The following is a 72,089-nucleotide window of genomic DNA, read 5'->3' as shown; positions in this document are numbered from 1 at the left end:
TAAATGAATTTGAAGTTCACGTTTCAAACTGAATAAACGCAAAACGACTATGACAACTGCGCGATACAGTCATTTTGCCTGCCATATTTTTACCCTGCTACATCTTTTTTTTTTTCCCAACACAAGCTATTTGTCAGCCGTGTTTCTAATATTGGGCATTGTAAGCATATATGGCATTGGCAGTAAAAGCCACCCATAACGCCAGCTAGTTCTTATTTCTCGCTTTCTAAATTGAGAACGCTCGCTGAAAAACTTGAAAATGAAATGTTCATCTCGGAACCTGAAACACAGAATTGAGGTAATCAAAAGATTGATGTACTCTGCTTGCTATGAAAACTGGCTTTAACAGCGTAGACAGAATTCCTGCTCCTGGTTCTTTTTTTTCTCTTGAAGTTTTGTCGCTGTACTTCGCGTCATGCCGAGACCACGAATGTTATTTTCTCGTCCGGATACCTACGGGCACCTTTCCTGCTTCCTTCATGTTCCAGTGAGCTTCGTAATGCGCATTTATTTGAATTCCTTGTGGTCCCTCCTTTTTTTCAACCTTGTCTTTAAGCAAGTTGCGCGAAACGGCGCCATTTCAAACATAGACAGAAATGACAAAACCAGTGCCAATGTTGCCGAATACTGCTTTCAGCGAGCCGTCGATTTGACGTAAGGCGAATTTGAGTGAAACTCTGCGCCTCAGCAAACACACTTCGGTGTGCTCTGCTGACATCAGAATTTCGCGAAGAGAAAATACCGTGCTAAATTCTATTCGAGCGCGACTGCGTAACCTGAAAGCACTAACTGGCAACAATAACTCAAACTGGCGATTGTGCTTAGAATTTGAACATTTGATAACTGCGAAGGCAACACTCTTCTTCATAAGTTGTAAATCGACATAGAATATGGGCTATGACACGCTGTAATACGCTTTAAGAACTTTTGAGCAACTCAGCCCACTTGTAAAGAGAGAGAGATAAAGGTTAAGCGGAAGACAGGAAGTTTAACCGAAAATTAAATATCCAGTTTGCTACCATGCATGTACTGGAAAAGGGGCAAGGGTAGACAAAAATGTAAGAAAGAAAAGGAAAGCTATGCACGCACGCACCCCCCCCTCATACACACACACACGGGGGACTGCCATAGTCGTTCATGTCATTAGAGATATATAGAGCACAAACAGAGAGAGAACACGAACAAAAGATGAGAATAAATAGTAAAGTAACTAATGATTTTAGCGTTTTCCAATTATTCTATATTTCTACAAATATGTGAAGACTAACTAGCATGTGAATCGTCAGTGCTAAGGCTGCGCCCAGAGAAGTGCCCCTAATAGAAACACTCTTTGCAGTAGGCACATCTAAACGTCGTTTAGCCACCTGGAATAAATACTGCATCACTGCCGAGGCTTTATAAGAGCGCTATCCGGGCGAGAGTTGATGGCCCCGCCGAAACGAAATAAGCTTATCTCTGATTGTTTGGCGCAGACATTCTAGACCGTTTAACATTTTTGACTTTCCTCTCTCCCTTGTTCCTTCCTTCCTTTCTTAAAGGGGTCATGAACCACTTTTCCAAGTAATGATCTAATGGCCTCAGTATCGGAGTGTACTGCCTCCCGAATCGATTGCCGCAAAAATTTCTCGAATCCGTCAAGAATCAGCGGAGTTACGGGGGCTTGGCGCACGCTCCCAGCGCTTTCTCTCTTTTCTCGTGCCGGCGAGCGCACTGGAATCTAGACAGGGAGGGATGGCATGGGGGAAAGAAGTTACGCCAGCGCGCGTCATGAAACGCGATCGCTCTCCCGCTGTGATTTGCTTGCGCGAGTGCGGCTACCGTGTACTGAGGAGTGCGGCGCCGGCAAGTGGCGGCACCCCGCGGCAAGAAGCGCATCTGATCCGAACGCCGCTCTCGATTTACGTGGGCTATCGGCCAATAAGCATGCTATGTCTCTTGCGACGTACAGCGGACAGACGCCCCGCCCACCGACGAGAGTGAGAACCGGCCTCTGTTTGAAAAGAGGGTGCGTGGGGAAACGGCAACTTCGCGCTCCGCTTGTGGCCATTACGCGGCGCGCACGACTGTAATATTTGGCAGAGCAGTTCATAGCCGTGTCAGCTTTCCGCAGGATGTGTTTTTTCAATCAGCCCAAGGGGTGCTTCATGACCCCTTTAAGGTGAGAAAGAAACGCCAGCTTGGGAGAAAAAGCGATACTGATCCCGATGCCGGTGTACTGGACTCAGTCTTCAAAATTGTGCACGGTAGGCGAAAGAGAAAACAAATAAACAAAGACAAGCTCCTGACGCCAGATATGAGAGCAAGACGCCGAAACGAGTTTCCCGTCTCTCTCGAAGCTTCCTTTTGACGCGTAGACGGCAACGCTCACGTGCGCCAATTGGCGGTGAACTGCCCCCGAGGCAAATACGCCACTGTGCGCGTCGTGACAGCGGCAGCAGCTCCATTTTGCCGTGATCATTTCCCCGTAACGTTTTCACCTTTCTGCATCTCATTCCAGAGTTCCCTCAAGCGAGGTACGACTGAATGGTTTCCCGCTCCGTACAAAACGTTGCTTATTTTGTTCCTTCTGTCCATACGTCCTCGTCTAACTACCCCCTTTAACGATGAAAATCGTAAACAGAGGATGGGTGCTCGAGCCGTCGTTTCGACAAGTGGACTTGTCTTCTTCAAGGCTCGAGTTCCAGCCTTGAAGAAGACAAGTCCACTTGTCGAAACGTCGGCTCGAGCACTCACCCCCTGTTTACAGATTTTTTTCATCGCAAGCTTCCATCTTCCACTTCCTGCCTTTTTTTGGATACCCCCTTTAACGTTGTTTAGTGTGTCGCTTGTTGGAACGGTCGTTCCCCCACCACGCCTGGCACGCTGGGGGAAAGGCGACGTGTGGTACGGGGTCTGAAGGGATACCGTGTACAAGGGGGCGACCGGGTAACTGTCCTACGTAAATGTCGTGTACCTTGAGCTCGGGGTGCTAACACGCCCTCGTTATTTTTGCACTTAAAGCTGGCCGACACACCGTTCTTACAGTAAAGTTGGAAGCAGTTTCACTTTGCTTTTCGTCCTCGAAACTAGAATGCATTAAACGCACAACAGCCGGAACAGGGCCTCGAACTGCGCGCTCTAGAACCGGAGTTAACACTTGACGTGAGTATAAGGTAAAAAAAAAGGGGGGGGGACACTGGAATGAATAGGACGGAAACGGCGTAGGAGTGGGCTCTGTGGACAAGCTTCGAAATAATTAATAGGAAGGTGGCAACGACTCATTGGAATCCCTATAGTGAGCACAGCGCTGCTGGTGCTCGCGTGCAACAGGTCTCTGAACATCGGAAAGTACTGTCGTGCTGCGAACGCTGGAGAGAAAAGGAGCTTGTCCTTTTCTTTCTGTTTGCTGTTTCTGCCCGCATGGGTGCGGTGCCTTGATAACTTATTCATGGAAGTGTGCACCACTGCGCTCGTTCGCAGGTCACCGTAATTAACGGTGACGAGATCCCCTCCCGTTCAATCTTTTCTCGTGGACTTCGTTCGTGCCGTATTGTGCGCGGTCGTCAGCACAATATGACTGATCCCGGACAAGAGGACATATCAGAATAGAAAAGAAAACGCGAATGAGAATAGCGGAAGGTGACGAATAGTTAATGCCTCGGCCCCGTGGTGGTCGTACGGACATCTACGCTGCATTCTGCCTAGCTCTCCATAATATGTTAGAAAGGCTTTACGTATACAGTTTCGTAGCACTTTGAAGGTGTGCTCAAACCGGACGTGCTTCTGGTTAACCTCCATGCCTTTCCTTCCTTCTCTTTCTCTCTCTTGAAGATGTGCTCAGACGCTTCATGGAGCGCGTTTGCGGAATGGTTCTAGCAGCAAGCACGAAGAACAACGCACTGTGTCACCTTCTGGATACAATGCTGCAACGTTCGTCATTTTCTTCAACAAAGTACAGCTTCATACTTCCTGGCTTCTAGCTCGAAAAATTGATAACCAAGTTGCATCGCTATACTTCGTCCTATCCGCGGTGACCTTTTGCAAAGCATTTAGATTGTTGGTTTCTTTGATATCGCGTCTAATTTCATCTAATTCTGTTGGTGCTTACTGTGCCATGCACGTCAAATATTAGTCCTACTGTCTCTATCGATCACGCCTAGTGCAAGAATACGTAGACAGATCATGTATTACAATCAAACACTGTATGTGAAACGTTATAGCTGAATTTTCTTTTTGTAACCCTTATTCGCCGATTCGTATTTATACACTTATATTCATAATATCAGCTAGAAACTGCTCGCTTAATTAGTGATGAGTAGAGCTCGCGTGCAATGCTCGTTTGCTGCTATGGGCGGGCACTGAGTTTTCCTTCGTAAAGACACGAAGCGTGATGTTTTGTTTTGGCAGCAATGAAAATGCGCACATGGTAACCAGCGGCAGTCTTGTTGTTAACCCTTCAGGGCACACGTCTCTGAAAACCACTATTAACCGCTCTTTACTGACCGAATTGTAGATAGCGACCAAGTGACACGGTCACATTTCACAGGTGGCCAGAAAAAAGAGTCATTTTTGGCGAAACAACTGCTGTGCGACGAGGGCAATATCACATTTAGTTGCGCGCGCCTAGCCGACGTTCACGTTCACATGCGGCCGATATCAGGCCCGATGATTTACGCTGTGACGGGCACTGCTGCCGGCAGGTACCGTAAAACGGGAATGGCTCTTGGCGTAAGTGCACGGCGTGTTTTTCATCTGTGCTCTCCGTGACAACAGTGTAGGTGGTTATCGCCCGTTTTTCTGCACGTAGGCGAGCTCCACGATAGTGTCGCGGCATAAACAGCCACAACCGTGACTTACTGACTCACGGTCACAACTTCAAAATATTACCCACGTTTGCGTGAAGGTTAGAGAGCATCCAAAAAGTCAGGTATAAGTAAACAATAACCCTGCGAAAAGTATATGACGGCATGGTGAGAGAGGGAGAAAGGTTTATGGTGGCAGAAAACCTGAGAGGTCGGCCTGAATCAATCTTCTCGCCTGCTACTCCGCGTTAGGAAAGGGGAGGGGGTGGGAAAGAGAGAAGGTGTTGATGATGATGAGGAGGAGGAAGGTGACGATGAAGCAAAACCTTGAACGCCCATAAACTATTTACAGTCTCTTGTCGAGTTCTGTCATGGCATGGCAGAACGCACGAAACCTCACGCAGAAACGAACACGACGAGATAGACGAGAGGAAAGAATCATCCCGGGAAGTCCTCGACGGATTCATGGAGCAACCATCCGCTTTAACAATTGGCCGGCCGCTTTGCTTCACATTTCCTGTTCTTTCTTTTTCGCGACAAGGCGTTGCACCCAGGCTTCGCATTTGAATTGCACCGCGGCCTTTTCGAAAAACGGCGGTTCGTCGACTCTGACGAAACATTGGGGCTGATTTCTTTTGTTTCAGCGAGAGAAAACGTGCGACTTCTATTGCCACCTGAATGCCGCACATAAAAAGAACGCTTTCATCACGCCCCCATCCCCGCCTCCTTGTCCTACTACATCGCTATGCCCATTCGGTCAGACATGTTTCATTTCGTAGAGGCCGTTTTGTTTCTCTTATACACGACCTATCCTATGTTTCGGGGAGCCCGAATACATTTTACCCCCCATATTCTCTCGTCTTTCCACGGAGACCCCTATCTCGTTTCCGTCTGGTGCATTCCTCGCAACACTTTCTCTATCCGCTCGCCTCGCCGCATCCTTGTTTTTTTTTTATGTTGTGTAGTCTTTCGTCCCATCGTTTTCATCTGCAGCTTTCCACAGCTCCACTGCTGACCAGAAGTGCTGTTCGTGGCGCTTTCTGTTTAGCTTCACCTCGCCCTTTTAATCTTTTATGTTATTCCTTACAGAGGTATCGATCTTTGTTTACTTGGGAAGCTGTCAGACAGATTCTGCACACACGCACCCATGCATGCAAATGCGTCCTCTCACCAGTCTCTATCTTATTGAGAAATAATAATAATAATAATAATAATAATAATAATAATAATAATAATAATAATAATAATAATAATAATAATAAATTGAATAAATAAATAAATTGAATAAATAAATAAATAGATAGATAGATAGATAGATAGATAGATAGATAGATAGATAGATAGATAGATAGATAGATAGATAGATAGATAGATAGATAGATAGATAGATAGATAGATAGATAGATAGATAGATAGATAGATAGATAGATAGATAGATAGATAGATAGATAGATAGATAGATAGATAGATAGATAGATAGATAGATAGATAGATAGATAGATAGATAGATAGATAGATAGATAGATAGATAGATAGATAGATAGATAGACAGACAGACAGACAGACAGACAGACAGACAGACAGACAGACAGACAGACAGACAGACAGACAGACAGACAGACAGACAGACAGACAGACAGACAGACAGACAGACAGACAGACAGACAGACAGACAGACAGACAGACAGACAGATAGACAGATAGATAGATAGATAGATAGATAGATAGATAGATAGATAGATAGATAGATAGATAGATAGATAGATAGATAGATAGATAGATAGATAGATAGATAGATAGATAGATAGATAGATAGATAGATAGATAGATAGATAGATAGATAGATAGATAGATAGATAGATAGATAGATAGATAGATACGCTGGAAGTCGCAGAATTTCGCTAAGAAATGCTTCGCATTTAAAACATGTTCGAAATGTAAAGGCCTAATAAACTCTCTGATAACTTGTGTATAGAGAAAACAAATTATCAATCACTCCTAGGGCACTTTAGCTGTAACTTTTAATGACTCAACATTACGTTAGAAAAATATTTTCTAAAATCAGAAGGCCTTAATAAGCTTTTTCATAACTGCGGTTTCCTAAGCAAATGGTTGATAAGGATGCAATCAGGGAAGATCTGCATTATATGACTATCTAAAGGGAAGAAGGAAGGATGATGACTAAAGGGCTCGTTTTTATTTGTTAGACACAATATTAATGAGAACTAACAGACAATGACGCCAAGAAAAGTATACGGGAAGTTATTTGTAGTAATTAGAATATTACTACAAATAACATCCCTTATACTTTTCTTGGCATTATTTTCTGTTAGTTCTCATTATTGTTATATCTAAATGAAAGCGCTATGTGTCTCTAATAAGTTAGGTGAGCAGAGGAAGAAGTTTGCGGGATACGTGGCCGCAGCAAGTGCAGGACCGCTTTAATGGGCCAAACTTGGCAGAGGCCTTTGCCCTGCAGTGGGCATAGTCACGCTGATGTTGATGGCGTTGGTAGTGCGGGCGGCGATTATCATATGTCTCTAATTTAGCTTCGCGAGAAGGAAGCACACTTATTTCGGGTGGCTTTTCCACTTGTTTTCGTTCATTTTGAGTATCATAATATACAATACTGAAATATAGCAGCTATAGAATGGCGCAGCATAGCCACTAATTTCATTATAAAAGTTTGAAATGCGCTTTTGTAAGCGTACACATTGCTCTCCCATGTGTGAATTTTCTCATAATGTAATATGAAGAATCATTTGGTATTAGGCACCGCTTCATTGCACGTGACCGACTAGGCACCCATAATAAAACAAAGAACCATGACGGTGCGTCATTACCAAGCGTCGGAGCAGACTAGCTGCGCTACGGGAGAACACTTTAGTTTGGATAAATTATAGGCGTTGTACTAGTTATATGATTTCGTAAAGCTTTCCGTATTTTCCAAGCAAGATTTTCGCAAACAGTCGGCGCTGATGTTCTGCAACATGTATACACATTAGGGATAGCTTCAATTCATGCCAACTTCGCCACCATTGCGTCCACGCGAAGTTGAGGAGCTCACAGAGAGAAGAAACATCGAAAAACAAGTACAACGACCAAATGTCAAGCCTTCATGTAAGAAAAGACCTTCCTTGAAATAGTATAACTTAGCAACTGAAGCTCTGAAGTTTTGAAAAAGACGTATTAAGAGGAAAACATTCGGCATTCCACATGGGCATGGTAAAGGCTTTCACTACACGTTGAACTAAGCTCCTCGTTAGCAGGGCTTAACAACAGGAGGCACAGAGGCGTAAGCTCTCAGCAAAACATCACCGCGTGAGCGCTTCGTGCATTTCTGGCACGTTCTTTAGGGCGTCTCTGAAAACTCCCCGCGTCACTGTACTCGATTAATTGGAGGTACTTTAGAGATTTCACGCTGACGTTCCTGGCCGCCATGGGAACGCTACATCGAGTTTAAGCGAGCTCTAAAACCTTTCTCATGTCTCTCAGTACAGCTTGTTAGAAAGCACCGCACACTTTCTCTAATTTTTATTATGCACTGTGATGACTATGTCTTTTAATTTTGTACTCAAAGCGTGGTCCAGAGTGGCCTTTAAGGTGCCAACACAGACTGTGTACTGCTCTCTGTCTGTACAATTATTGGGGCTAAGCATTATTGTGAGCTCTGTAAGGGTGAGAAGTCATTTTTTCTCGTTTGTGGTCTGAGTTGTTTTCTGATGCGAACGAACAGATGGTCGCATCAAAGAATACATAATTACACGTAGAATACATTAGACAAGAAATCTGAACAGCCCAGCTGTTTAAAGTGGAGGTTAACCCATGCGGAGCGCAACGCAGATCCTAGCGGGTATGTGCCACAGTAATTGTGCAAGGGTCCTTATAGTACGGCGCAGCGTTCGCGTCAGCCTGCGGCGGCAGAGGTTGGCTACGCCCGCCAGGTTCATCACGTTACGTTGACGCGAAAGCCGAGCTTATAGACAACGTTTAGACAAAGAAAACGCTGCCTTGTGTCTACTGAACATTCCGAGCATAAAAATTAGCTAAATATTGAACCTCTAGTGAAAACTATTGGAGTAGTTTTCCACCAAAGCATGCCATGGAACGATCAGGCTGAGCTTGTCCAGCCTGAGTATTGTAGATGTTCTATCGCGTTTACGTTTTCTCTTGCCACAACAAATTAAACCTTCTATATAATTACTATCTAGTTTCTAGTACTATCTAGCAGTAATATCTACAATCTAGTATAACGAACCACAACAGAAAATAACTTGGGCCGTATATATAGAATGCAGAAAATAGCTGTGCGCACAAATATAGGTGTTCCACGCGATGCATAATCCAAGCCTATTTTCGAAGCCCTTAATTTACAAACCTCACATTTGCAATTCGATAATAATGAATCGATAACGTACGTGCAGAAAGAAACACGATTATTTTCTTGCTGATTTAACAACCTACACCTGCCGCTAAGCTCACGAGCCACTGATGACAAAACAAAAAACATGGCTGATCCCTCCGTCATGCGATATGTATAACACGAAAGTGAAACGTGTCTTCGCAGAAGTCGTGCTTATTGTGTAGTGATATATGAGAGCTTGTACAATGTGTATTGGTATTTGGCAGCTATAGCACTATTTGACGTGGATGCACCCACGTTGACGCCTAGTGCAATATCGCCATCGCGACGACTAACGCCCATGATCATGATTTAACCGTTGTCGTAGCTGAAGCTTTTAACGTATACCTGGACACAGAGTATCGTGAATCCCGGGCAAAAATGACATCAACAAGCAGATTATAAACACTGGTAAAGCGCCATCAATTAAGGAGAGAAACGGCACGGTGCGCGCTCCCGAGTAATAGGGTAACCTACGCCTGTGCTCATGCGTACACTACCACACTGCGCTTCAGCAACACGGGAGGCAGATGCTCGTAGCTTGAGCCGCGAACGCGCGCAGGAATTGCACGCTCCGCTGGCCTCTGTCTCGCTCCACCAAGGCATGACATTCGCTCGTCTACATCGCTGCCTTTCTGCAGCACTTACTGGACCAGCTTTATCAGTCCGCGCTATCGCACTGGAAGCAGTCGGCGGCGAAACACCGTTGGTGCATGTGGAAGCGGCACTACTCGGACAACGAGCCGTCACACGCTAACACGAAGCGAAAGGCAAAGAACGTAACTGCGTCTAGGGCGACTCCCCAATGCTAGCGCGGCCAGTGTCTTTCGCTGGCATCGAGACACTTTAACTATGGCCTTCGAGAGTGCGCGCCGGAGGCGCTAGGAAGTGTCATGCCGCATTACTTCACTTCCCCGCTCACAGACGGCGGCACTACACCACACCGCCCCCCCTAGCCCCGCCAACAGAGGGCACCGTGCGAGAGAGATATAAGGCGCGTTTGTGGATGCCGCCCATCTGCGTCGGTAGCTTTGTCGGTAGAGCGCCGGGTGCTTATCGTCGCGGCCAAGAAGTCGTAGGCTCGATTCCCGGCGGTGGAACTTCGTAGTTTTATTTCTCATCTGTAAGCGTCCACTTTATCAACACCACATGCGTGACAGAAATACGTCGCAAAGTCTTGGTGGACCCGGCATAAAACACTTTCATGTTAAAATCCCTTACTAGAGTGTACTAGAACAGGGGAGTGCCCGGAACGAGCTTCGAAAAGTGAAGCCCAAACAGGGTCAATCCGCTTGTAGCGCTGCGATCGGTAGTCTGCAATGTGTCGTCGTTTAAGAGATTCGCGCGGCTCCGCCGAAATGGTGCAGGGGTAGAATGCCCGCTTTCCACTCAAAAGGCCCGGGTTCGAATCGCAGCTGCAGATGGTCGGTTTTTATTCTTAGTGTCACCTTTTGTAGCTGTATTGGTTTTCCTTTGTTTCTTAAAGCTAGCTTAAGTTGCTACGCGTTGGTTCAAAAGTAATGCAAAAATGTGAAGCAATAGAGAAGAAATTTGAGAGCGAGCGCAGTTATTTGCAGCGCCACCGCCCGGGATTGAACAAAAACGTAAAGTATGGCTTCCGAGATTTTCGCGAAGACGAGACTCGAAACAAGATTTCACATTTTGCGTTACTTTTTGTGCCAACACGGAGCAACAGAAGCTAGTTTAAGAAAGAAAGTAAAAGACCAACACAGCTATACAAGGTGACACTAAGAATAAAATCCCACCATCTACAGCTGCGATTCCAACCCGGGCCTTTTGAGTGGGAAGCGGGCATTCTACCCCTGCACCACTTTGCTGGAGCCGCGCGCCACTCTTAAACGACGACACATTGCAGACTACCAATCGCAGCGCTGCAGGTGGATTGACCCTGTTTGGGCTTCACTTTTTGTACATTGGGCTGCGGCCGTTCCGAGCACTCCGCTGTTCTAGTACACTCTACCCTTACACACGTACATCTACGGTCGCCAAATGAGGGGCTATTTATTGCCACTAACTGCAACCTTCTTACAATAAAACATTTGTACCATTCCTTTCTATAAACATTTAGCTACGTTTGTTTTAAAATACAACTCGGCATAATCCTCAAAGACATGATCTGATATTGTATAATGTATAATGATTTCAGGGTGCTGTTGCTATCTGTTAAATGGTGTGGAAGCCTTAATAGGTTTTCGTTTTCGCGCCAAAACATCACTGCTCTGACGGTTTTAAAGTCTTCTTTGATGTTGAAATAAACTGAATTGAATTGTGATAAACGGCGGGGCAGCCTGAGCAGCATAGCCCATGTTTTCCAACGCGCTAGCAGCTTCGCCACTCCCCGTATTTTCATGGACGCCACGCATTGCGTTAGGGTACCTAGATGGGTACCAGCCTGCTGGTGTGGGTAGGACGTGCGCGGGGATCGGCGGACACGACAGAAAACCTTGGAAACAGTGTATATTATCTAACACTAATAAGAAATGCGGCTACTTAGTGCACCAAAAAAGAAGTTCAAAAGTATCCAGGAAGTGACCATGTCGCCCAACCTGAAATTTGCGCCACCAGACGTGGTCGTTGCTCTGCGTTGCTCTGGGCGAGAGAATGAGAAAGAAAGCGAGAAAGAAATGAAGGGAAACAGAGAAAGAAAGAAGCTTAGAGAGAGCGGAACACCGAAACAAAGAGAAAGAAATGGAGAGAGAGACAAAGAAAAGGATAAAAGGAAACAGAAAGAGGGAGAGAAAGCATATCATTGTATCGTATAGTATAGTAAGGGGTGGGAAAGGGGAGTGAGGGTGAGGAGAAGAGCTAAGCATAGCATAGCCGTGTAGAGATTAGAATACCAAAGGCACGAGAAAAAAGTGAGGATGAGGAGGAAGGAAACGTCACCAGCTACGCTGTTTCCTCAGTCTTCGCACCACTAATGCATACTCATTCTAAAAAGACAGGGCGTGCAAACACGGACACAAGAAAGAAGTCAGGACATCACAAACACCGACTAACAACTGAAGAGACCGTGTTTGCACGCCCTGTCTTTTTAGAATGAATACGTACCAACTAGCTCAGCTGTGTTATACTAATGCATACGTGTCCCAATTTTTAAAAATGTAAAACACACCTGTCTCTTCCGTATGCTATACAAAACGTCGTATTTTTCGTTAAGTCACCGGAGACTAACTACCGAAAATGTTCCTCATTCTGTATAATAGACAAAATGCTGGAGATATTGCTTCACGGGACATAGATGCATTTTTCATTCCTAGACGTGAACTTTTCTCTGGAAGATATTGACATATTTCTGTATTTTTTTTCAACAACGCACTAAAGCTTCCTCATGCCTAGAGACCTTTCACATATCGAGCGACGTTAAACTGGTTTTAACTGCGCTTGTGGTTCAAGCTTTTGTACGTCGTAGTTTTCAATAACCGCTGTCGCTGGTCCAGAATCCATACGAAGGCCGCGACACGGCCAGTCTGGTGCTGACGGCACATGTTGAGCAGGCGAGAAAAAAATAGAACCGAGAAAATGTGAAGGGAATTGATGGAGTGCTGACGTTGTCGTTCCCAGTAGAGCCACGTCAGCTACGGTCACGGCAGAGAACAGAAGCGCACAACCACACACGCGGTCGCAAATGGTGCAACTGTGTGATAGATTCTTCCTACCCTTCATCATTTCCCTCCATCACTCCCGACGACTTGAAAACACGCTGAATGGAGCACCTCATTTATTTCGGCCAGCTTTCAGGCGATAGCCTGATAGAGCTTGTTTTGCAGAAATTTCAGTCTCGGCGTCGGCATCGTTGTTTGTGAGTGAAAAATCTGCGTTTTCCGTGAGCGTAATGCAAATTAAAAAAAAAATTATCTGTTTAGAGCGGGAATCGAACCCAGCAAATTGTGCGTGGTAAGCAGGCGTTCTGCCACAGAGCCACGCCCGCGCTCAAAATTGCTTCCGAAACTATATGAATGTCATGTAGTCCGAGGAGTGTCATTACCACTTGTAATATTGCGTGCCAAAAGCGCAGAACCACACCAGGCATCAAAACATTGAATTGCACAACGAGTGGTTGGTTTAAATACCAACCAATTACAAAGAACACCGGCATAATTAATAATTATTATCAACAGCCTCAACAACGCCTGTAGCTTTCGCAGGTGCGTGTGTTGCCTTAGAACGCGTAGCGGATACCTCGCCAACTCGCGAAAGGAAGGATTAATTATGTATAGTTGGCACTTCAAAACTGTACTTGCAGTAAGCATTCTAGGATAGCTTGAAAGGTTTAAATTACAGGCAACTTACCTACTCTAAGTAGCCTCTGGCTTCTGGTTCTGAAGGTATAATAAATGAAACTTAAATTTCCCTGGTAGGTTTTTGACAGCAGCGTGACTTTTCGGCGCCTTAACGCAGGGTCGCTTGCCGCCTGTCAACAAAATACCTCGAAATCATAACACGCTGTTTTATTTAGTTTTGATGTCGATATCACGGTATGTAGGGTGCCCTAAGTTCGTTAAGTAGCCGTATTCAGGTGTTAATCTCTTCACATTGACTAAAAAACTTTCTTAGCCCGACTACCGCATGACAGTTATCCTGGGCGACATTCTTGGTCTGTACTGCAGAACTGGAAATTAAGAGCTACAGGCCACACCAAAAAGAACTGACCCTTTAACCACGTTAAACTCTCCCAACATGTCATGTAAGCCCGAATAAGAGCGCGAAAACCACAGGACACATAGGAAGGGAGCGCACACGTTCCCTTCCTGTGTATCCTGTGGTTTTTGCGTTGTTATTCGGATCATGTTCAACCAACAAGCCCAGCTTTCCGCACTTTTGCCATGTAAGAGTTTAGGTAGACTACTGCCTGCATGTATATGAAGTATTTCAGCTGTCACCCAAAATGAAGGTGACCACATAGGAAGTCGCCAGCGTGTAGGTACTTTGTTAATTTTTTGTGTGTTATATTATTACAATTTTTAAAGAACAAAATATCTTGCGAGACAACATCTGTTCATGTACAAGCGTAGCGATGTGGGCTTGTTGGTGCATCTTGAAAGCCAGTAGCTTAGCGCTGGTGAAGAGGAGGACAAAAAGGAATGGACACTATAGCGCCCATGAGTCCAGTGTCTCTTCCTTGTTGACCTCGTCTTCACCAGGGCTAAGCTACTGCCTTTCGTAGAAAAAATACTGTTTAGGACTTGTCGATAAAGTAGCCTGCTTGATGTTTTCTTGCAAGGTTTAGGCGTCTTGAACGCCATTCGACAGATACGCGAGCCGACGCATAAGTAGCGTATTTCTAGAGAGGTAATCTTTTATTATGAAAAGGCGGTGGTCTACCCAGCAATGAGGGGGGTTGGGGGGAAAGGTTTCAACCTTGCAAACCCGCCCCCGTATTTTTCAGTTTTCTATGTGTATATCAGACGCACACATAAAAACACACTCACGATGGTTAAACCTGCCTCCCCCGCTCCCACCTCGAAAAAATTTATTGCTACGTTCTTGCGAAAAAAGTGCTGAAATAAAAAATTACAGCATATTCACGGGTGAATGATGAAGAGCTTGGGCGAAGCTCCTGAAGCAATCATGGCCTCGGGATCCGCTTCTCGTTGAGCTCGTTTCGCAGCGGCGTCCTTGGCGCGCACCGTCCCGGGATCCGCCTGGCTGCCGCCAAGCGAGCGCCAAGCAAGCGAGCCTCTCGGGATCGAGAGGCTGCCACCAAGAGAGCGCGGCGCCAAGCGGATCTCGAGGCGGTGCGCGCCCGCGAAGCCGCCGCCAAGCGCGCGCGGCGCCAGGCGGCAGCCTCTCGAGCTCGCACCTCGGGATCCTGCCGACGAGCATGAGACGCAGCGGCCTTCCGCACCCGGCGCTCCTCGTCGTCCATGGTCCGCCAAGCAGCACGATCCGGCAAGCGCACTCTTACGGTGACGATCCGGGGAATGAGAGGTCCCCGCGCAGCCCATGCAGCAGCCAATCGGAGAGCAGCTGCACCGCCAACGCCAACTAGCGTACGAGACCCAACCGCTATATTGTACGCATGTCTATGGGACAGCGCCCTCTCGGAAACAAGACGAGAAATGGAGATGACACAGAATGCGTACAGCGTCATCTAGTATATCGTCACCCAGCTGCTGTTTGCATGCATCTCTATGGGACAGCGCCCTCTATTGTACGATAAGGAAACATTACGGGGTACGCCGGATGGATCGACGATCGACAACCGAGCAGGTCTCGCTATAAGGAGCTCCGCCCCTAAAAGTCACATCTGCGATACACCTCACTGTCCTACGGAAGTTGTTACCTCATGACGAGGATATCGCCACGCCCTTTTTTTTCAGTGTTTACTGAATGTTCGGGTTTTACAAAGCTGTTGTGGAGCACAAATTAAATGTAGGATGCCGGTTGCCACGCTGTGAAGTGAGGGATTTTTCGTCCGTCCTGATACCGCTACACTAACTGTAGCGATCACCGTGCTGTTCCGAGCTACGAGGTTAATTGTTGCACCAAACACATCATACTAAAATATAATAGTAAAAGGAAGCGAAAACAGCACAGGTGGCTACTCAGGAATGTTAGTTGACGAGTGGTGCTTAGATGTTTCGCACTTTACCGGACAAGGCTTTACTTGACCGCTTGTGTTTTTTCGCCAATATGGCCATATCGGAATGTCATTTGATTGCGTGGAACACTGGGCATCCTCGATATATTATGGCACTTTCCGTTTTAAAACCTTTAACGTAACACAAACGTCGTAACTTTAAGAATACGCAGCCGCAAACACTCAGCATTTAGCGATGCACGTCGCATGTTTATTCAGACAGCAGTTTCCTTTTTCTGTAGTTGTTAGAACAACCAAAAGAGGCACGGTGGTTTCCCGTTGACCTTTCGCTGGCTGACATCGCAATAAGAGATAAGAAAATCCGCAGGTCGACCTAAAACGCGTCAAAATTGTTCGACAACGCCACTTATCCAAGCACCAGCCCGCACGCTCCGCGCCGTCGCGCCCAAGCCACAAAGAAGGAAAGCGCTGGCTGCCAGAGTGGTCCACCTCGCCCGATGCGAAGGTTTATATATGCATACATATACATATAAAGACCATGACGGCGACGGTAACGGCAAAACTTCGTCAAGAGTGTCCATATAATTGCTATAGCAATAATAAATAAAATACTGATATTCTATTCTGCAAAGCCCATTTGAAATGTATTAAGCTGCAGACAACGTGGGTCTTTTACTATAGCTGTACGAAGTGAATATTTCGAAGCTTCCGAACGTAACAGAAGCTGGGATTAAATAACGGGAGGACAAACAACATTACAGAAGAGAAATCAAGCCTTTTGGTCACCGCTTTATCCAGGACAGGCGCACGCAGTGCACCGTGATGCGTGTCCATATCTCAAAAGCGTATATACACGAAACCGACAAAAAACTGCACTCGCTCAAAGCTCCGGCCTCTCTACATGAACACGCTCGCAAACACATCGTACGGCCATGGTAGCAAACACTCATTAACACAATGATATGCGCTGTTCATTTTGGCGAAAGGCCTGACCATTCCGGGGGACTATGGCTCGTCTCATATTCTGCCGAGAGGATCCGAGAGAGCGCATCCTGTGAGCAAATAGGTAGGAGACCCGGAGTGACGCCGATAAGGCAAAGCAGAGAAACAAAGATAATGACATGGAGACGCCCATAAACTGGAACGAAGAAGCAGTATGCTTCCGTATACTGTAGAAACAGAGAAGACAGCACAGCTGCTCACCAATCGTAGGCAGTCAGAGGAACGTAGGCGGCCGAAAGTACAGCAAGGACCGCCATTTCCGGTGCCCGCCACAGAATGACCGAGGTGTCGTGGTCGGAATGAGCTCAGCATTCCGAAAGTCGTGAGGCTCGGAGAGGAGCAGAGCGAAGCGTATTTGTATTCGCAACTGCCCGCCCGTGACCGAAAATACATTCGCTCGAGAGCAAATCTATTGCAAAATGCTTTAAAAGCCGAGGCTTTGAAAAAATAGGTCGGCTTTTCTTGGGAGGAGAAAAGAAATACCAAATACACTTTGAAATTGTAACACCAACGCACAAACACTGGTGGAGATCACGGATGAGCAGTAACGCAGCGAGATGGCAACTGAACAAAAACAACAAAGGATAACCGAAATTGCTATTCAGAGCGAAAGACATGAAAGCGCTTTCCTCGAATCGGCGGTGAACAAGGAAATCGTTTGTGCCTCTACTGGGCGCAGTCTGTTACGCACTCCACTTGAGGCATTGAGGGTATTTTCCTTCGATAGTGTTTCTCAAAAGTAAGCTGGAAGAGGCTGGGTACTATTTGAAGAGTTCTCTTACTTTCCACTCTATGTGGTAACGTTCGCCGTCGACTGCAAGCTTGCAGGAAGTCTTATCTTTATCTTACGCTTTCAACCTGGTGTCATAATTCCTTTTTCAATTTTTTTCAGCGCAATACACGGCCTGCCCCAGTTTCAAACCTCCGCTATTTCTAAAATGGCTTTTTTCTTCCGCTTTGCCATATCGCCCATCATCCAATTTTTGTTGAAGGTTTGCTCTATGTGTCCTGCATTTCATTATTTCGAGGCGTGTCATAGACAGGTCCTCTAGCCAATGTGATCGTTGAGCTAGGTGCAAAGTGCACACAATTTAGCAAGTATGTGCAATGGCAATATTTACATTGTGAAATGGCATTTCGACCTGTGCATTACCAATAGCCGTTGCGCGCAATCGAATTCTCCTAGAGCACAACCAGATCGCATTGTGACTACTGACAACTAGGTTGAGTCAACATGCTCGTTCTCAAAAGATCCTTTTTGCCAGCCTGGTCTCACAAGAAAGCGTGCGAATGTCTAGAGGTCGGTCATATATGGCACATCAAATTTGACCGAACCATCGAATAAGTACATTTTGTGCGAACGGTACTCGCCAAAACACATGCGCAACATGCGTGGAACGCCAACAGCACCTCCTTCTTGGGAGTGCAGCGTCAGTTTCACAAGCAGACACCTTCGGACAGCTTTTTCGTAAGAAACACACTCCTTGTGCTGTTTTTAATTAACGATGTTCCCGTTTACAAGGTGGTTTAAGTTAGTTTTATAGGTCGTGTGTTTTTAGTGCTAAATAAATCAGATAGGAATCACGTAGTCATAGCATTCGTATAAGGCAGATGAGAATGGGAAGGCAAACTGAGCGTATAGTATAGTAATGAACGCAGAAAAGCGAACTAGTTTGTTGTTTTAGCTGTGTTATACGTTTGCAGACTTACATGCTAAAATAAAGGACACTTTGAAAATCCTCACCTTTAAAAGGGTTGCCACAGAATAAAAAGGGTTGCCACAGACTACTACGCCCTGTATAGGGCAAAGTAGAGTTAGCGGAGCGCGTGCACCGAAACAAGCAGGGCGACCATCTTTAAAGGGGTCATGAACCACTTTTCCAAGTAATTATCGAATGACCGCAGTATCGGAGTTTACTGCTTCCCGAATCGAATGCCGCAAAAATTTCTTGAATCCGTGAAGAACGAGCGGAATTACGCGGGTTTGGCGCACGCTCGTAGCGCTTTCTCTCGTCCAGATGAGCGTACTGGAAGCTACACAGGGAGGGATGGCACGGAGGAAAGAAGTTACAACGCGCGTCATGACCTTGAGCGCGCGCGATGAAACGCGATCGCTCTCTCCCGCTGTGATTCGTGTGCGCGAGTGTTGCTACCGTGTAAAGTTAGCAGATTGAGGAGTGCGGCGCGGGCAAGTGGCGGCAGCCCGTGGCAAGAAGCGCAACTGATCCAAACACCACTCTCGATTTATGCCGGCTGTCGGCCAATAGAAGGCTGTCTGTCGTGTGACGTCAAACAGCAGGCGCCCAGCCTACCGAAGAGCGTGAGGACGGGCCTCTGTGTAAAAAGAGGGGGCCTGAGAAAATCGCAACTTCGCGTTCCGCGTCTAAACTCTCTTTGCCGCGCAAGACTGCAAGATTTGGCTGAGCTGTTCATAGCAGTGTCTGCTCTCCGAAGGATGTGTTTTCTGACCAAGACCGAGGGGTGGTTCAAGACTCCTTTAAACGCGCCCTTCGCACCATCTAGTTGGTAATGCAGAGAACACGCTGAAATTCTCCCGAGATCTGGGTATTTTTTATACATACATACATACATACATACACACACACACACACACACATATATATATATATATATATATATATATATATATATATATATATTGTTAAGCTGTTTATTGGACAGCACGGCAAAAGCACGGGCTCCGAGCGCGAGCGGCGTTTAGAAGAGGACGACCCACTAGGAGCCGCTGGAGAGCGCAACCGTTAAACAGTACCAATTGCTTCGCCACAAATATATATATATATATATATATATATATATATATATATATATATATATATATATATATATGGTACCTAGATTATGAAGAGTCTGTCTTCGGTTGCCGTAAAATAATTAGGAAAAAGGTATACGCTTCTAAAAAACTGTTTATTTGTCGACGTTTCGATCGGAGACCGATCTTCCTCAGGATGGGATCCTGATGAAGATCGGTCTCCGATCGAAACGTCGACAAATAAACAGTTTTTTAGAAGCGTATACCTTTTTCCTAATATATATATATATATATATATATATATATATATATATATATATATATATATATATATATACAAGACATGACGGCGACGCCGATGGCAAAAACCAGGCAAGTGTAATTGCTGTCGCAATAAAATTAAAACGGAGGAGCGAAACCATTGTCAATACAAGTGTTTGAAAGGTTACAACCATGCTCCGCGCTTAAAGCAAGTCAGCCTTTTTGTTCCATGCTCGAGGGTGAAGCGATGTTCATCAGTCTGACTGCTGCATTCTTACCGGCCTCTTGTATATATTCCGAGGTCGATTTCGGAGCGAATTCTATAGGTGACACAACTCCCATTTCCTTTTCTCGAACTCCCAGCCTTCTCGCGCCGTACACGCCCGTTTACCTCCATAGCAAGAACACGTGCTTTTTTTCCAATATGATGCTTGTCTCTTTAAGCTGCAGTTGCGTTTCTTTCATTCACAAGCCACGTGAGCAAAAATTGCGCACGGAATCGAAGAAAGGAGAGAAGGATAGGCATCACCTAGACAAAGTATTGCCACGCCCTCCCCATTAGACATCATTGCCGACCACATCGGTCCAGCTGAGGCACGGCATCGCATTTTTTTTAATGCACTTACAAAACCACGTAAGCCTACACCCATGCTTCGATGCCCTCTAGTGTTTTTTTTTTCGTTGTTTTCTTTTCTTTATCTTTCTCGTTCCTTTAAATAAAGCGAAGGTGTTGGAGCGGCTGAGAGGAACAGTGGGAGGGAGAACAGAAGCGTTGTTGCCGTGCACAGCAACACAAGTGAAAGACAAAAATACGACTGCGGTGGAACAGTTCATTTTTATTTTTTGCAGCTGATCGCTCTGCACCGCTTTCCAAGAAAATAAAGCTCCGTAATAAACAAGAATCAAGTGCAATCTTCTTTCCCTTCTTTTTTTTTACCCAAGATATGAGATATACCCGTTTCATCTTCGAGAGTTTTTCATTTTGCACAAATCTCTTTTATTTATTTTTTTTTTCACAGTTCTACTCCTTCGTTCAGCTCTCTCCCGAAGGGCGGCCGCGCAAGCGCTTCTCTTTCCAACGCCCTTTCAGTGCCCTCCCGTTTTTGGACTACGAACATTGGCGCCATATATGCGCGAATTGTTATCGCCACTGTATCTGTGGCACCGAGGGCGTCAACCTGAAAGCGTACGATTGGTGCCCTTCCAGCTGTGGGAAGGAAACGCTGAAACACCGTGTCTAGAATATCTGAATGGTGGTAGCGACGTTGGCCAGCAATACGCTCGAAACGAGAGGTAAAATTCTGGAAGGAACCCTAGTCCGGTCTTCGATCCTGTGGGATCACCAGCCGAGTGTGCACGTGTTTGTGATATTTGTATTGCCTTAATTGAGAATATATTTCGTTTCGTTTGTGTTATCGACTCTCGGCTCTGACTCGGTCTTTGAACCACAACCGGCATTCGCTGGCGCACCAAAGGACCAACTCTAAATTGTCCGCGCTTTCGTGGTGCGTTTTCGGAGGGCCGTGACGCCAGCCCTTAGAATCCGCCCGGCGATTGCCAACCCGATTAACGGGATCAGTGACAGTCGTGTAACACTCACTTTAACTGCCGTTGAAGCCAAGCAAATGTTTTTTTTTTGGAACGCTAATACTTTTGGAGGCTTCCACTACGACGTCTCTCACAATCATATTCTGGTTATGGGACGTAATACCCGAACAGTTATTATTATCACTTGTATGAACTGGCCTTGTTTTGATTTCAATACGGCCTCGCCTGCTTCGGTCCACTTATAGTGCCTAAGGATTAGTGCATCTGAATAAATAATCACGTTAAACGATACTAAAAAACAAATACAAACACGATTAGAAAAGTAAGCAAAAAGAAAATCACGCCGCAAGGGCGAAGCAAATAATGCGATGGAACAAATTGAAATGCTATATGAACTAAGTCCCCGCCATGGTGGTCTAGTCGTTATGGCGCTCGACTGCTGACCCGAAGGTCGCGGGATCGAATCCCGGCCGCGGCGGCTGCATTTTCGATGGAGGCGAAAATGTTTGAGGCCCGTGTACTTTGATTTAGGTGCACGTTAAAGAATCCCAGGTGGTCGAAATTTCCGGAGCCCTCCACTACGGCGTCTCTCATAATCATATCGTGGTTCTGGGGCGTTAAACCCCTGATATTATTATTATTCTTATATGAATGAAGGCTAGCAGTTAAGTTTCTTGGATCGGATATCGCGTAACTCAGAAAAACGCTGGTTGAAGGGAGTACGACGCCGCTCCAGGTAGCAAAGCGGTTTTCGTGCTTTCAGCCCTCTAAACGCGAAGCGTTGAGATAACGTGCGTGCCAGCTCTCGCGACCGCGCCCTTATGAGCGAAGTTGGCAGTTTGAGGTCGAGCAACACAGTCCCCCCTTGGCGCTCTTCCTCGGCCTGCCGAAAAACGGCCGAGCCATTTTCTCTTTGCTAGAAAGGCCATCGACTGCGGGCGTCGCACGTGGGGCCATGTTATCGCATGCACCCTTTGTGCGACGGAGATGACCGGCTCGTTTCTTCTCTGCTTCAGTCGCCTTCGTCCCCAGCGCTTGCATGCTTTCACTCGCGTGTAGAACGTACGACGCGCAGGACGATGTTATCCCTTTTGACTTCATGTTTGAAGATTTGTTTGAAGCGCACCGAAAAACACAGACTAGGAAAAGCAGACAGGACTGCGCCTACCAAATTCTAGTCTGTGTTTTTCGGTGCGCTTTAAAGAAATTTTCAGACATGAACGTAAACCAACTGGCCCAAATTGCCATCTTGCTGCATTTGGACTTCATACGGAGAATGACGACGACGGCAATGCCCCGCCGAGAGTGTCCATATAATTGCTACCACAATAAAATATTTTTGCGGTATATCAGCGTAGATGGACAAGAACACGCATACACTCCGCATGCCAGCAGTATTTCTTTCGCTAGTCTACTCTGAGAATCTACCTACAAGCTTCAGCTGCCTCCGTATGTTTGCTTGCATTTTCGTTCTTGATGTCCCTCTAGCGGATAGCATCCTCCTCCTGAGAGTGGACGCGATGAACGGGCGATGAACATTTAGGATGTCATTAAAAGCAACAGCCACGATTCTCGATCTTACTTTTTCCTGCTCCCTCCAAAGTTCCCGCATAAGTCCGAGGAAACAGCTATTATTCGACAGGGCGGCTACTATTAAAGCAAACATACTTACCAAAATTCAATCACAGCACATCGGCACTTTTCTGTGCGTGTAAGCGTCATTGGTGTCTCTTATAAGCTTTTGCTTATAGATTCTGTCCGCACACATGTCAGTGAGCTCGCTGGCGTGAATCAAGACTTCCCCTACAAATTCTTAAAAGTACTTACTCGTAAATACATTCGGCGAGCTTCAGAGCTCCTTTGAGTCTTTTATACGTTTGTATTGCCTTCGAACTCTCCACTGATCTCTATTTCATTCCCCAAGCGTCCCAGCTATTATTCACGAATGTACGACGGGATCTTTCTCCCTTTTTTTTTTTTAGTCGCGATTTCGCTTTAGACTCGCCCCCTGGTGGGATATCACTCACACAAATGAACCTTGCGTTCCTGTACAAGACAGAACGCTTTGTGATTACTTCTGGGCATTGTGCTTACAGCGCTAGCCTGATATTGTGCCCACTTTTCATTTCTTCAACCTGTTCTGTAAGCGTCGCGCGTTATTTTTGCACGCTGTACTTTGCCGTCAAACCTAAACGTCAGATCATAACAATAAAGGGACGGCAGAAATGTAGGAGAGGATATCGATGCACCTAACCAACAAAAAAAAAACAGTGCTGTAGGATACAAAATATGTTTTCCAAACTTAAAAGCCCTGCAGCGACATCTCGGAGGATTGGTCATAAGAGTTCATAAGGATTTATTTTTTTTCGTTTTCGGAGTCCACGAATTGATTTCCATTAAGAGGTGGAAACTATCACTCCGAAATCAAAGGGTTTATTAAGTGTTATAAACTAGGATTTCTGCCAATAACAAGCAGCTGTTACACCAGTATGACATGTGTGTGCTCTCATTTTGATTACAAAGCAGCGTATTTTTTATTTTTTAAAATAGCAGGAAACCTTGATCTCTTTCGAAGAAAAGCTAATAGCGCTAAAAGCATTTATGATTCTATGAGCTACTTTCCTAATATCTCTACAGGAAAAAAAGGTCGTTTTTCTCGATGACGACTTTGCTTGGTTACTTACATGATAGTAACAGCACTCTTAAAAAAATGGAGTGAACCTCTCTCCTTTAAGGGAGAAACGGCGATGTCCCCAATGTTCGTCTTCAAATGGAGAAACCGTTCCTCCCTTTTCAATGGAGAAACCGTCAAAATCAAGATGGCTGACGCCAAGCCAGTGAAGCGAGCAATAGATTTAGGCCTAGCGAGCGCATCGATTCTCGACTGATAAAGAGTATGCGGCACTGGCAGTCACAAAAAACGGTCCCGCTGAGCTTAATATCGAACGCTATGACAATAAAATCAAGCCGACAAACCTGTAGTGATGAAAACCTCGCGAAAGGGAATGACGGAACTCGTACGTTTCGCTCGGCCAGCGAGACGGCGTTCACTTTAAAAGGGACGGATACTGCAAAGGGGATCTCACCCGGAGACTGTACGTTAGGCTTGCTGTCTTTATTTGTCGAAGCGTCACACGGTGTAGCGACGCTTTCCACGCGTTTGCGCCTCCAAAATGTACATTCTGTCGCATCAAAACAATCCCGGCGCAGCAGAGCATAGTTTCGATAGATAGATGTTCAACTTCATATAAGTAGGTGGAGCTATGAGAGCGCCGCGGCCGCGAAGTAAGTGGTAGCTGGCGCCATCTAGAGGGATTAAACAATACTAAAAAAAAAATGTCGTTTCTGACAGGCGGCGTACGTTGATACTGCACCCGGCATTTCGGGGAAGTAGGCCCATTCATGGATTACTCAAGGACACCGGAAAGTTGATACGCACACGTTCACTAGGCAGACACATAGTACGCACATTCAATTCATACATACACAATTCATTCGCATGTATAAAACCTACAGCACAAACAATTCACTACAGACGCAGACGTACAGGCGTTTACACATACCCCTCTAAGAAGCGCTGGCCCTTGTATAGTCACTGAATTATAGTGGACCATGGTGGCACAAAGATGCGTCATTCTTCTTCAACTCCTTACGATTTCATGGCTGCGTCACAATGTACGCCGACATTATTAAATAGTAGCTATGGCTTAGCCAAGCGCACCAGTTAATCTAAAGCCGCACGATAATGAACAATATAATTACAGAGAGTTGATTAAATTAGTGCGAAAACGACCATATTGAGAACCGTTCAAACCATTCCGACGACATTTTGAAGTAGCGCCATCTTCCGACAGCGGCCACAGATGAAATTTCTCTCTCTGATTTCTTTATTTTCAATAGTTACTGTGTGAGGGCGCAACATCGGCAACATAGTTCAAATTCCGTCGCCTTCGTCGCGTCGACTTCGTTGAGCGGTTTGGCGTTAACATCTGTTCACATTCTGTTCATGCGTTGACCACAAGTATGACGATGGGCCATGGATTCTTTCAACTGCTAGCCCTTCAGTGACAATAGACAGATTTAGTTGGGCGTCCGCAACAACGTACGGACGCAGCCTGCCAGCCATTTCCTATGGCAGGCTGCGTCCGTACGTTGTTGCGGACGCTCAACTAAATCTGTCCAATGCTTCTGATGCGGTACGGCCGTCTCATTTGTGTAAACGTACGTTACAACGCGGGTCGTGCGAATAAACAAGACAAGATGGCCTCGCACCGGACGGTGGTCTTTCGAGAGCGATGTCAGTGGCTCTTGGCGTCGCGGCAGCTCGATTACTTGAGTAGAGAAACTGGCGCTACACCGCGCGAATTATGGAAAAGAACGCTACCCACACTACGTGTTTTGTGATATTTCTGTACGCTGTACCTACATGCTGCTCTGCTACTGTTACGTCACGGTATTCGCCTGGCGTGTGAAATCGTGGTCACTGTGCAACAACTGTGTAGTTGTGGTTGTGGTGGTGGTTTGTCTTGCGTTAGATTTGGAATACTCTTTTCACAAAGGTGAGAGAGTGTTAGTGATTACCCACTGTGCACAGCTGTCATTAGAAGCGCATTTTGTGTTGAGTTTCGCACGCCAAAGCAAAAGCCTGAGAACTAGAGATACATACTGCACGCGTGCATAAGTCGGTCCTAATTCTCAGTGATGGCATGCGTATTCCAAAACGCATGTGACTGAGAATTTTGGCTTAATTGACAGAAGTCATTGACTTATTTTTCAGATATGTGCAATTATGATGCAGGTTAACGTTAAAATGCGGCCACGGCGGCCACATTTCAATGGGGGCGAAAGGCAAAGAACACCGATGTGCTTATGTTCGGGTGCACGTTAAAGAACCCCAGTTGATTGAAATTAATCCGTAGCCCCACACTACGGCGTGCCTCATAATCATACGGTGGTTTCGACACGTCAAACTCCAGCCATTATATGTTATCGTACTTTCACGCATGAACTGTCCAGTGGTATCACGTTTGCTAAAATGTTGTAAAAATTAACATTCATGCTTCTTTATATTGCTTGTTGTATTGATAAGTGCTATAAGTGCTGTGTAAAACTAAAAACGCGTGATCTAGCCAAGTATGTTAACGCCGAAAAAAGTTGAATTATTGCTGTACAGTCTAAGGTGTTCATTAAAACAAGACTGTTTTGTGTAGCGGGACTTACTGTATTTATGACAAGCAGATCGTGCGCAAACGTATATAAACAACACGAGACACACGGAAGTATGCGGCGCATCGCGCACACGCCGAGCCTATGAGAAAAAAGGAAAAAAAACGCCACACACGTTACTCAACACATAGAACAAAAACAATGAACGTCACTCGTGTGTTGCTCGCATCAATCCTAGGTATAATTGCACGCGACTGTCCGACATCGGTAGCACTGGATAATCTGTCTGAGGCTGCCGAGTGAGCGGAGTGAGCGCGAAATGGCAGCCGCTCTCCGCAGCACGGAATCACGATTTAACTCGGCGTGCGCATGCGCGCGTGCGCAAGTCACGTGGTTGAGGAGAAAAGTTTCTCCCTTGGCGCTTGCCGCAAGAGGGCGCGACGAGTAAATCGTCCGCAAAGGAGAAAGTCGCGGCTCCGAAGGAGGAACGGAGCCCGTTGCTCCATTCTCGCTCCCTTTTTTTTTTAGAGTGAGCATATAGAATCCCCGCAAAACAAGCATGCTATACGATGTACCAATCATTGCATTAATGCTGAATTAGGCTAATGCAAGCAGTTGTGTTTTCCTGGCAAACTATGTGTTATCGTAGTTCCTCTGCAATTCACAGCCTTGTCACTTTAGCGTTGGGGTAATTCGTGTCCCCAACGGCACTCTCGAGAGACTTGGAAATGCGATCACTAGCGCGAATGTCATTACTGTTCGCGAGGCCTAGGTTCTGACGTGTCCTCCCAAATTGAGGAAGCTATTCCGACATTCCCAGAGGCTAAAGGAAGCAGACCCGAAAGAGAGAGAGAGAGAAAGAAAAGGGGGGTGGGAGAGTAAAGTAACACAGAAGATGTGCTTCGGTCGAGGCAGCCGCAGCTCGTAAGCGAGGAAGCCATCTCACGTCGCTCACTTTCGCAGATGAATAACTTCCCTGCCACGAACATACTTTCCTCCTTTCCCTTCTCCCCCCCCCCACATTTCTTCTTTCTCACTTTCTTCCTATGAGCTCGTTACATTGTGGGAAGCAAGAGAAGCAAAGAAGAATAAAATGAAAAGAAAGAGTCAAGGAAGGAAACATATAGGCTGTGCCTAAAGTGACCCCTAAATTGGGGTACGTGCGGACACAGCGGAACAAGGGCGCCGTGAAAAAGATAACGAACAGAAAGAAAGGCGCTAAGAAAGAAGAACGCTATATGTGGATTGTTCCTGACTGCAGCCGCTATAGTGCTTTGGCTGTGCCCAGTCCGGGAACCATTCATCGGGACATCCCAGCGAGAACGGTCTCCAAGCATGCGACACGACGAAGTGGGGTGACGGGGAGCAGGCATCGTTTTTACGCTCCCGGCCGCATATACGAAGCGGATGTGAGTGAAGCATGCCCCAAATGACACTTTGATCCCGGTTGTTATTGCTTAGTGCTCAGTCTTATTATTTCCTTATATTTAACGCTGGTGGCGCACGAAGCGAGCTTTGTTCCTTCTTTTCTTTTGCCTTCTAAAGCACCCTTTATATTAGAAAGCAAAAAGTCGGAAGGGTTAGTGGTGGACTCGTTTAAAATGGCTCCTTTTCATGAGCTGTTACGATAGCGCCTTCCTTTTCTATACTGATTAGCTTTCCTTCTTATTTCATTTTAGCCACTCGCTTCGTTGGCTAAATTTTTTTTCTTGAATATCCACGTTGCTTGAATTTTTGGTTCACATTGCTCAATTTATATCTTCATATTTCCTGGAGATAACAGTCACAACGAGCAGCGTTTTTCGGTCACGGCCACTTAATGTCAGGAAAATATTTTGGGAAGTGAATCTTTATTTTGAAGCACGCGCGCTGCGGTATCCTGAGTTTTCTAACTAGCGGTAAGCTTCAACAGAGAGGTTTTATCAAACGCGGTGATGTTTCACGCACGTGCTCGAGTTTAAAGAACAACGTTAAATTATACACGCTCTAAAGCAGCACGCAATGGATTTTGGTACGCGGCCTTTCCAAGTTTATCGGGCCTTATGTTGTTAAAAAGGGGAAGGAGGGTCGTTACACGGCAGCCTCCAGAAAAAAAAAAATTGCCCAGAAGCCATTTTTCTCGCGTGTAAGCCGTTCTAGGTAAATTTGCACTTCCTCATTGCCACGTGCGCTTTTTTTGCTATTATGTATTTAGCACGCTCCCTTAGTTAACACACACGTGTTAAGTCAATGAATGCCACCTCGTGTTTAGAGTGTTGCCTCTTTTTGTTCCTATCGTGTCCGTGTTCTGCGCGCCTGCTTTTTTGTATTAAATATGTGAGCTTTCATTTGATGGTAGAACTTGTACGCAAACCTTTGGATACCTTTCTTACTTACATGGCGTTTCAGTATGCCCTTTCGCTACATCTGATTTCGTACGCAGGCCCTGACCGCCGCAGTACGTTTCCTACTTAGAGTTATTGCGTGCATATCTGCAAGGTCACATGCACATTAGTGGATCTAAATGCTTTATTGCGTTAGTGTACTGGTTGCTTAAGAGCTGAGGTATCACTGCTACCAATCTGGTGGCGCCATTCATGGCCGGCATGGAGCCACCAAATTGCTCGAAGCTAATGCGGGTCTCCCGCTCGGAAACGAATTAATGTTGTTCAACTTCCTTATATCGCTACCGAGACGGCCTGCGTGCCAAAATCCAGATGGATGCTACGATGATTGCGTCATTGAGCAGAATCGCGCCACACGCCTATCGTTAACAGCGAAGAGGGAAGCAGAGGGATACATGAGATGAGATTTGTTTGCTATGCCCACGTAACAGTATACGGACACAATCACTGCGCCGCCTCATATACGAGAACATCCTGTGGATGCGGGGATGGGGAAGGTTAACGCAAGCAGCATAAAATATACACTGAAACCACTGAAACTAAACGTTACGTTTCCTAAGTTTCATTTTGCATCAATTCACTGGTACGATAATGAGCGCGTTTGTGTGAACTCGTGTTTACTCCGAGTAAGTTACGGGGAAAACGAAACCATGAAGTAAATAAGGTGTTTCGCACAAGAACTTTACGAACTCACTTTAGACGTCTACATGCAACGTTCAATTAAATTTTAACGGATGGCTCTACTTTCAAAATCATGGCTCCTTGCACGAATTTGTTATAACTACAGCGTCTGCTTTAAGAGGCGCAGTTGCCCAATTTCATTGATGGAACCTGAACGAATTTTGATATTTAGCTATTTATGATGCCATACATGATTGCAACCTTTTGTAAGGGCCACCAAAAGGTGTCGGGAAGTGCTGAGAACATAGCGACATATATTTCGTCGAGCAGTATATATGATCATATTATATTACCAAATTTCATCGTCCACGGGGCTAAGCGCATCTTTTACATATCTTCTCGTAAACAAAATGATAAAAGTTGTATCAAATATTTCTCTCTCAATTTCAAACGCGATCATCGGCGTCAACTGCAGACCTACACGACGATTTTTAATATATCCACGTGTGCACATAGGAACTACAAACAATGTATTTCAATGCAAACATTACGTAATACTGTAGGTGCAACGTCCTCTAGAAGTATCAAGGCCAGCACAGTACTAGAGTGAGCAGAGAATAGAATTTCGGGCAGTTCGCGCGTTTAAATCAAACAGGTACCTGCATGCATACTATATTACCCAAGAATATCAACAGAGTTCACTGCGCAAACCAATACCAGCTCACAGAAAAATTGGATATTGATCCTACGCCACTGTCCAAGAATAATCAGAGCCGCACGTTCTTAGAAAGCGCTATGCATACGTCGCCACTCATCAAAATTTTACGGCACTATCAAGTCCTGTTGACAATTCGCTCAACGGAGTGCATCGTCTGAGTGTGGTTTCACCAGCTACATCGACTGTCGGCTCCGAGATATGCATGCAGGGCCGTCACGACTGCGCCCGTGGCTAAAGTATCGGATGATTGCTTTATAAATTATGCAGACATCAGACCATGCCATAACCATGGGATCTACAGAGTGACAGCTCGTCTTCAAGGGGATAACTTAATATACAAGCTGCTGAGTGGTACAAGATACAAGATAATACTAAATATGGAGTGGATCTCAATATCCGCCCCTGCATTTCTTCACTCTCTCTCCCGCTCCCAGTTTTCGCACACGCCCTCTCCTCCTCCCCCTCATGGTTGGGTTAGAGTAAGAATCATTCAGATACATGCGCTAAGGTAGGCAGTTGCTGCCATCCTGCTGCGTCACGGCGCTCCAGACGTCCTCATCACCGACAGAGACATACGGCTTTTACGGCGGACCTAACGCAAGCGATCTTGAAAAACAGCCAGACAAGTCACAGACGGACAACCGCCGACCACCCGCAGACGAATGGCCTCACCGAGCGACTAAATAAAACCCTCGCCGACATGCAGGCAAGATACGCCGACGTCGAACACAAGACATGGGATATCATCTTTCTATACATCACCTTGGCCTATACCACGACAGTGCAAGAAACAACGCTTATGACGCCATTCAATCTAGTTTACAGAAGGCGCCACTCGACGACGCTTGACGCCATGCTGCCGACCGTCCATGACGAGGATAACTTGGACGTCGCGCTCTACCTTCAGGCGTCGAAGAAGCCGGACGGCTCGCCCGGCTACGCATCAAGAATCAGCAGACGACCGACAGCCGGCGTTACAATCTTCCCGACGACGCTTCCTGGAATACCAGCCCGGAGGCCGTGTCTGGGTCTGGACGCCGATACGCTGACGCCGACTTAGCGAGAAGCTTCTTCGACAATACTTCGGACCATACAGGGTACTTCGACGTCTCGCACTCGACTACGAGGTTGTCCCGGACGGCATTACGAACTCTCAGCGGCGCCGCACACGACCTGAAGTCGTCCATGTCGTAGGCCTTAAATAGTTTGATACGCGTTAGCGAACCTGAGGACTCTACTTTTTGCTTTCTTCACTATTGCTCTTTCTTTGTGTATGCATACTTTCTCCCTTTCCATGTTCTGCTTTAAGCATCGGGACGATGCTTTTTCAGAAAGGGGCAATGCCACGCGCGCCTCTTTTTGTATTTTTGTGTAACCGCGGTGCGTTACATGTAAAACAACTGCCTTGCGCAAACCGCACCCGAATGTTTGGGAACCTTCCAGATTATTTTAGGATCTTCTGGTAAGCATTAGCGCGCAAGGCGAACACTAGAGTATTCTGGAACTAACCATGCCACCACCGACGACAATGCTTGCCGCAATCAGTCTATAGCGTGCATTGGTCGTACTTTAACTTTACGTTTTCTGGGCGCAAGTTCACCGAATAAACAACACACCGGCTGCTGCCGTCTTCAACGTCACGACCACGAGACATTGAGTGCCCTCTCAATCTAAGAACTCGAGCGTAATCTGCAATTTGCGAACCGCACTAATCTATAGCATTCGAATGGAAATGGCGACACTTAGAATCGCATATCTTCTCGACTAGTGATGCAATCGACTTAAGCAACAGCACGGAAACTTATGTTGCGCTAGTTTTTCTGAGATTGATGTCTCGTTTTTGCTTGTTAACTTCCGAATTCATATCATTCGAAGCATCAAGTTTGAAAGCTTGAACCATGGTAAACTCAAAACGAAATATTCCGACGTCAGCAGTCGAAGAGAAGAAAAAACAAGTTACGGCAATATTGAAGGATAAAGCCGCATTTAGGATAGCGATGCAGCCTTGACCAATTGGACTGTTAATGGCTTCAGATGATAAGAAAACAATGAGTGGAACCATGCAAATAAAGAATAAAGAGAAAGAGGGGCAGGAGGCGATGACAAAAACATGCCAGATTCTAGATTGCGTTAGCGCGAAGAATAATGAACGCCTTTTCGGAGAATGAAACGGGGATTGCAGGAGGCAGTTGCAAACAGAGCAATGAAATAAATTCTCAAGAAAGTCGTTCCGACACGCCGAGAAATAAGTGAATAGGGAGATAGAGCTCCAAGCTTTGAAAAACAGAAACAAAACAAGCGCAAGCAGAGGAGGGATAGAACGATTGAGAAAATACATTTGGGAAATGCACAATACGGGAACTATAGGTACTGAACCAAAAGGCGTATATAAACTTACGGACGTCGCCAAGAAATACCAGGTAACAGGTGTCCGAAGGGAGCAGGCTGAAGCTTGTAAGGTGCGAAGCAGAGAAAGCGCAAGGAAAAAGGTAAATCAACAGGTCAATATCACGACAAAGAAAAGCAAGCGCAGCGGGGCGTTGCTTGTATCTGGGCATCGGCCGAGTGGCGATAAAGGTGACCATGCTCCGGACACGAAAAAGCCGCCTCCAGTGTGCACAAAAGCTGGTAAGCTGAGGCTTTGTAGGTATTGCGAATGCAATTCAAATACGCCAACCCGTACAACGCAGGCGGCGGAAAGGCCAGCTTGCCGATTGTCGAAGCATCTGGTTTCCCCATTCTTTCGCGAAGGTTCCTTGCGAAGGTTCACGAAATACGTTGTAAAGCCTTCTATTCCCGGGTTTGGCAAGCACATTTCAATGGCCGAGTGAACGTTTGGAGGCAACTTATTGGGTTGTTATTGTCGGGAATGTTTTGGCATCAAGGTGACAACACCAAGCATAGTGAAGACAGAATGTGAGAGGGTCTTGTAGGAGACCCGACCTGCACCACTAATGTATCACAGGATAATAGTGAAGACAATGAAAATATTCAAAAGCATTGTTGCTTTATGCTAGATATAAACAGCGAGTGCCTGCCAGTTTTCTGAATTGAAGCGATGCCATAGCTGTATATAGGAACGCGACGGAAATATCGTGCTAACGACTAGGTGGGCGATAAGTGCTTTAAAAGTTTAAGCGAACAGCTCAGAACGCATTATTCTTTTTTGCGCTGTTATTTATCAAGCCTATTTGCTCGTTTGATGTGGTTGCTACGACATGGACAGTGTCTGATTTCTTTCTAACAATAGAAAGAATTATGCTACATACTTTCACCATGCTAGAGCTAAATTTCCTGGCAACAATTCAATAGCACGAGAAGGCTTCCTTAAAATTGTTTAGCATTCATTAAGAACCAACCTCATTTCGTCGTGGCGAATAGTTTCCATGGGTCAATGGGCCAATCACGAAGGCCGCGCAGCCGAACAAAGTCCCCGAAACCACACGGTGGTATCGTCTGTCTCGTACGAGTCTACCAGCATATATTAGTACTGGTGATATCGCGTGTTACCTGCGGTATTGATGCCTATGGCGCCGGACTGTGGCATTGGCCCGTTGGCACCACTGCGACCACCGTGCAGTGGTACGCTGACATTGTGCCATTTATACTTTTGGTGCCGATGCCGGTGGTATTTGTACGCAAGCACCATTGATACCACAATGCGGTAATGACCAGTAACACCGGGGTTGCCGATGGCAGCGGTATGGGAGGTACTCTTGGTATTGGTGCTAGTGACATTGATCGTTCAATATATGTTGGTTCTCTTGGCCTATTGATGCTGGCGGATACCACATAATCTTTTTACCGCCGTGCAATGGTGCCGGTGACATCGCGTGCTGCCGTAGGCATCACAGTGTGATGGTACCGTAAGCCTGTGGTTCCAGCAATAATATGCGCTACTAACGTCACTGGCGGTGTCAGTGGTGGTACCACTTTGTTGAGAGAGATACTGCTTTCGTATGTTTTTGTACGGCCGCACGAGAAAGGCGCGCGGGTGTTCCAACGCCCGCGTGCCTCTTGAGTCCCGCCATGGTTGTTGTTGAGCGGCTGCGTCTCTGGTCGAAGACCTAGACGCTGACGTTCCAGACATATGCTTACCGACACCGACCTGGTGTGAGCAGAAGCAGCCACAAAAGCTACAAAATTTTCCGAACTTGTTTTTAACGAAGTGGAGTTCATATATCGGTTGCCTCCCATGAACCGAAAAGTAGGTGTAGGGATGCGAAACAGTACTTACATTCAAGCTCCTCTGCATACGGTACTAATGGGAGGCCCATCTGCGACACATGGTGCAACACCGCTGACTGGGAGAGCTTGTTCGTTCCGTCCCATTACTTGGAGTTCACTGCATCGCAACTGCCACCAGATTAATAGGTAAACACATCAAGAAAACTAAATCGATGAAAAAAAATGAAATATTACGACTTCCACTGATCTTCACTGATAGTAACAAAGACCAGGAAATCACGAGCCATCAGTCCTTCCGGAAGACAAACCGATGACGTTATTTAAGAGCCGGCACTCGTTTCCTTAGTCTACGCGCGCAATCGGTAAGAATCGGCTGGGTCTTGTAGTGTTCACAATCTTTTTCTTTTCTCTCTATTTGTTTAGCCTTCATTACCGCGTTTTCCGGATTACGCTGGCGGAAGTTGACGCATGCGCCGGGAAAGCGATGTCGGGGACTACCTTTCAATAAAGTTTCGTTTGTAAGTTCCGCGCTTGTCCTGCGCTTCATTGTGCTCATGTTTATTTGCTGGCACATGGGACAAGTGCCAGCGAAATGGGACATAGTGTCGCGTATAGTGTCGCAAACAACTCATTCCTCAAGCAAGGTGTGGGAGCGGGCTAGTTGGTATTCCAAAATGCTAAAACTTTAGCAATTCCCAAAGCATGTTAAGCACATTCTTGGCTACAAAGTTTGATTGGTTATCCACAAATTTATTGCTTGCAGATACGAATCGGCTACTTTACCTATTCGAAAGAGCGTAGGCTTGGGCAAGTTGGCAGTCTATTGCAACGTTCGTAGCTCAGAAAAAAAAAAAGAAGCAGGACACAGTTATCGCGTCTCCCCTCTGTGTCCTGTTTCGTTCATGTGCTATAAAAGTTCAAATGCGTCTATTCATTAACGAGTCATCATCTATAGTTGTTCATTATTATTATGATAATATGACGTGTACCTCGATTGATAATACACTCATGCAGGACATTCGTAATGTGAAATGAATAAAAAATTTTTTTTGCAAAGAACGGTGGGGCTTCCACACATTGCGCATGTTTAGAACAACGACCATCTATATAGCCGTTAAAGAACTCCGGGTGGTCTGACTTAATCGGAGTCCCCCGCTGACGCGCACCTTGCAGGACCTCAATAAAGTTTTGCAACTAACCAACCAACCCCCACTAGCACGCGCCTCTTAATCATGTCGTGGTTTTGGTGCGCAAAAGGCCAGCAATTAGTGTTATTATTATTTGCTGACTGATGTCGCCTGTTCAGTTACTTCAGCGAAGATGAAAGGCGTCGTTTAAGTGAACAAAATAAGCGAGGGTCGATTGATACTTCTTTTTCTTGGAGCTGCCATATCAGAGCAAGTTGTCTGAAGTAACACGGAATTACTTCCTTTCTTTTCAGAGAATTTTTTCTCGTCATCATATTGCTGACTTAACCTTAAAACCGCTATAGAAACACTTCAATTCCGCGTAAAATGAAGAGAAAATGCTACTGAACAGTATCACTGCAAAAGAAACTTAAAAATTCAGTGGCATCAAACTGCAACTCAACAAGCTTACATCATTGCCTGCATCCTTTATCCTGGAACAAATTGCAGCGGCCGTACCGCTCGCACATCCGACATGCCTGTTCTCTTATAAGGCCACCAACCGACAATATGTCAAGACTACCAGCAAACCTGTATCTTCTGCTTATTTGCTTTTACCTCGTTTCCTACCACAGAATACTGTATTTTCGCTCAAAGTTTTACTTAGGGAAGCACTTCATTCTCTTAATTATTCGCAACCAGCACAACCACCACTGCAAGTGCTATATGTATCCTTACTTTCTCTGGGCTGTCTTGCTACGTTGCTTTAAGATTTTTATTTAAATGCAGAAGACGAGCGGAGAGTCCAACTGTTTTGCACTGCATTTGCCCTGGCGCTCTCCGACGTGAATTCAGGTGTGCAGGCTTTATGCAAGAAGGTGGCTGAATTCATGTTCCCTACTGTACAGAAAAAACAATAAAGACCCTGTAGATTGTTAGTTCTGGTATGCGCGTCTGTTTAAACTAATAAAGAACTTAGGTGACAATCAGAAAGAAAGAAATATTTAAAAAAACAGAGAAATGAATGCCTGCCCAATATATTGGCACAGCGCTAGAGTCTCGAAGACAGCTAGAGTAAATGTATACGGCTTGCGGCTTTGAGACGTCTCCGATCTCGCGGCGTGTCTTATTGCTTCAGCGCTGTTTTGCAATTTTCTTTTATGCTCGTACGTCTTCACCAATGTTTATCTTACTTCTAGCTTTATTTGTGTTATTCATAAATCCCGGTGCTCGCTTTCTTTCACCATAATGCCCCCCAGTTGCCTTGTTTTCTTTCCACGTCGTTTTTCTGCCTTTCCATAGGTTTATGTTATGGAGGTTTCTTGCATCGCTTCTTAATGTATTTTCTTGCAAACGTAGACTTTCGTTTGTGTTACGCGAACTCTCCCGTTTATCAAGCCTGAATAAAGATTGCCTTATTTCTGTCTGAGTGCATTTCAATTCTGGTTGCTTTCAGACTGTGTCGTGCACGAATAGCAACAGAGTCGACTCGGGAAAACGTTTTTGAGTAAATCCAAGTTATTTCTGTTGTTGGTCATTTATTATAAAGCGTGATCGATTGTTCGGCTGAACGATTTGCATTACAGTGTTACGAGATTCAGATAAAAATAAAGATAATAGACAAGAAATAGACAAGAGAACTACGAGACGAATGCTTGCAAGGAAAAGTCATTGGAAAGAAGAACAGTAATGTTATGCGAAGAGCACTGCAAGGTACATACGTGATTTTTAATACGTGAACCTAAGCACTATTCAGCACTCTTGATCGGAAGGATAGAATAATGTTAAACATAGGCAACATAAATACAGTCTTGGTAAAGCACGCTTACACTTAGAAACAATTTCGTGAAAGCTGCCAACTAATTATACATTGAAGCAGCAGACTAAGACGGCACGAACTTCCACATACTCGAAGCTCGTCGTCTCCTGCGAATTGCAACGCTTAGTTAACTCAAGTTCTAGCACATACACAGTGAATGTACAGGGGTGGTCAAAAGTTCCCAGGCCGCAACGCCCGGCCGCGGAGCTGCGGCTCGCTACTATCGGGGCGCTGCCATCGCAATCACGCCTTGGCGCACGCTGGCGTCCAGCGTGTGCGTGGAAGGGGATGGGGGGTGTTTTCCTCTCTCTCTTTGTTGCACTCCTTCATAAGAAACCTAGGTATAAACTACTACTGTGCAGCGCTGCTTATTCCACTAAGATGTTCCAACTAGCCCCAACATAAGCTTTTCTGAATACATTTCGGGCTCCGACCAAGCTCGTATGCAGCGAAATGGCCTGCGAAGACGGCTGATAGAACAACCGCAGTGCCAACGGAAAGTTAAACGCACGATATTGTTTTCCAGGAAGCCGAAAACCACGGTAATGTATATGGTGCCTAGCTAAATGTGGCCGCAATGATGATGCGTCAGTTTTCCGGAAGACTGCCGCCTCGCTACACGCTGCACGGTAGTAAAAAATCGACGAGCGAACAGCGAGGGAACATGACGCACCAAGTTTATACGTCGCTTTCTTATCAAAGAAAGCAAAAAATGGAGAGGGGTGCCCCTCCCCCTTTACGCACACGCTCGACGCCAGCGTGCGCCAAGGCGTGTTTGCGATGAGAGCGCCCCGATAGCAGCGAGCTGCTGCTCCTCAGCCGGGCGTTGCGGCCTGGGAACTTTTGACCACCCCTGTACGTGTACGCTAATACGGCTTCTATAAACACACCTGGGGTGGAGTTCTCTTCGTCTATAAATTAATCAGCGACGAGGTGGGACTTCAAAGTAAGGTCGCAGTTTAACAACAGATATTAAAACGTTGTAGTCTGCATTCCCGACACAGCTTAGGTATTACTTAGCATACTTTTCTGGTCCTTGCAGATGCCATCGTCGTCCTAAGTTTTCTTTGCCCCAAGTGGCAAGGCCTAAACAGTCACACGCCGCCAATACGATACGTCGCGTTGAAGATGAAATGCGGAAATCCCTGATTATGAATCGCTTTACGTAGCAAATTTGATGGCGTGAAAAACTTAGTGCTTGCTTTTATTTCAGTTACAAGTAAGAAGTGCACAGGCTTACGAATAAACCAATATGAGAAGACCGATCGCAACAGGTGCAGGTCTCGTGTGTACATGTTCAGCGCAAGAACCCATGAAAACACTTGCTCTCGCACTTTTTCCGATAACTGTATTTGAAGGTATACAAGCTTGAGCACAATGCCGAGGTCATCAGAACTGCGACCTCACCTGCAAGACGGCCCTTGTTGGTGCAATATTAAAGGGGTAAATCGGCAGTATAAGGTCGACGCTCAGGTGCTAAAATTTTGTGCAGGATACAATTTGGTGCACTCTTCCCTTCTTATGGAAGTGATTCGACCAGGCAAACTAATTCTCTCAAAAGAAAGAAAAGAAAAGCTTGTGATTACATCAATACCGACCGTTCAGATTAATTCAAAACCTCGGCTATTGCTAAACAATGCAGCCGTGAACAATGATGCTCCAGTGAAGCTATAATAACTGTGGGATATACCAATCGAATCAGCTCACCTTGCGGCATAAATGGCTGCACGGCATCGGGATTTCGAGCAGCATGGAATCTTCGAAAGCTCTTCTTGGGGTTCAGGCCTTACTGCCCTAGGCAATGAAAAACAGCGAGCGCCTTTGTTTGGCTCCCGGGCAATGACTTCATTAGCATTCCCGCTTCGGACTCCCCTCGATACATTAGCATAAAGAAAACAGCGTGACATCAAAATGAGCACATTGTGAAAGTTGCAACGGCTTGCGCAACACTAAGAGGCACCCGTCTTCTCAATTCAGCAGACGGCGTACTCGCGTTCTTCAATATTGCATGCGTGCTTGTCAGGCAATGTATTCTTAAACACTCCGTGTTGCTGGCTATCGAGGGTACTGACAGTCATTCATCAGCATGTCGGCAAACTCACTCGTAAGTTTACTCACCTCAGGCACAGACCAATTCGTAACTGTGACCCTGAGTCACAGTGCATCCCACTGCTGTCGATACGGCGCCGATATAGAATGGCTTGATTGCAAAACTTCGGCGGGGTAAGAAGTAGCGACCACATGGTGTAGACGTGAAATACTACTTACGCTTCTAGAGGGGGAGTCTGGTGACATCTATACACTTCCATTTGACCCGTGAACTGCATGCTGACCTCCAAATTACAAACTTTATCTCGCCGCTTGTCCAAGGACTTCAAGCTGTCTCTGCCGCATTTATGCCATTTATGTGGTAAAACACGCTCATATGCAACGATAGCAACGCCACGTTTTGCCCTGCACTTCCCGCGTAAGTTCCATACACGCAATTCGTCTCTACAATTTGAATTCCGTTTTTGTATATGGATGTTCACTTCAAAAGTGAAGATACTTTGAGCTAAAGATATTCGTGAACCTCTCACAAACTTGATAATAAGAATTGTTGCGAATAATGATAACAAGTTGGCAACGCTGGTTTGTGGTGACAGACTAATCAAACAGGCAAAATATTTACGCCATCTCTGTAGAAAGATCGAATGTTGGGTAGTGCATCTGGGTCTCTAATTGAAATTGGAGGGTGAAGTGCTGTTTTGAGAAACAAATGAACGTTGTTCGAGATGTCCTTTGTCTTTCTAAAGGTGCTATCATTCCTCCTGCTGATTTCAGATGGGACCAGCCCAGCAGTACTTTCTCGGCACAATTAGGAGGAACCTTAAGCTGTATCCAGAGAGGATATTTATTGTAAAAGAATTGGCTTCGTGTGTGCCGTGTGCCTAGTCTATATGCGTGTCGTTCTTTTTTCGTTTTTTTATATGTATCGTCAAGTCATGCTGCAGATATAGAACACTAACTCTCCCGAACAGCAACCCCGTTGAATTTCTTACACAGCTTTTTCTTGTAGGTCACGTTTACTACAGATGCCGGACAGACTGGTTAAAACCTAATCTCGATTCCACATACCTTTGTTTACGTGCACACTTTACGTGCTTAACATCCACGGGTTTCATTTTGTACATTTAAAAATACGCAAAAGGCTACCAGACGCATAGAGACTTCTTTTGTTGCGGATTTCGCTGGCACAAGCTCGTAAGTCTTCAAGCATCCTATTCGTGATGATAACTATACCTGCACGATCCAAGCCGTTTTTGTGTTCAAAAATAAACTTTGCAAAATAAAGGACCCCTCAACCTACAAACCAGAAAGAATAGTTTAAAAAAATGCTAGCAGGCTTTAACAAGCACATGAAGTCCGCCTTCGCATGTCTCTACTAAAACTGAATGAGTGACCATGCTCTGCCCTGTAGAACTTGTATAACGCGATCCGTAAGCCATGACAGAATCGGCCAATCTTCGTTTGGAGCATAGAAAGAATGGATAATGAAAACAACGCATCAAAAACAGAGTTTAACGTGCGCTTTTGAATTTATTGCGTAGTTCCACCTAATCTCCCAGAACGACGTCCATATTCAATTTTTCTCCGAAAGCTAGCGCACTGCGAGGATTGCATTTGCATGTTATATATAAGTGGGAGGAGTATCGACCAAATACTTCTCCGATGTAACCCCGTACGAAATTGAAGCCGGAATAAGAGCTGAGTACGTGCTGCCCAGATAAGACATTGAAAACACAAAACCAAATTCTTCGAATCTCCGACGTCACTCAGTTGACATGTAATCCAATACGAAGAAGTCACCTGCTCACTCATAACGATCGGCAGCCGAGTATCGAGCAGCCATCGACTAGAATAAGCTCCACTGGGATCTGGCCGTCTTGGTGTAAGCTAAAAGCAGGTAAACAGAGAGACTGAACATTAAATCAAAGGCGGACATGCTAACAGAGTCTGACGTTTAAAAAAATGCCTTGGCTGAACGCGGTTAAACCAGGTTTGTCGAGTGATAGCTCGTGTTTTCTTGCTTTGAGAAAGGACTCACACAGGCGCATATTTTGTAAAATTTAGCAGTTGGCTAATATCGCTTTATTCGACGAACTAAATTCGTAATTCAATCCACGGACACATACGATGTGCTAGGCAGCGAAAATCACGCTGCAAACTGCTACTCTGCAGCGAGCTTTCGAGGCGCGGAATCCATCGCGAGAACCCGTCCCCGTGCTTGTGTCACATACTGAACCCACGATTACGTCTGTCACGCCAGTTTGCAATCATTGCCGGAGAGTTTGTAATTTGTAGCGCAGCTGAACAATGCCTGTCACATGGCGGGGATGTTGCGAAAAGACAGTGACACACTAATTAGGGCTTCTAAATACACATCGCTTTCATTTTTCCGCACAGCAAAAATAATGTAACCAATGGCGGCGATAAAATAATTTGCCGCGTCACCCTCGCTGTCCGTCGGCGTAATTTGCGACAGTGCATGCTCCACGCTTTTCTCTTTAGTTTCTGGCCTCCTCATTTGGTGAGCGCAGCGTCACCGTTAATCATTACGAATATGAGAAGCGAAGCAGGGAGATAAGAGGTGACAGAAGTATAGCCCATTACGCCTAATGAAATTGGCGTGTTGTATCGCTTTTAATGAGCTCTAGGGAGAACAGCAGATTTGTTAAAGCCAACCGCATTGTGTTAGGACAAGATAAAAAATAAACGAACGTGTACGACCTTTCATGCAGCCGAAAAAGGTCAAGCACATGCATGAAGGTAATCCCCGTGTAATTCTTGGATGTCTCATTCAATGTACGTTCCTACATCACACTAACGCGTAATCTGTGCCTTTTGGAGGTGGCTGCAAGGCTGTTCGAAATTATTGTAGTCGAGTGTTCCGGTTGCAAAAGAAAGGATATTTACGTTGAGCTGTTTAACAGGGGCGCTAAAAATGAAAACGAGTCAAGAAGTCCATGAATTATGAAGTAGAACCTAAAATTTCAGTCTAAGCGTGCACAAGGAAGACTTGGACGCCCCAGCTTGAATTTCGCAGTATAGTATGGTGCTTAATTTGACAAGTATGCCACGGTTTCGTATCACAAATGTTACATGAATTATTGCACACTGTTTGAATTTTTTTTTTTTTTTTTGAATAGTCGCACAGACCAGGTCTTCGCTTGAAGTGTAAGGTGCTTGTTTTTGCCGCGAGCAAAGGATTTTAGGCTATTTTTAAATACTGTCTAATAACTTATTCATGGTCATGATATAACACAGCCATCCGCATGAGTTCTGACAACCACCACCGTCAACAGATGAACTTTAGTTTCTCGTTATTATTCCGCCATTTAGGGCTAAATTGAACAACCTATAGTTCTTCCACTAAATTATTACATTTTATCGATAAACACACGCAGCGATCACGCCTATCACCCAATCTTTTTTTTTTCTAGTTTTAACATTTAATTTATTGTGATTCACGACTACAGTTTGCGATATGAACGATGATACAGACTTTCTTTCTTCTTAAAATTTGCTTTGGAAGCCTAGTACTTAACGTTTTCATGGCTGTATTGAAATTTCATGAGCATCACCGAACGCCACTGGTATCAAATAATCCAACCCGATGTGACAATTCACTAAACAGACAATGAATTTTTCTTCCGTCACATATTCTGCGGAGTGTGTCGTACAAAATGAATAACAAACGAAACCATTCAAGGAGTGTAAATAAGACAAAAGCGGAAGGCACTGGACTATAGCAGTTAATGCAATGCGAAGCACGGGCACAGATATTGCGTTCTGCCGGAAGTCACAAAGACAGACAAGCGCCTGCCTTTATGACTGCCGTCCTTAACAAATTAATACTACAGAACCTCGGCTAGCATGACAATGCATGAAAAGACGCCATCACTTCTCAGCGCCGCCGTAGAATTCCCCAAGCGTCTGTTACGGCTCAAGATTGGAATTTTAACTGAAATAGCCTCCGGGGTACAGAGTAGAGAATTTTATGCATAACTGCTTTATTGTGACCGGAAATATATATCAGCGTTCGCAAGAATCTATGCGAAAGTCTTGGCACGCTATTGCGTCCGAACGTATACAAGCCAAGGGCTCGTGAGCGACAGTGGAAAAATGTTACAAAAGAAGAGCCGTTATGTTGAACAGAACTTGAATAGAAAAGCGATATGGGTCTTTATGTATAAGCCAACTGAAGATATACTTTGAATAGTCAGCGGCCAACAAACCATTTAGGAAACAGATATATTCGCATTCGCCTGCGAGCAATTGCTTGGAGTGAGAGGTACGTGTAGAACGGAGCTATCATACACACAAAAATTAAACGCAAAGCTGTATCTATAGGAGGCGTACAAATAAGGACGGTTTTCGCAAATGGCCTCCGAATGAGCAAGTCATTTACATTATCGACGGTCTAGTTTTTATTCTACCCGAAAGGGCACGTTTCGAGGCGAGGGCCTCTTTTAGGGCATAGACGACGAAATGCCTAGCAGTTTTTGTTTTTCGTCGCAAATATTTCTGCATGTTTTAGGAACTTTTTGGACTTTTTACCTTCCAGGAATTCGTTGCCGTAAATTTTTTTATTGCGAAGACTGCATTTGCGACTTTCCTGTGCAAACTGACCGGCAGTGGTGGGGTATATTTTCGCAGCCAGTCGTTCAGCCCTACAGATCAGTCAACACGCTATGCGAGTTGCTTCAGTCCTGCATATTTTCGGTTATCTTTTATTTGCCTGCATCATTGCTGATTTTCCTTCCTCGAGCAGTTGATTGCCTCGCGAGTTCCACGAGAAATGTCAACATTTCGTGATAAGATAAGCACACTACACCAAACAAAATGGCGAGTTATCAGACATGATAAAATACAGATAGCCGTGTTTCAAGCGACCAATTTTAGGACTGGCTCGTGTTCCTTAGTACTGCGTGCAGCGACTTAATCGTATTAGTTAATGTGCCAACGTTAACATAATGACATAGCACAATCGGCACGGCAGTTTATGCGATTTTGTTTTCTCGAAATATCAGAAATGTCTATACTTGCTGAAACTAAGGTGAGCAAGCATGCACTGTAGCTAAGTGTAGTTGGAAGGAATTCATTTGAAATACCATCCATACACTATTCAGGTAGTTCTTCATTATTAAAATATGTTACCATCGGCAAGTGTATCCTTTTCAATTTCTGTTTTCCATTTTGATCATATTTGCGCACATTTGCAATTTTCACTTGCAACGCTTGGCGAACCAAAAATGAAAAAAGAAAGTGAACCATTAGAGATTGACAAGCTACTGCAGTTACTTCTACCATTAGAAAACTAACGCCACCACGTGCTTTTCAATGTTTTATTAGAGTAGACGCCAGATTACTTGGCCCAACAAGTAAGTCGTTCGTTGGGTGTACGTGTGTGTGTGTTTTTAACGCAACCCTATAGCCTGTTCTCTCCCTATCTCCTCTGCGTCGTTGTCAGTTTGCGTCTGAATATAAATTAATAGTAACGATAAAAATCAAGGGCAGGTAGTTAAAACTACCTCCAGCTGAGGACGATGTATGCAGAAACACTGGCTGTTCCAGTATTCTCTACTGCAAGCGCTTTCACTGTCGCGAAAATATTGGGACCATGGGGCTGCCCGTCACAGTTCCGAAAGGCAACGAAAGCGCTGTTGCGTTTTCTCAAGGATACCGGACTGATTCGCCGTTTGTGATGTCAAACGCGGAACTCTCACGTCGGCTGAAAGAGTGACTTTTCTCTCCTCCTCTCTAACTTTCCTTCCCCCTTTCCCAGTGCAGGGTAGCCTACCGGGCTCAGCCCTGGTTAACCTCCCCGCCTTTATTTTATTCTTATTCTCTCTCTCTCTCTCTCTACTTTACAGGCGAAATCAATTTGCTATCACAATCAGTTGATAAATATGCATATTGCTTCAGCATAATCACATATCTGTGACGGATATTCTCCAATACTGCGTGATTCTACTCAATTGAAAGGTCGACCACAACTATGTTGAACGGCGGTTATTCTGCCGCTCCACAAGCTGGTCAGTTGGGGTCGCTGAAACCGCCCTCCGTAGTGCATATGAAACTCAATGAATTTCATCACGTAGACTGCACTTTCTTTATTGTGAGGTATGAAAAAAGAAAAAAAGAATAAACCTCGACGATCAGCTATGGGCCATCCAGCAAGCCCGCGAGGCGGCGAAGAGGCAAGACCTCGACGTCCCCACGTGGGAGGCCTAGGCCAACGAACCTAAATTGCTGGTTCATAATAAAGTTTATTCCTCCTCCTCCTCCTCGGCCCGCACCATAATAATATAGCAGGCAACGTAGACTGCACTGTAAGAAAAGCGCTAGCATTGACTTACTCATGCAAGATGCAACGAATAGATTCTTGCTTATTCGAGAATATGCAAAAGAAACGCCGTCACTGCAACGCAGAAGCCCCTTCCCTACAAAGCTGTGAAGGATGCGTGGAACAGCAACATTGCAGAAATTCATGCACACTCATTCGGGACTGGTGTCGCGGACCCTAACTTCGGTATCGCTTCTCGCATTTCGTTCTCTTCTCTATGCTATTACCTATTTCTCCACCTTCAATAAAATGCCGCGTTGTGAATCGAAGAATGCAGTGCGCCACGTGGAAGCTTGCGCAAGATCTCAGTTCGAGATAACGTTGCAAAATCAAGGTTTTTCGGCCCACGAGAATGTCCGGAACGCAATCCACAAAGGTCGTCTCAAAATTTATATCTCTGGCAAGAACGTGATCAGCGATCCGTGAAAGGGAGCAGAATGCCGCCGAGGACAGTAAAAAGGCGACAGACAGAGCTCCTTTTTTTTTTTTTTTTTGAAACGCCATATTCTCGAGAGCGGGAGAGGAAGAGGCGGAGGGGTTGCACATTGCGCAAACACGCGTCTTGTCGTTATGCGAGTGCCGTTCCAGAGCTAAGGCCATTTGCGCTTTTCTTTCTTGCGTTTTCGGCCGAACTGATGTCGCTCGATTGTTATATATAGGACCCATCTGAAAAACACAGCGCTAATTTAAACGTGGACAGAAGAAGCAGCAAACGAGGACGGGCGTTTTAAGATGGATCCGTACCAACGAGCTCGCATCCAAACTCTTCTAGATTATATATAGGATGTTGTGTATGTGTAAGTGTGCGTGCGTGCGTGTGTGTGTGCGCGCGCACACACACACACAACGTAGGAATCATGAGTTTAGTTAATATGTTAAAACTATTAAAACCTTCCAATAAAAAAGAACAAAAAAGGGCATAACGGACGCTTGAGCTTCGCCTTCAAGAGTAGAACGCGATAGCGTGATTGGGCCCCGTGCGCATCGCTTTCTCAAATGGTAGTCTTGCTTGCCGTATAGAAACGAACGACTGTGCGCGGCTGTTCCAAACTATCCTAGAATGCCTACTGCAAATACAGTTGCGAAGCGCCCCACTACACCATAATTCTTAATTTTGTTTATCAGCAAAGGGCCCGCTGCGCATCCGTAAAGCAACAGGCGAACCTACACAGCTACACACTTTGTTGATTGTTTTGCTGCTGCTGATAATTAAATATGTCTGAGCGCGTTGTAATGGGTGGACCTTTAAAACACCCACTCGCTGCGCAATTCAAATGTGTTGACACCTGCCGCGATATTCTACGCTTATGCCGCGCAATATTAAATGCATTAAGAAGACTCCTGCCACTAAATGACACTCGTATAGTGTTTTTTTTTTTCCGAAGCAGCTACAATCAGTTGTATGGCTGTGGTAGAACACCTGCTTGCCACGCAGAAGGCCTGGGTTAGGTTCTCCCTCGAACCCGAATACTTTTTTGTTTGCATGTTTCTCGATTTTTCGCTCACAACCAACAACGCCGACACCGACGCCGACACCGGAACTTCTGCGAAACGAGCTATTTAACGCTATCGCGTTACGCGTTAATAAACATGCACAAGCGCCCAGTCTATCTGAACTTTTAGTGAGTCCTCCGAATCCACGAATTTTGTCAGCCGTACGAAGTGTGCTGCTTCCGGCGTCCACAAATTAATTAACGAAGAGTTCCGACTTAGTGACAGAGGTATTATCCCAAAGGCGCTCTCATATCGTAGTCCACGTCCTATTCATTAATTACTCATATTGTGTGTTCAGTCGCGCCTGTGAACTTTCGAGCGCTCCAGCAGTATGCAATAGTGCGACGTCTTCTTAATAATCACTGTTCTTGTGCGTCGAGTAAACCTTAGCCACTCGACGAGCCACGCGCAGAGGTGTTCCCAGCATTGAATGAACCTCATCGTGCACGAACAGAAAGGGCGCTGCGATTCTTTCTCCGTATACGCGCCGCCTACCGAAGTCGACAGCCGCGTTCATCCGCCAGCCCATCTTTCATAACAACTGCTTCCATCAGAGCCGTTGTGGGCCGCCTCTATTGAATCGAAGGGGTTTGCATGATAAAATTATTCAGCGTTGGAAGTTCGCTGCTGTGAAAATAGTGTAGCTGGAAGGGATGTCTTGGACTTCGAACACGGTTCGGTAGACGGGTGGCAACAGCGGAAACGCGCCGTCAGCAAACGTTCGCTTCATTAGCATTCTTTCCCCATGGTTCTCGTGTCACGTAAGCACGGGAGAAGGAAGTCGCAACGCGTTGCACTTCGTGAACGGGCAATTGATGAAGCTATGAGCCGTTACGTTACGCAGAGGTCTACAGCGCGTCTGAGCATTGCGCTCACAATGCACGGTTACTTGATAAACTTAACCCGGACACGCGACTACTCATTTGCTCATGTACGTTTGGCAATAATATATACCACGTAAAGCCAATGGGCATGACTTCGATATCTAAACATTCACTGGCTACAATTCACGCAAACGTCATGCGACGAAGTAAGTGTTATTAACAATAGAGATCGAAAAATAAATGAAGCAGTGAAAACGGCATTTATTTATTAGCGTGGATAAAATTAGGACGTAGCGTTTTAATGAAAATCTACTCCTCGCAACAAGGTCGTTTGCGCATAATTACGTTAAGATGTCTGACCAAATTCTAGTTTTACCAAGTTGCCTTATTCCTCACTTCCAAATCTGAAGAAAACGAAAGTAAAAGCGGCCTTAAATACTATTCGTTTTGGAGCCATATTGGTTGAGGTTGGCGGAAATGAATGCTGAGCTTTACAAGCCAAGCCCGCTTTACTCCTTAACATATTCCGCTTAGCGTGAGGCAGAAAGCTTTTTATGACGGACGAGGCAACATGTAGCCTCTGTAACAAACACAAATCGAAAGCTCTCTAGCTTATGTACCGCAAGAAAGAAAATAAGAGCGTAAGGCTGGGAAATAGCTAAAAAGCTCACGACTTACACGACTCGAAGGCGAAGACCATCATCTTTTTCTTCTCACATGATGTATTGATCCTCCCCGCCCCCTCCGACATCTTTCTGCACCTTAAGTGGTTTTGCACGCCTTAAAATATATTTTAGATATGCACAAAGCAAGGATGTCATGTGATGACGTCATTGTGACGTCAAATTATGTGACTTCATGATGACGTCACAAATCTGGGTGATCTGTGATTCATGATGATGTCAAACGGTGACATCACCCCGTGATGATTTTTTGCATCTCTCGTGTTGACGCCGTTGACACTGACGGTCAATTTTCGCGTTTGATGAGGTTTCTAAGGCTCTCGCCTTAATAAATGCTTTTCATGCTATACTCCTCAACAGAGCGGGTTTGGAGTCAGATCACTTTAGGTGTGCAGCAAATATCGAACAGTGCACGCCCCCATTTAACTGACCCTTGCCCCCCCCCCCCCAACACACACACACACACTTCCCTCTTTTAAGGTAAAGAATGATGGGCACAGTACGAGTGACGTATTGACAACAACAGAGTAGATGAAATAAAGTAATGGAAGCAGACGAAACCAACAAAACACTTCAGTGCTGTGTAGCCTCGCTTGCGTTTCATTCCTTGCATGTGCCTGTAGTACATTTCCACGAGCTCCTCGATCAATCTCCGCTCTAGAGATACACATAAAAGGATGCGCCGCAACCCTTCTTCCGATCAGCATCAGCACGTATGCAAACCTCCTCTTACGTTCTTTAATTTTCCTTCAACCCCTGCCACAATACACGGAGCCCAAGACGAGCGCCGAGAACTGTCGGACGTGGCAGACGCGAAGCACCCGGAAGAAGCGCTGACACGCCCTTAACATTAGGCGTCGGTACCCAAGGTTTCTCTGTTGTTCTCTTACAAATGCTCGCGCACCTGGGGGGCAATGATTCTTGAAGGTCCGTACCCAACACACGCTGTCTATACTGCTTCCGAACGGGCTCTTGCTTTTTACTTCTTTTATTCGGACTTCCATTTGACCCATTAATATCATCGGGACTGAGAAGAGAAGCTGTTAGTTCTATCTAAGCTGCAGCAGGATGGGGCTACAAGAAGCAGAACAAAAGAAAACAGAAATGAGGCGAGCTTGCTCTCACGAAGCTCATTCGCTGACAGGGCCGATCATGGTTCGACTTCTACGCAACCTAAAAAGATAGGAAAGGTGAGATGCGAACCTTCCCACCGATACTGCATTTTTTTTCTTTAACATGTTACTCTAGACGCTGTTGGGGAAAGTACGGTGAACTCAAGCCCCGCGGCATTTTCGCCCCAGTCGTAGTAGCATTTCTGTTCCTTTCTCACTCTATTCCTTTTTGTACATCCCGGCACCCGCCTCGTTTAAAAGAGCTATAAAGCACAGCGTAACGGCGACAATTGCCCCAGGCAATAATCACGGTCGTATCGCTACGCCAAAGGCATTAAACGAGGCTCGCTTCTAGGTAGAACTAGCTTCAGTTGTCGGGAAAGCAAAGTGCAGAGCCCTCGGAATGGAGGACGGCCCCAGATGTGAGAGTGGAGCATATAGGGTTAAGGCAATAAAGGAGCTGCTATAACTTTGCTCATAGGGCGCCTTGTATTTTATTAATGCTATGCCGTTTGAACGGAAAGAGCCGTTAAAGTTCACCCAGAGGACACATTTTAAAAATTGCTGCCTACGGCGCGTCCTCTATATTTTCCCGTGTGAAAGTTACATAGGAAAACGGGATCATAGACTGTACTGTATGTTGCCGCCCGTGTCTGAATATGCATTGGAGATACAAATATGTGATTGTGTTGGTGAGACACTGTAAGGCACAAAACTATTTGTGCAGTTGCACTCAGCGAGAAAGCTGTAGGAAGTGCCGAGCAGTGATTCGCCGGCCCTTTAGCGACGGGCAGCACGCGCTGGCGTTCCAAAAGCGCAGCCTGTTATATAGTGGCACCCTCTATCCTCCTCGTTTCCTTCCTACTCACCCTAGCAAGTCTCCTCCTTACCCTCACTTCCTTTTACAGCGAAAGCTGTTATGAGATCATTTCACCGGCCGTTTTTGGCGCCGTAGTTGTCCGCCGCCGCCGCCGCCGCTGCCGCCGCCGCCGCCGCCGGTGTCCGTAACCAGTATCGCTCGAAATAAGAAAAAAACGAAATGAGAAAAAATTCCAGGATGGAACGAGGTTCGAACCTGGGTCCTCTGCGTGGGAGCCCAGTATTCAACCTCTGAGCCATGCCGGTGCTTGAAACTGCTTTGCAAAAATGTCCTATACAGGCTTCATGTCGGGAAGGAACCGCATTAGCATATGCAATATAGCGTGGTAGAAGAGTAAAATAAGCACCAAGCGTCGCACAACGCGAATTCTGTAACCAGGCGTCGCACAATGCGAATTGCGCAACGAGTACGTTGTTGAATGCTTCCAACCCATTACAAAGGGCTCTGCCATAATTCTTCGTCGTCATCAGGCACAGCATCAACAAAGTGCGCATAATGCCTTACATGCGTTTAGCAGGTACCACGGCTCTCCGTAAAATGACGAAAATGGCACAGTGCCTGCTGCCCTACTTCTCAAAAATTACAATGATGTTACAATGATGTATCATTACACCATTACATCCCTCAGTTACAGTGATGTATAGCGTAGTGGGTTCCTCGCAAGTGCACTTTTATTAGTTGCCAAGGAAGCCCATAAGCGCATGATCCATTTCCTCGGGTTGGATGGTTGGTTGGTTGGTGAAAAACTTTATTTGGGTCCTGCAAGGCGCGCGTCAGCGCGCAGCGGGCGACTCCTACGTCGGGGTCCTCAGTAAAATTACAAAGATTTATAGCGTAGTGGGTTCCTCGCAAGTGCACTTGTATTGGTTGCCAAGGAAGCCCATAAGCGCGTGATCCATTTCTTCGGGGTGTCAGTAAAGGTTCTTCGCCCCTCCCCCGTCTCTCTCCCACGTCAGCGTATGTTATACAGCATGACGGGAGAGGGAAATAGGCGACCGGGCGTCACCCAATGCAAATTACATAACTGGTCGGCCGTTTAAAGCTTCCAAGCCATTACAAAGGGCTGAGCCATAATTCTTCATCGTCATCAGTCGTCGCGTCAACAAAGTGCACATAATGCCTTACAGACGTATAGCTGGTGCCTCGCTTCTCCGCAGAATGACGAATAATGGCTTAGTAGGTGCTTCCAACTCACAAAAATTGTGATTTATGGCGTAGTGGGTACGTTTCTAGTGTACTTGTAGCCCCAAGAGAGCTTACAACAGCCTCTAGAAACGCCACTCTTTCAGCTTTCGCTGTGACTGTGCTGCGGTTTCAGAGCAGGCCTGGCGTTTTTTTCCACCTACACAGCTATGCTGTGCTTTACGCTCTTCCTTTTCATACTCCTCACATCTCTCCTCCTCACCGTCACTTCCTTTTCCCACCCCCTTGCTATACTGTACTGTGCACGGCTGTTCTATGCTCTACCCACCCGCTCCTCCCTTCCCTCCTCGGCACTCACTTCTTTTCCTCCTTGCTATACTGTAATACACATGACTATGTTTTAACTTGCCCCTCCACTTCCTCGCCACCCTCACATCTCTCCTCTTCACCGTCCCTTCCCTTTCCCACCCCCTTGCCATACTTACTGTACACGGCTATGACATCCTTTACCCTCCCCTCCTCCTTCTCTACCTCTTCACCGTCCCTTCCCTTTTCCACCCCCTTGCCATACTTACTGTACACGGCTATGACATCCTTTACCCTCCCCTCCTCCTTCTCTACCTCTTCACCGTCCCTTCCCTTTTCCACCCCCTTGCCATACTTACTGTACACGGCTATAACATCCTTTACCCTCCCCTCCTCCTTCTCTACCTCTTCACCTTCCCTTCCTTTTTTCCACCCCCTTGCCATACTTACTGTACACGGCTATGACATCCTTTACCCTCCCCTCCTCCTGCTCTACCTATTCCACCGTCCCTTCCCTTTCCCACCCCCTTGCCATACTTACTGTACACGGCTATGACATCCTTTACCCTCCCCTCCTCCTTCTCTACCTCTTCACCGTCCCTTCCCTTTTCCACACCCTTGCCATACTTACTGTACACGGCTATAACATCCTTTACCCTCCCCTCCTCCTTCTCTACCTCTTCACCGTCCCTTCCCTTTCCCACCCCCTTGCCATACTTACTGTACACGGCTATGACATCCTTTACCCTCCCCTCCTCCTTCTCTACCTCTTCACCGTCCCTTCCCTTTCCACACCCCTTGCCATACTTACTGTACACGGCTATGACATCCTTACCCTCCCCTCCTCTTTCTCTACCTCTTCACCGTCCGTTCCCTTTTCCACCCCCTTGCCATACTTACTGTACACGGCTATGACATCCTTTACCCTCCCCTCCTCCTTCTCTACCTCTTCACCGTCCCTTCCCTTTCCCACCCCCTTGCCATACTTACAGTACACGGCTATGACATCCTTACCCTCCCCTCCTCCTTCTCTACCTCTTCACCGTCCCTTCCCTTTTCCACCCCCTTGCCATACTTACCTGTACACGGCTATAACATCCTTTTACCCTCCCCTCCTCCTCTCTTACCTCTTCACCGTCCCTTCCCTTTCCCACCCCTTGCCATACTTACTGTACACGGCTATAACATCCTTTACCCTCCCCTCCTCCTTCTCTACCTCTTCACCGTCCCTTCCCTTTCCCACCCCCTTGCCATACTTACTGTACACGGCTATGACATCCTTTACCCTCCCCTCCTCCTTCTCTACCTCTTCACCGTCCCTTCCTTTTTCCACCCCCTTGCCATACTTACTGTACACGGCTATGACATCCTTTACCCTCCCCTCCTCCTTCTCTACCTCTTCACCGTCCCTTCCCTTTTCCACCCCTTGCCATACTTACTGTACACGGCTATGACATCCTTTACCCTCCCCTCCTCCTTCTCTACCTCTTCACCGTCCCTTCCCTTTCCCACCCCCTTGCCATACTTACTGTACACGGCTATGACATCCTTTACCCTCCCCTCCTCCTTCTCTACCTCTTCACCGTCCCTTCCCTTTCCCACCCCCTTGCCATACTTACTGTACACGGCTATGACATCCTTTACCGTCCCCTCCTCCTTCTCTGCCTTTTCACCCTCACTTCCATTTTCCACCCTCTTGCTACACTGTACTATACATGGCTATGCTATTCCCTACACTCCCCCTCATCCTTTCCCTCGTCCTCATCGTCACCTTCCCCTCCCTTTCACACCCCTCGCTATACAAATTACTATACAGGGCTAAGGTGGCTATTTGGGCAAAGTTGGTAAATCTTCATCTTAGCACAGCGCACGAACACGAACACAGAAGAAGAAGGAAGGAACCGACGACACGAGCGCTGTGCGACACGAGTGTGAGTGCGCTGTGCTAAGACGAGGATATACACGGCTGCGCTATACATGGTTTTGCCCGCGTGACGCTATGCATGGCTATACTATGGTTCACCCTCTTTCTTTAACCTTTCCATCCTCATCACCATCACTTTCCTTTCTCGCCCGTTACTATAGATGGCTATGCTATACATGGTTTTCCCCGCGTAACGCGAAGCGGTGGCATAAGATGACCATAAGATGACAGCATACTACCTTCCTCCTTCCCTTCCTTCTTTTTGTCCTCCTCACTCTCACTTCCCTTTCCTGCCCCCTTGCCATACATGGCTATGCTATAGGTGGCTATGCTATATATGGTTTTACCTGTGTTACAGGAAACGACATGAGACGAAGACGACAGCATATGATGACAGCATACGACAGCCCATGCGCCTAAATTTAGTGCTCTGCACTAAAGGCCTGAAATAATTTTGCAACCCAAGACCTGAAATAATTTTGACAGCCTTCCTTAATGCGAACAAATCCGGGTAGCGAGTGCCGGTGTTAACTGCGGCCGCTGCTCTTCAGTGGCGCTGACTGCAAATGTATTCGTCTCTCTGGATGCGGCAGGGTTTTCATCTGCGTTGATTAGGCCTTGTTGGCGTACGGATCTGCAAATACGGTTGTAGCCGGTATTAAAGATTTTGTTAAAATCTAGCGCTCCTCCCATTGTGCTTTTGTCGTCCGTGTCTGCTAGCTATGATATCTTTGGATCTCTGCAATAAGTATTACATATTACATACGGAAGAATGAAGCAAATATTAATTAGAAATAACTTAGAATCACTTAGTATATATATATATTATATATATATATATATATATATATCTATATATATATTATATATATATATATATATATATATATATATATATATATATATATATAACTGTTTTGAAACAGCCGACCTACATTCCGTGCTGAACATCCGAGGCAACTGATGGCTGGCATTTGTCTTTTCTGAGTTTTCTGAGGACCTAAAATTGCTCCTAAGATGTGTTGGAAAATGCGTGTTCATAAAACATTGCTTTCAACTATTACGCAAGCATTTCATTTTCTTAGGACTTTTATCAAATGAAGAGATACATTAGGCTAAAGAAGCAAAAGAAACTTGGGATTCATTACTGTGGTGCTCATCATTTAAAACTTTTTCTGAAGCCGCCATCATGCTCTGAATATCAGCTTATAACCACTGTCAAAGCCGAAGTCTAATTTGCTATAATAGAGCGAAACTTCAGTAATTATAGATACACATTTTGCCACCCATATAGTTCTCCACTAGCTGGAAAAACAGCACGGCTATTTACACAAGTGGAAGTTTCAGCATGCCACCAATGACCGCTAGGCGCTGATGTTCAAGTTTGTAACAATATTTCCAGGTTATATATTTTGGAAATTTGTAATGCTGTTTAAGTTTTAGCTGAGCACCCAGCCTTTGCCAGCCTTACTGCGGTTTCAATTGGCGCGCATATCTACCTAAAATTCATTCATCCATCCTCAGTAAATTATCTTGTATTTGGCTGTTGCTGCACTAAGCCAAAAATATTATTTAATTTCTGTTTATGGTAATTATTTCAAGGACCCTATAAATAGTGCGAGATGCTTAGGTTATTAGCGCCCCGTTATTACAAGGTCATTGAAAATTTGATCAGACAATGAAATTTGTAGGGTACTGCCTAGGGAGTGTTTCCCAGAAAGAATTTTAAATATCGGTTCATCTTTGGAGAGGTCATACTGTGCAGACATGACCTCCACTTTCCGATCTACGCTCTTGTACGTTTTAAATGCCTGAACATGGTGATATAATAATGAGAACTAGAAATATTATTAAGAACACTTAGTTCTCATTAATATTGTGTCTAACAAAGAAAAACGAGCCCTTAAAAGTCATCTTCTTTCCTTCACTTGAACATGGTGGAGGGCCATTTAAAAATGAAGAGATCAACCTTGTCATACGGATTTGCTCCAGCTTAAGCCCCATGCCCTACAGTCTGCAGGAACACACTGAAACACTCTGAAAAAAAATGAAACAGTAAGAGACGTGGGTTAGAGCAACTGCGAAAAAAATCACGCCATATCCACGAAGTGAATGATGATTGAGGAGCTGGCTCGAAGATAATCGGGTAAACCGTGAATGCTCCGTATAATTCCTCCACTGTCACATAAAGACGACACACGTTGTTATAGTAGCGATTGTGGTCATGTTGGTGTCGAACCACAAGCGGTCGCGGACCTTGCAGCTGTGGCCGAACGTGTGGTCGAGGAAATCGCGCTTGAAGCGCGCGTCGGCGCCACCAACTTCAGGTAGCGACCGCTTTCGGCGCTTGGCCGCTGCATCCCGCACCCGTACCTCTTCAAGGCTCTCCTGCCGCCGCTTCCGCGCTGCTTCGGCTTCGCGGGCTTGTTCCTCGGGGTCCGCACGACGCTGTCGTCTCTCTGTGGCCTCGCGAGCTCTCACCGCAGGGTCTTGGCGGCGAGCCTGCAATGCTGCTGCCTTGCGAGCCCTCCGCTCCGCCGCCTTGTCTTCTTCGTCCATGTTATCAGTATCGAAGCGCACTGCCGGAGTGCAGCGAGTGCCGCATACGACAGTTGGCTATGCTGTATGTGGTTTTGCCTGCGTTATTATAATCATCATGGCTCTCGAAGAACAAGAGGAAGAAAACTTCTCTTTCGCGCCAGTTGCGCCTGTAGCGGTCGCCTCTGGAACTAAGGTACGCTTACAGAGCTGGACGTTGCCCCAGCTTCGGAACCTGGCGAGCCAGCTCCTAAAAGAAAAGTTTGGACTTTTTTGCATCGTTATGCCGCAACGCCGATTGGTAATTGCCCTGTTTTTATTTCTGTTTTTTTTTTTTGAGCAGCAAAAAAGCAGCTGTTACCTTCGAAGAGCCTGTTAAGAACGTCTCAAAGAAAGCGCCGACTTGCTTTATGCAACAAGTGCGCATAAATTCATTTCTGTAGTGAATGAAACCATAAGTATTCAATTTGCATCTCAGTAAACGCATACCGTATCGCTAGGGCGGCATTGAGACGACTTGCATTTGAAGAAATCGGAAATCCACGTAACTTCTCTCCTGGCGTTAACATATAGCAAATGTTTCGAAAGCTCTCGCAGGTATTCTTTCAACACAGCTTATGCGGGTAAAATATTGGTAAGTGCCAGCCCTATAGTGCAGCAGTTCTTATGTTGCTATCCGCACTTACATGCACTGCGACTTTGAAAGGCCAGATAAAGTGCAGGTCCCTCTGTGCTCATCGCGCACATTTGTACAGCCTCCATCCAATACCAGCCTAGCAATAAGTGCTGTCACGTGTTCTACCATGTAGCCGCTCAAGTCTGCATATCAAATAAAGGACGAGATACATAAGCAAAATGCAATCGCTAAAGTAAGTTTAATGTGATTGTTCGAGCTGAAATTGCTTCTATTCAAGTTGCATGGTTACCGTAACATGACATTTGCCGAACCAGCACACCCAATATCGTTTCTACGTATCCGACCCTAACCAGGTGCCTACTTAACCCACAACTACACTGTTCAATCGCATTCTCTTCTATCTGAAACTCAACAAAAAATCAAGTTGTCGGACTCACCGTTGTGCGTTCAATGTAACGTCCTAGAAGACCTGAAACACGTTCCCTGCGAATGCAGGCGACACGCAACAGAAAGACGATCTCTGAAGGCGGCTTTGCACCTTCAACAGGACTCGTGTTTAGAACTGCGGCACATTCTGGGCCCATGGCAAAACAGCACCTGTGCGTTACGCGCAACGAAAGCGCTGCTGTCTTTCTTGCGGGCCACAAGCCTGACCGAAACTTTGTAAACAGTGTAGTCTATGTATGTATGTGTGGTTATCATAATCATCACCCTGGAGCACCTGGAGTAGCATGTCAGGCGAATAGCCAGGCAAACATCTCCAGCTTTTCATTAAAACATTTCTCTCTCTCTCTCTCTCAAGGCCCGCTTTTTGATATGTACCTACTACAACGAAAAAAAAAACAAATAAGGGGAAAGTAGCGGTTGCCTAGGCGACCAACTTGCACTGTCTGCCTCGCCGTGCTTTCTCGCTGCGTTACTAGTCGCAATAACAAGTAAGAAGACCCCCCTCCACCGCCTATACATCTCTCTCTGCCCTACCTGCATCCATTCTTGCTTAAATAATAGAAAGACTGAACGTAGGGAACTGCGCTAGTCCTCGATCGGTGCGGCCGGCGTCGGTAAAGGTAAGCCAGGCGCGCACCTTTTAGAGAGGAATCTCTTTGGATCCAAAAAGCACTTCCCGCCGTCTATCGATTCTGTTGCAAAACATCAAAGCCAAGTAAAAGTAGCTATAAACTAATGGCTCACAGAGTATCTCCCTATGCTCTAATCACTTACATTTTTTCCTTGCGGTGACGATGGTGCAAGCTGCTGTTCCAAGGAGCGTGAACCTGTGTATCTATGTAGATGGAAGGCAGAGAATCAAGAGTGAGGGGAGGCGATTACATAGAAAGTGTTTCTCGAAGCGGGACTCTGTATTGCTTAGAAGCTCCGCTGTGTCATGTTCGAAGCCCTCAGTACGCGCAGCGGCCCTTTATTGTATACTGGTTGCGACAGCTCATCTTAGGTTTTGTTAGTTTGTTCGCGCTTAGTCACGGTTACCATTACTTTTGTGGTGCATTTCAGTCCATGGTTTCTCTACATTAAAAAGTAAACAAAGAGACAAAAAAAAGCATCAGACATGCGAAAAGATGTTCTGATGTATTCCGCCATCCTTCCTCTTCAGTGGTCCTTTTTTTTACACATTCTTCTCTAAATATGAGGGGAAATTCAATGGCGATGTAGGGAAGCGAATGACAATGTTCAAGCTGTCGCGCCAACAGGTTATTCAAAGATTTTTTTTAGTGATCAGAAACGGATAGCTGGCTTTTGACCTCTGCCTTGATGTTTGTGCGTCATCAATTTTGTTGACTCCATTTTTCGTCCCTTAGTAATATGTTCACCTAACACGCACGCTATTATAATCGAGAAATCTCATTCACGGTGGCATGTTCAGTTTTCCTCCTTAAATGCTCTTAACAATTCAGAGTAAGAGATTTAGATATGCATTGAGTAGTGCAAGGTTCTAACCACCGTGGTGTCAAAAGTAATAATCACAAGGTCATTGCTTTTCGTTTAACTGCCACTCTGTACGCACAGAGGAATTTTGAATTTTGTACCATATGAGCTCAAAGGCGGCAAAGAAGAGAAATTGGAGAAGATTGTCCTAAGTCGCCCAAAGCGTGGCACAGCGAAGCGCGGGCCCGTTGTCGAATTACGGGCAACCTATTTCTATATATTAATATATTTCTCTGTAGAGCTGGGCGGCCTTCTTCGTTTCTCTTTAGTTTTCTCTGTCTTTCTCCCTCTGTTTGTTTTTCTCCCTTCTCTCCGCTTTTCTGTCTTTTATTTCTCTGTTTATTTCTATTTATTTTCCTTTATTTCTCTTTCTATCTTTCTTTCTCTTTCTTATTTTTGTTCCTCTCTCTCTCTCTCTTTGTTGCTTGCTTCCTCTTTCTTCGTATTTTTCGTCTATCTCTCAGTTTCTTTCTTCCCCTTTGTTTGATTCTATCCCTTTCATGCACATAACAAGAAAGATTTCAACATGCTTTAACTTCGGCAAATATAAGCGAACCTATCCGTCGAGGTTAAGTAGTTACTCCAACAGGATTTTTTTTTCTGATACAATATACCACTGTTCGTACATACATGCACATAAAACTCTGAAAAAAAAGAAAAATGAGAAAACTTAGGATAATTGCTGGGAAACTTTAATCTCTCTGCCTAGACACGTTATCTTTGAAAGGAGTTGTCTGTTCCGATATCCAAACAAAATGCCTCAGGTTTCTTTTCTCGAGTTTCCAGTCAAGCCAGGAGATGATTCAGCACAAGCAAGGGCCGCCAAGTTTTTCCTGCTCTTCTAGACAAATAAAAAAAAGTCTCGCTATTTGCAATACAGAGCCAGTCCTGCCTACATCTTATTTTAATTGAAAAGTCAACCGATGTCTTCCGTCGTCTCTTCTGTGGTCCGCATGTATTGAAGGAAGAAAAATAAAAGCTTCTGCAAGGATGCAGGATATGGTACTCCATTACCTAATCACGCGGTTCGAATTCTGCCATCGTAATTCTGAAAAGCAACTTAATGACTTCTTGACCTCATAACGAGATACAAAATAAGCAGCAGCCTAAGTTTATAAACTGCCCTTAGGGTTTCAACTATTTGCAAGCAAGGTCTTGGTACGGGCTAGTTGGTATTCCATTTCAAATTGTGATCATAGCGCAAAGTAAGACACGTGACAGAAGTTGGAAGTTAGAAGTCAGCGCTCGTCTTCGTTGCTCTCTGTCTCGTGTCTCACTTTGCGCTGTGATCACTATTTGCATGCACCCCATGCTCCTGAGGTATGGAGGTTCTATTAGAGCGCAGTTTGGATGCTCACATTTCGCTGCGCTGTGATTGTATATCAACGCACGTGTGCTCTCAGGCGGATTTCGCAACCCTGCTAATACCACCACGAGCCGATGTATACGGGTAGCAAGGTATTGCAAATAAAGTCACGTACTGGAATTATAGCTTGTCCTGTTTGATCCTTGCACGCGCTGAAGATTTCAACAGCGTTGAAGCTCACTAATACAGGGTAAGCCTTCTTTCCATCTATCCTCGATGATACCTAAAGGGCACATCAGTCGTTAAAATCACTCAGTGTATTTTAACATCTGATCCATGTTTGCGCAGAACTCAATTGCGTCCAAGTATTGCGGCGCAGACTTCGAATGTCGAAAACACACTCTCCATGAACGTCAGAATTTCGCAATTTACAGTATCTGATGATTTTCGTAAGTAGAGACCTTTTTACATAATTGCCCGGAAGCGCCTTTGATGTAGGACCATAGTGAAATATATATTTGAATAAAAAAGCCGGGAGATCCCACGCGTTGTGGGAATCCATGTAATGCGAAGCAGTCAGCAAAGAGCTGCATACATCTTCTTGTATGTCATTGAGGAAAATGCGTGTCATGGTTTTCATGTTAACTTCTATTATTTATGTTCGTCACACAGTAACGTCGCGCAATACCAACTTCAGGGTAGATCAAGCTAGCGAAACGGCCGCCAGCGCACTATGAGCGTGGTATGTAAGTCATGCTGTACATGACATGTGTGACGTGAATTTCATGTTAACTCATCTCATTTAAGTTCGTCACACAGTCACGTCGCGAGATACCAATTTCGCTGTATATCAAGCTAGCGAAACGGTCGCCAGCGCACCATGAGCGTGGCACGCAAGTCATGCTGTACATGACATGCGTGTCATGATTTTCATGTCAACTCGTGTTATTTATGTTCGTCACACAGTCACGTCGCAAGATACCAATTTTGGTGTATATCAAGCTAGCGAAACGGCCGCCAGCGCACCATGAGCGTGGCACGTAAGTCATGCTGTGCATGACATGCGTCTCATGAATTTTATGTTAACTCGTTTTTTTATGTTCGCCACAGAGTCACGTCACGCAATAGCAATTTCGCGGTAGATAAATCTAGCGAAACGGCCGCCAGCACCCCATGGGCGTGGCACGTAAGTCATGCTGTACATGACATACATGTCATGATTTTCATGTTAACTAGTGTTATTTATGTTCGTTACACAGTCACATCGCAAGATACCAATTTTGGTGTATATCAAGCTAGCGAAACGGCCGCCAGCGCCCCATGAGCGTGGCACGTAAGTCATGCTGTACATGACATGCATGTCATGATTTCCATGTTAACTCGTGTTTTTAGGTTCGTCACACAGGCACGTCGCGCAATACCAATTCCGGAGTAGATCAAGCTAGCGAAACGGCCGCCAGCGCTCCATGGGCGTGGCACGTAAGTCATGTTGTACATGACATGCGTGTCATGATTTTCATGTTAAGTCGTGTTTTTATGTTCGTCACACAGTCATGTCGCGCAATACCAATTTCGGCGTAGATCAAGCTAGCGAAACGGCCGCCAACGCCCCATGAGCGTGGCACGTAAGTCATGCTGTACATGACATGCATGTCATGATTTTCATGTTAACTCGTGTTATTTATGTTCGTTACACAGTCACGTCGCAAGATACCAATTTTGGTGTATATAAAGCTAGCGAAACGGCCGCCAGCGCACCATGAGCGTGGCACGTAAGTCATGCTTTACATGGCATGCATGTCATGATTTTTGTGTTAACACCTGTTATTTGTGTTCGTCAGACAGTCACGTCGCGCAATACCAATTTCGGCATAGATCAAGCTAGCGAAACGGCCGCCAGTGCCCCATGAGCGTGGCACGTAAGTCATGCTGTACATGACATGCATGTCATGATTTTCATGTTAACTCGTGTTGTTTATGTTCGTTAACAGTCACGTCGCAAGATACCAGTTTTGGTGTATATAAAGCTAGCGAAACGGCCGCCAGCGCACCATGAGCGTGGCATGTAAATCATGCTGTACATGACATGCGTGTCATGATTTTCATGTTATGACTTGTCATTTATGTTCGTCACACAGTCATGTTGCGCCATACCAATTTTGGTGTCCATTCGATTAACCAAGCGACCAGGAGAGCACAAAGTCGTAGGCGGCTAGATAGATAGATAGATAGATAGATAGATAGATAGATAGATAGATAGATAGATAGATAGATAGATAGATAGATAGATAGATAGATAGATAGATAGATAGATAGATAGATATAGATGATAGATGATAGATAGATAGATAGATAGATAGATAGATAGATAGATAGATAGATAGATAGATAGATAGATAGATAGATAGATAGATAGATAGATAGATAGATAGATAGATAGATAGATAGATAGATAGATAGATAGATAGATAGATAGATAGATAGATAGATAGATAGATAGATAGATAGATAGATAGATAGAGATAGATAGATAGATAGATAGATAGATAGATAGATAGATAGATAGATAGATAGATAGATAGATAGATAGATAGATAGATAGATAGATAGATAGATAGATAGATAGATAGATAGATAGAGATAGATAGATAGATAGATAGATAGATAGATAGATAGATAGATAGATAGATAGATAGATAGATAGATAGATAGATAGATAGATAGATAGATAGATAGATAGATAGATAGATAGATAGATAGATAGATAGATAGATAGATAGATAGATAGACTAGATAGATAGATAGATAGATAGATAGATAGATAGATAGATAGATAGATAGATAGATAGATAGATAGATAGATAGATAGATAGATACGCTCAAAGTCGCAGAAGTTCGCTAAGAAATGCTTCGCATTTAAAAAACTCGGAGGGTCTCTTATGCATTCGCATTAGGCGACTCGAAGGCGAAAGCCGGCTAATAATAAATCATCAGCCTTCTGCAAAGTAGCGAAGTGCCCGCTGCGCGTCTGTAAGACAACGTGGGTACCTATGTGACGCTTGGAATGAGAGACGTCCGGCGCACAGACGCCATACTTTTATTCCATCGCACGCACTCCCTGCCCTTCGTCGGCTTCTACCTGACTGGCTTCAGACGTCACAACTACATAGATGCACACTGTGTCGATGCTGTGGCTGGTATTGCTAAGGATGATGAACTATGGCTTAGCCCCTTGTAATCGGTGGGCAGCTTTAAAACACCCACTTGTTACGCAATTCCCATTGTGTGACGCCTGGTGCAATTCTTCGCTTCTGCCACGTGGCATTACATCTGTTAGCGTGAGCCCTCGGCCGACATGACAACCGTACAGGGCCTTTTTCTTAAGTGGAAAACGCTGGCGTGGTTCTGTGTTAAAATGATTGACTTCCACGCAGAGTGCCTGAATTCGATTCCTGCTTCAACCCGGGTTCTTATTTCTCGCTATGCGCGATGTCACGCGAGGTTTCGTGCCGCAGGGCACGTTTTTCGTCTGATCAGGCACTTACGGTTATCGGCTTAAAAATTCAGCGGACAGGCCAGGGAATGAGTACAATGTATGGCGCTCCTATGGGTTTACAAGATGCTTTATTTCCCTGTTATAGTTAATTGCTAACTCCACACTAAGCTTGTTGCGTGATTCCAGCATAGAGTCGAGCGACCATCAACTGCGCTTTGCATGCCGCAAACTCGCTTCCAAAAGGAGGGGAATGGACCAAGAGCTCATTTCTCCGTTAGACACAACCTAATGAAAACAACAGACAAACAAGTTAAGTAAAGTGAATGGGACATTATAAGCGGTCTTTAACTGTAGTATCATAATTATGACATGAGTGGGAAGAAATTAAAGTGGGCTAAGAAGCAAGGTTTCGTTAAGCTCGCTTCCAGATCTTTTTGGTATGCGTATCTTAGTACATGTATCCTTTTTCATTGTTCCCTCTTCTTCATTCTCTCTTTATTGTGGCTACGCATTTATGCTCGTCTCTGTGCGTAAGCATTCATTAATTTATGTGATCTGGTGTTGTTTTAACCTAACGCCTGGTTCTTCAAGGCTATCAGCCGAGCTAATATTTCAGATCACTCAGTAAAGTCCGCTTCCTAATATCATTGACCAATGCTGATCTATGCGGCTCTGTTGCAGAATATCACACTCGATAAAATGCTTATACCTACCAATATTGCAGCAGTGCCCATGCACATGACAAAATCTCTGGACAAGAATAGCATGACTCAGAAACGAAAACAGTAGTTTATATGAAGTACCCATAAGAAATAAATTGGGTGGCGAATGTCTCCATAGTGACATTTTGTTTCGGCAATGACATTGAGTTTTTGATGAAAAGGTGAATCGGTTATTCTGAAATAAACCGTTTGACCACAATAAGCCATGTTGTCCTGCTAGAGGGGGTAGGTTTCAGTAGTCCCTGCAAAAACTAAGAAAGGGACTAAGAAACGCCGCACTAAAACGTACTTTATATTCACAGAGCACACGAGCACTTGCAGTTGCCTGAGCATTAAACACGAAACAGAGCCCTTCAAAGAAAGCCGACAAGAGCTTTCACCACCGTGCAGTACGATCTAGCGCAATGGTGCAGTTGAGAAACTCCAGCTAAACACATTTCGTAAATGGCACCCGCATGCAAAGGTTCTCGACTCACCCGTGATTCGCGCTATTTCGCCATAATGTACGTAAACTAATCAACCCAGCTAAGAACACTTGTTTGCTTGACGCTGTTCTTATAGGTCTAAAGACTCTGTAAACACATCTAATAATAACAAAAAGCCCCTAGTGGCAGCCAGCAATAGCACGCCTTCCCTCAATGATTCCCCTATGTATGCACTCCTATATAAAGGTGGTAGCCGAGTGCACAGTGCATTAATATACGTCCGAAATTTTGCTTGCTCCTCAATGCAGAATTGATTCAATAAATCACATGGTAACATGAACTTCCCTTATTTATTTGCTTACTAATTCTTTGTCTCCTTTCGTACACATTTCTAGGCTTCAGCTAAGACGTAGTCAAGATGCTGTCTCACAACGTTTTCTTTGCTTGAGTCTGTGTGCTTACGACATACTTGGCCACGTACCAAATGCAAAAATTGGGTGCCATGTAGATTTATTTGTTATGCGCCAACATCACTATTACAACGTCCTGCAGCTACTACAATGCTTACATACTTGCTCAAACATGAAGGAGCACGTTTTGTTGACCTTGATTTACTGATTTTCGTCGGCCTTTGATACTATGCAACAGGCGGCACAGAATGTGGTGTGATTAATTGATTGATTGATTGATTGATTGATTGATTGATTGATTGATTGATTGATTGATTGATTGATTGATTGATTGATTGATTGATTGATTGATTGATTGATTTCGCCACTCAGCGTTCATTAACGCTCACCTAAATATAAATATTTTTTTTTTCGGATCAAACGAAATCTGGACACAGTGGTTGGTTGCGTGAACCACAACCTTTTCTTTGAGAGCAGAATGCTAAAGCCACTCAAGCTATGCAGGAAAGGCAACACGAAACTGCTGGACAGCTGCACAAAAAGACAAAGCTCAAAGCGTTGGTGATAAGAAAATTCGTGGAACGAAATAACATGATGTGATTTTGACATATTAAGGAACAATCTACAAAAGCAATATATTGACATAAATGAGACGTTGAGTACACAACGCTGGAGTCTCGAACATTCAGAAGGGAATTACAGTCAGCAGGGACCCTATACCCCTTTACCGAATAGGACGGATGCTGTGCCCAAGTAGCGGCAGGAACGAATAGCTGCAACGTGAGATAGACAACATGAGCAAAAGAGTTGCGCAGTCACAGGCAAACCAAGTCTTTATTCTTTCGCCTGGTGCACTTATGTCAGAAAGCGTACATGCCCGGTCCTATGAGGGGATGCGTTGGCTTATGATGCCTTTTTTTCTGTTAGCGTGCCGTAAGATTCTTCTGATGTGCTCTTTTCGTACCTTGACACGCTAGCCGCATCAGCGTCAACGTTCGTCGGTTAGGGGTTATTCTTTAATTTCGGTATTACACGTATCTCTCTAGATATATTTTGTCTGCCGTTCGTCTACCACTTGGAAACAGATCAAGCATATTTTACCAATTGCGGATTGTTCTATTTATTTATTATAGGGCGCTTTCCTTCGGCAGCACTCTGTTTTCGTGCAGTAGTGATCGGGTTAACTAAATATGCTGTCTGGTGTTGTACCAGACAGCAACGTCCTCGCGATAACTGGTAACCTGAGAGGACTAGCAATAAATTATAAAGGTAGCGATGCTATGTCCACATGTTCTCGGGCCTGGCAACAAGAGACCACTGAATATCAGGAGCGTTTATTTGTTTGTTTTTTTCTTGCTCACAATATTAAATGCATCATGCTCTCCTCACGATTCATGCATCCACCAGCAGCGAGTTTCGTCACGACCAAAAACGACGACACCCTTTTGTCTTCGCATTCTCATGCTTGGATTCATCCAGAAGACATGTTCTCACCTGTCAGCCGCCCTTGAATAAAAGATGACGTTGGGGGCACTCGACAAAAAAGAGTCGCGAGAGAGCTGAGCATCTTCATGAAACTTCAACGCCCCTATCAGCGAGATAGTGCATTCGATGTCCGCTTAACTTTGTAGCGCATTACGGCTGTGTGCATGCATTTAGATTCTAATTCTTTCTACGATATCACCTACAGGAAATCTTTCCCAGAAGCACAGTTTCTATTTCTACTCATTCATTGTACACTGTATTTGTTTGCATAGTTGAAATCATAGTTGAAATCAAGAAGAAGAAATGGATATGGGCCGGGCACGTAGCACGTCGGCAGGATAACCGGTGGTCATTAAGGGTAACTGACTGGATTCCAAGAGATGGCAAACGCGTGAGGGGGAGACAGAAAATTAGGTGGGTAGATGAGATTAAGAAGTTTGTAGGTATAACGTGGCATGAGAAAGCACAGGACCGGGTTGATTGGCCGAGCATGGGAGAGGCCTTTGCCCTGCAGTAGATGTAGACAGGATGATGATGATGATGATGATGTATTTTTGTGCACAAGTAACAGATAGGACCTCTATTTCAATATGAACGATCTAGCTGCTCTTATAGAGGGTTTTGCAAGTTGTCATGTATCATCGCTATTTAACATATAAGCTGGAAAAGTGCAGAAACGTTTTCTTTTGCCTCGTTTCGCCAGAAAACTCACTCTATTCTACTAAAGCGTCGTCTGAAGTGAATAAGGCAAATATCTTATCGCATTTCTTATTTTCAAGTATTTAATGAACAACGTTGTTGCTTCTTTGTATTTTCTGCGAAAAAGAAAAAAGAAGTCTCGGCAGTAAAAGACGACTTTTGTTGACAATCTTAGTAAACTTCGTAACCTCTGTAATCTTAGTTGCACCGGATAAGGTACACACTTTTAAAGACGATAGTCTTTCTTGGGGAACTTAAACGCAGAAATTTTGGTCTGTCTTTCTGTCTGTCCTTCTGTCTGTCTTTCTGTTTGTCGGCACGTCCCTCGATTCAACCACTCGGCCAAAGTTGAACCACTTGCCCAAGGGCCAGCCATCGTGGACGGCTGACTAGGTTCATACTTGTGTACATTGTTGATCAAAAAGCAAACATTACGCATATCTGAGGCGCAACATCACTAGGTAAGCATTAGGCGGTGTGTTCCTTTAACAGAAAATACATAGATACGCAATTTTAAAGACCTTGATGGTATGCGTTTAACGTTGAGACAGTAACGCGTTTATTAAAAGATTGCCACAGCCAACAGCCACCGTCTTCGTCTTCTTTCGCAGGCGTTCTTGTCTGCGCCGTACTATGTTACAAATCACTCCCCCGCGGAAAAGGAGCCATCCTGGCGACCTAAGGAACAGGTACAGCTGGTGGGTCATAATGCGGCTTCAGTCGATCGACGTGAACAGTCTCGCGGCCGCGACGACGGCGGCCCGTAGATGATTGAACAGGCTCAATCATATAGTTAACTGGGGATGCTTGACGTAGGACGCGGTAGGGGCCTTCGTACTTAGGCAGTAGCTTTGTGGAAAGGCCAGGAGTGGAGGAGGGAACGCGAAGCCACACCAACGTTCCAGGCGAATACGACTGAGGAGGCAGGTTTTCGTCGTGACGGTCCTTCTGGCCCTACTCGCCCTACAATGTTACAACCCTAGTTTCTTAAGCTGCGCTGAAAATGCGACTGCGCTGAAACTTGTCTTCCTCCGTGCCCTCTGCACAAGCTCATGTTGTGTTTCGGTTTCGGTTCAGTTTTGCATTGTACGAATGACAGGGGGCGCCGCTCTGGCATTGCTGTTTTACCCAGGCGACGTGTAAATAAAACAGTGTGTGGAGAGTACTCGTTGAGTGCGGACGTTTCTTCTCCTTCGGCGCATCGCGCCAAACAGCGTGTTCGGGCTGGCCGGCGTCCCCATCGGTCGCGTTGGTCACCGCCGGTCTTCGCCTGCCGCTGCGCCGGGAGTACCAGCCCGCAACACAGCACTCGTGTTTCCCGACGTATTGCCAGATGGCGTCCATATCTCACGCAGTGCCTCTTCTATCGTCTTTAGACGACATTTGCAGCGAAGCACGCCGATACGCGGCCAATTTTTCGCAAGTTTTCTTCCGGTAGCCGTCCGGAGGAACACTTGAGAGATGAAAACATGTCACACAAGGTTGCCAAGGCGCACCCACACAAGTACTCACTTGCCAGCATGCACATTCGTTTCAGCTAAATAGAAATTTAAGATATTGTTTTGTATTAACTGTTGGAATACCTAGTTGAGATGGAGGCGTGGGCCTCTCAGTTCGAGACCGTAGGTTCAATCCCAGTAGAGGCGGTTGTGTTTTGGTGGGAGAGAAATGCAAAAACGCTAATGTACACCAAATTAGGTTTCTACACCAAACCAGGCAGTCAAAGTTAATTGAAAATTAATGCCGACCGTGCGCCTCAGATCGTAGTGCTGTCACATAAGACCCGAAGTCTTTGGTTTTCAATTTAAGTGATTTGACTGTTCACAAAGGCGTTTCCTCTCAACCTCTGTGAATAATAGGGGCATTCGAGCAATATTTTGTCTGCGAATACCAATTCTCTTTATTTCTTACCCTGTACACCTATTTTGATGAGAATAAATTACACAGGATGCGGAAAACACAGTGGAGTTGTGGTTACTACTTAAAGGAATTTAGGTAAGTGTTAAAAAATAATTTTTCTTCTAAAAAGCGAACAAATAAATATTGAAATCTGTATCGAACTGCAGTTATGGCATCAGTTCTTGATGCTCACCTAACGTGTGCTTCAACTTAATAATTTCTCAATCATAAATCAGGGGTCTCAAACACGCGGCCCGCGGCCCGCGGCCCGCACACGACAGTTTTCGTAACATTTTTTTTTATTGTCCTAATAAGTATGTGCCGTAGCTACACATACATGACGTATATAGCATTTTTTTCGTGAGGCACTCCATGCGGTCACCATGTGTTGAAACATAACCGCGAAACAAACACTCTATATCTCAAAATCGCATGAATACAGATTTTAATAAAAGCCAGCCCAGCAGATAACTAAGCCCAGAAAGGTACAGACCCCCCCCCCCCCCGTTCCAACCTTTTTCAGTCTGCTGGCCCCTGTGGGACTTTGTAATTGCGGCCGGCTAGATGAGGTGAGTTTGAGACACCTGTTCTAAATGTATTGAGATGAAGCTCTGGGTAATCTCAATACTTTCTATGTAATGAAAGAGAAGGCTGAATCGAGTGCGCTTAAGTATGTAATGCGCACACTGCGCATTGGTTTCGGCAATAAGCTACATTCGCTACAGAGGTCCAGACTCCCAAATCCCGATGGAAGTCATTACTTATCGCATATTCCAGCCCAAGCCGCCTGCGTCTCCTCAGTCTCAACCACGTGGGAGGTGGATGCGTGTACATGCCCGATGTCAGAGTTGGACGTAGGCTGGTCTCAGTAACGTTGTATCCAGTGCTGCATATTGCTCTGGTCTGATACGCATTTCCCCACCGAGCCGCATATTGCCTAGCGCAGACGACAGATTGGCTTGTAGGTGACCAGACGGTAATTGCAACGATTGCGTCATCAAAGAAATGCGATTCGCTCGCTTCTCACTGGCGTTGCAGAAGAGATTAGGACATACGACAGACCCAATTATTGCTCAACAGACGATCTTTCGCGCTGATATGCCTCTGTCTAGCCCGGAGCGAGCGAACGAGAAGAGAAGCTGCGAAAAAAATGTGGTTTTTGTAGGGGCATAGCCTCATGGAGTCACCAGTGTGTCACAAGCCTACAGTGTCCTTTCGTGCAGTCACTGCGAGAACTTGTCGGCGTGCGCTACTGCATTTATTGATGCGCAGATACCGTCAGGATTTTTGTACTCTTTAAGTTAATTCTCGTCCTACTTCTTTAATTTCACTTCGTGCAGGACACTAAATCGTACCATCTTTCATCGGATCGTTCGATCTCTCATCGTCTTAGTCTATCTTTCTTTGAACATTAAAGAGTACAACTATGTTGTTTTGTTCGCGTTTACAATCTAGACAGCAAAGTTCTTTCACCGAAGGTCGATCCCATTTACCTTCTGGCTTAATTAAGTCACTTCCTCACATCTTGTAACTTACATACATCGGTAAAGCAAACAGCGTACCATTAGGAAAACGAAGAACCTCCCGCAAGCAAGAAAAAGAAAGAATCTCATGCTGAAGTTCACTTCAGCTCACTCGGGTGACCTGCCTCTGGTAAGCATGTGCGTGGGACTGACAGCAAAACACCGAGAAGCCAGAAATGACTTGCTTTCCCCGTGAAGGAGCTAGTGAAGCGATGCAAGGCAGTTCAGTGTCCCTCTATACCAAGCGAGTAAGCCAGAGCGTGCGCAGTGCGCATGTCATTTGTCGAACGCAGGCGGTGGAAACCATTCGTCTTCAGAACGCAGCAACATTCCCTCGGCATTGCTGGCTCGAAGGGCTGCCTTTCCGACTCCCGCCAAAGGACTTGAAACACTCTGCAGCCGGCGCTGAGACCTTGTCGGTGACTATTCACTCATTTTTACCTGACTTGTCTACACTGACGCGTTCTCCTCTTAATGATGAACTGGAAATACAGAGCTCTAGTCATAGTCCGAGCAATAATGTTAATTTGCCACAAATGCTACCTATAGGGTTCACCTCACCCTTATTTAATATCAATCAGACAGTTTAGAAGAGATGTGTTTCCTTAACTGTATATTACGAACCACTATAACACAATTGAAAAAGCGCCTTTTCCAATCTCATTTTCACTAACACAGGAATTAAACGTTGATCACAGATCAATCTGCTTCGTGAACTGTTTATACGAAGTGCGCTGTAATTGTTGCGGTATTGTGCGGCGTGAGCGTTTGATCTATAACTCCGGCTCCTTCTTAGAAAAGCGGCATAAAAATACGAAGGAAGTACTATTGTGCGGATCGTGTAATTTGATGGACCATCCTCATCATTTCACAACTCGGCCATGATACATACTGCAGG

The sequence above is a fragment of the Rhipicephalus sanguineus genome, chromosome 5, assembly GCF_013339695.2.
Source record: "Rhipicephalus sanguineus isolate Rsan-2018 chromosome 5, BIME_Rsan_1.4, whole genome shotgun sequence".
Lineage (NCBI taxonomy): Eukaryota > Metazoa > Arthropoda > Arachnida > Ixodida > Ixodidae > Rhipicephalus > Rhipicephalus sanguineus.
Note: the sequence above shows the minus strand (reverse complement) of the source record.